General features: G+C 44.2%; 1 protein-coding gene across 1 annotated transcript; it reads right to left on the bottom strand.

Annotated features, from left to right (window-relative positions):
- Positions 1-33,417: 33,417 nt before the first annotated feature.
- On the bottom strand, positions 33,418-37,225 carry LOC128343641 (uncharacterized). The gene is given in 3 exon segments (XM_053293075.1): positions 33,418-34,275; positions 34,570-36,147; positions 36,149-37,225. Coding segments are annotated over 3 exon segments (3,513 nt in total).
- Positions 37,226-72,089: the final 34,864 nt, after the last annotated feature.

Here is a 72,089-nt window from a genome sequence, read left to right on the forward strand (position 1 = left end):
TTCCTAGCTTCTTTTTCTGAGACTGTTTAAAGTAAGCACAACCATTGGGTATAAATGGAAGCAACTGTATGTACTGGTTGGCCAAGTTTTGTCTAGATTCTGACCATGCAGCTTGATGCCCACTTGGGCCATTGCTGGCTTGATTCTTCAGTTCTTTCTCTCTTTCTCTCTTTCAGCTCAGGAGGGGAAATTTCTTTACCTGCCCCAGCTGCAACAGAAGTGCACAGGTAAGGAAGCACTGCTAATTAATGTTGTCTAAAAACATGGAGTTAAAGTTCCAAATAAAATAGTTTATTTAGGAAATCCATCAGGGAGATAGATTAAGACCTACCTGCCTCATTAAGAGATAAGTACAGGAAAAGGGGAAGGGAGAAGAAGACTCTGTCCAGGTGAGAGAATAAAACCTGAGACTATCAGTCTAATAAAGGGGAATCAGTGTAGAGAAAGCATGATCAGAGAGGGAATGCCCTTACTAACTGTTTCTACCCCTAATGCCTCTAGTGGTCAATAGGGTTGCTGGTGCTAAGAGTCAATGCCATCAGGAGCTGCATCTCCAACACTTTCTTTCAGCAAGTCCAGATTTCACATCTCCAGATCTAGGCCTTGTAGCCAAGAGACCACCCAGAGACAAATGTTTGGGGTGGGGTGTGTGTGTGTGTGTGTGTGTGTAGATATAGATATAGATAAAATTAGCTGGGCAAAAGGGTTGTTTCCTGACAAAAGATAACACATGCCAGGTGAATGATACCCAGGGTCTGAGTTGAAAGGCAGCCCCTGGAATTCTTGAGTGGCTCTAGTCTATTTTTTTGTACAAATTAGTAGGGGAATGAGGGCGTAGGCCTTTCCCCTTGGATGCAAGCATGCATTCTAGGGCATTACTCATGAGAAGAACCATCTTGGGGGTATGTCAGGCTGGATCGCTAATAAAGTGTGGCGATACCCTTCTCCCAAGAACTACTCTCTCATGAGAGTGGCAGGTAATAGAGACACACATGTGGGCTGGAAGGCTTTTGCTGCCCAGCCCCATTGCTAGACCCACATTAGCCCCAGGAAAGGGTACCATGCCAACACTTTTCCTGGTCATAGCGACTGGCGGACAGCAGGAGTTAAAGCACTCACTCTGGCAGTCTGGTTGTCTCTTGGCACATATGCATATTGATTTTTGCCCAGTACAGCCACCAGCTTGCCAGAGATAGCTGAAAATAGGGGCTCCCCTCACCTGCAATTCACCATGTTAGCCAATCTGCATATGCCACAATGCTGTTCCAAACCTGGAAATTTTGAAAGTGTACTAGGAGCCATCACCCATCTTTGCAGACCAAGCCCACAGGAAAATGGCTGGATACATGGAGCGGCCCAGACTCCTTGGCAGTCTGTAGGGGTTGAGTGTTGAGGGGAAGGCAATTCTTTAAACAGATTTACCAGGTGACCCACATCAGTGGGTCCCCCTATGGTTGGATGCACTTAGTTCCTAAGGGCGCAGTACTATGGAGGTCCAGAGCCTATGAAGCCTTTGATGCTCCTCAGTGGACTGGCCCTCTCATAAGAGGGCTAATCTCTGGCCGGGAAGCCAACACAGGGCAGGAGTGTGTTGGGGGTTCCTGCGGTGCTTCAACCGAGTATGCCATCACATGAGCTTCCTTTGTTATAGTGAACCAGACCCCAGGATCCTTTGCCTGCCCTCATATTCATATTCCTTCCTAGGAAGTAATCATGGTCACTTCCTGGAATATCAGAAAATCAGTGCCCCTTTCCACCCCCACTCCCATTGCCAGTGATCAGGCTTGTGAGAGACTGTTTTGGTTGTGGGTCTCTTACAAAGGTTGGGGTGCAAGTGTTGTGAGGGAAAGGGTTTAAATGTCATTTAAAGTGCTTACATGCCCTTTTCCTGCTGAGGGCAGGTGGTCCACATCCCAAAGGCACAATCACACTGGGCACACCCCCTTGAAGATCATGACCAATGGATGCTGCCCTGCTGGTGTGATGACACCTTGCCTACAGTCTGCCGCCGCAAGTGCTACAGATCATGCTGGAATGTGGCCTTGGCAGACCTGGGGAGAGTGAGAAGATCCTCTGTCCTGAAACTGGGGGTTACTCAGTCCAGGTTGGAAGATCACCTGTAGGACGATTCCCAGTTTCAGGATTTAATCTCAGGTTCATTAACCTGCAGTTTAGCATTATGTGTGAAGGCAATCTAAATATCTCTTCTCTTAGGCCCATTTTAGACAGCAGAATGATGAGCAAATGCTTTCCCTGGACTGCATCTTTTTAAGTGCAGGTGGATAAATTGTAGGTTTTGCATGCTCCTCCATACATTTTCTTTTCAAATAACTTCCCTAAACATGGAAAAACAATTATCAGGGAGAAAAATTCAGTGTAGCCTTCTCCCTGCCATTGTGTTTTTGTATGTTTCTAGGAGAGCATTCAAACATGCCGACCTTCACCAGCAGCCTGTAATGGATCAGCCCTGGAAAGGTTTTACCACTTTCATTATGATGATTGTATAAAATAGATCTGAGAGAGGAAATGCCTACTTTGCTATCCTGAATTAGTACATCTCAAGCAAATCTTTACTACTTGATTCTCTGATTGTATAAATTAGCATAAAACATTGTATAAAATGTGCAGTTTTAACACTGTATAATGTTATACATTGTATAATGTATAATTATATATACAATTATATAGATTATTATATATAATTGTATATACAATTATATAACATTATATAAAATGTACAGTTTTAAAGGAGTAAACAAATGTGTAGTGACCAGCCTACCCACCCTCTAAAGAGTCAACAGGAAGTGAACCCTTGTCTTAACTGACAGGCTGGTGAACTCCAGGGCTCAACCAATCAGTTGACCAGGTGTTTGGGACCTGAGAGCTGCAGGCAGAATTCTGGGAACAAGAAAGGAAGTCTGAGCAAAGAGTGTGGACTAACATGAGGCCAGATACCTCATTGCGGAGCTTCAGGATAATCTCTCCGGGTGAGAGATATGCAGGAGGCTTGATTCTCATCAGGAGTTTGGTGAGTTCAAGGACAGGAAGCCAGGGCTTTGGCTTCAGGAATTTCAGCATAGGGAACAGTTTGTTTAGTCAGACTGTGCATCAGGAATTTATTTTGCTTTTGTGTGTCTGTTTTGCATTGTTCTAAATATCTTTTCTTTGTAACTGAGTAACTAATATTTCTACGCATGCCGCTTTAGAGTTAGCACGGCGTATTGAAGCAGTCCCGTAACCATTAAATATTTTAAGTGTATCTAAAAAGCTAAAAGCCTCCAAAGGAACTAGTCTGTAATAATTTTAATAAACTGTTTACTTGGTTGTCTCCTTCTTCTTCTTCAGCCTCACAGAGTGTTTGGTTAACTCTGGGAGGGAGGGGTGCTCCTTTGGTGCAAAACCAGTCTCCACGGACCGCTTGCAAGCTACGCACATGGACCTAAGTTCCCCATACTTTACTTGTTAGCAAAGTAAAGCGGGTGGGGGGGAGGGCGCTCAGGACCTGGGGGCCCAGGTTCTTTGAACCCATCTGCTTGGCAACTCACACAATTTTAAAAAGCCATAGAGAAAGATGGAGACCTGTCCCAAGTGTACCTGCAACTGACAAATATATTGGTGATTTTTTCATCATACCACTGCAAAGAGCCAGAAAGAAACATTTCAGTGGGATGGTGCAAATTGCCCAGTATGTTGCATGTGATTTCAGCCTCCCTGTGGCTGCTGTAAACCAGCCCTTAGTCTGAGCCTATAGGTCATTATTGCTCTAGGTTCATCAAATTTTAACCTTTAAGCCTCATTTCATATATTTGTGCTCTGGTAACCTCCCCCCCCCCACACAGAGTTATACAACAAAAATGTCCAGCTGGGGTTGGAAAAAATAAGTGTTGGCATCTGTGGGGAATCTTCACATTAGTTATGCAAGAGCTATAAGATAGTACACCTGTGGGTCTGAGAACACAGCAAAATCTGACATTAATGAGTAGGATTGCCCATTTAAATACATTTCTGCCCTTTCTTTTCTTTTCAAATGGCTTCACTTGCAAAGACAATGAGCTGAATCCCAAATCAATGCATGGAGAGAAGGCATTTTTATTTGTACAAGGAGGGGTGGTGACTATGTCATGGTTGCAGAAGAGTGTTTTCATTCACAAGGGTAAAGGAGTGATTTTCAGCAATCCCTTGGACGCTATCTGTGCCTCCTAAAAATATGTCCCTGAGGGTTGTGGGAGCCTCAGCGACATATTTGCAGGAGGCCCCCATTTTGGGAAGATGCTGAAAATGGCCCTTTCCCCCATGCATAACAAAAAGTGCTCTTCCATGAGTGCAATGTTAATCTGGATATCAGCCACTGATTTGAACTAACAAGCCATTTTATTTAGCTGCAGGCTGCTAGTATTTCAATACTACAGTCAGAATCAGAGGTGCTCTTACCCCTGTACTTCCAGGATGATGTCTATGGCCTCCACAGCCCCTACCCCCCCCAATCCTCTTTAGCCTGTCCCGGGCGGTGTGGTCACCTGGCTGAGCATGATGATGCTTAATTTGCAGGGTTGGGGGGGAGGGCTCCAAAGGCCTTTAGGTCCAGGCTCCCAAATTACCTAGGTGCACCTCTGGTCAGGATGTAGCCCTCAGTGCTAAATGAATTGCCAACTTCTGCTCTAAATAGTTTCTTTGTTCATATGATTGGGATTTAAACAAACAAACAAGACAAAACAATACACCACATTTATATCTTTGTTTACCAAATAGCAATTTCGTTTGCCTTGTTTCAGTATCATATGCTGCCAAGAAAAGAATTTAATTCTTACCACTTTCATTGTGCCTCCTTTCCCAAAATGTTAATTAGAAGGAAATTATAGCTTATTCATAGCAGCCTGCAGTAATTCTAGGTAACTCTTTTAATGCTTACTTTGGAAAGTGTTGTATAAGACACCGTAATGAAAATGCCAAAAAAGAATACTATTAGTTCACAATACTGCCATAATAATTGATGAGTACACCATTGTCCTGACTCAGGGTAACTTATTTAGAAGGATTGTTTATTCCTGTTACTGCTATGCAATATATTTAGGATCATGCCCAGAGGGTGAACAATTTTAATTCTCTTTCTCATTTAACCCATGGATTTCAACAGGAATTCAATACATTGATATTGCTGGCTCAGAAGCTTCATGGGTAGAGAAACGATCGATAGTGTCCAGATGAAGGATCTGTACCATATCAGTACACTGACTTACAACCCCATTAAGGCAAGATAAAGACCTCTCCGGACATTATTTCCAGCAGTGGCGCACACAACAGTTACAGCACCAGAAGTGGACAGGAAGTCCTAATCCAGTACTGTCACTCATCCCCTCCAGACGGCTGCTCATGGTTACAGTGCTGTTTGTGTGAAGAGGGAAGTGCTGTAATTGTGATGGCCAGCGCTTTCTGTGAGCAGCAGCTTTGGGCCTGCCTGGGGACGCTAGAAATGTTTGCCACTTCCACTTTTGGTGCTGTAACCATGAGCTTTGCTGCTCAAAATAATGTTTGAGGAGGCTAAAAGTCTCTTTAGGTGCTTCATACTGGATTTAGGTGCTTCATACCAGGAAGCAGGAAGATCCATATTGGCATAAGACTACTTGAGAAGGCTTATTAGGATCCAAATAAAAGGATCCTAATCCTTTGAAGATTTTCTTTGAGGATCCTTTGGATCCTAAACCTTTGATCCAAAGGATACGTAAAGAAAATCTTCAAGCAGATTTTCTTCAATTTGAATCTAAATCAGCAGCCATCGGAATTGGATTAATAGGAGCAAAATTGCCCTAAGCATCCTGCTTTGATTCAGATCCAATTCAGTGCTTCAGAGACTTTCCCTTTGTTTATTTGTTTGTTTTCCATTTGTTATTTATTTTATAAATTTTACTAGCTCTAAGTACCCGGTGTTGCTTGGACTTATGCTGTGAGTTTCTCTTTTCTATTGCATCCATATCCGTTTTGTGGATATACCCGTTGTATATCTGTCTGCGCAAGGTGGTTGTTGGAGTTCCCGGGTACCCTATGTTACTTGTACGGTCCTCAGAAGTCACTTTGCAAAGTTTGGGGCAAATTTCTCTTTTCTATTGCATCCATATCCATTTTGTGGATATACCCGTTGTATATCTGTCTGCGCAAGGTGGTTGTTGGAGTTCCCGGGTACCCTATGTTACTTGTACGGTCCTCAGAAGTCACTTTGCAAAGTTTGGGGCAAATTTCTCTTTGATATTGCATCCTTATCCATTTTGTGGATATATCTGTTGTATATCCATCTGTCTGTCTGTGCAAGGTGGTTGTTGAGGTTCCTGGGTGCCCTACTTTTCTCATAGGGTCCTAGGAATCACTGTGCAAAGTCTGGTCCCCATAGCTCAAAGGGTGTGGGAATGTATAGGGAACAGTCAGACAAACAGACATTCAATTTTTAATATAAAGAGATTTTATACATTCTATAAATTTCCCATTATTATTATTATTCCATTTATTTATTTATTAATTCATCCATCCATCCATTTATTTATTTTATTTATTTATTCACTTGCATGCCTGCCACTGTGGACCAGAAAGGGGGAGAGAAAGCCTCAAACTTTAAAGTGTCAGTAATTCTTTTTATATTATCAGTAGCCCAGCTACTTGGAAGATAATCATGTTGCTCTTAGTACAATTCTAAAGCCTTTAGCGCCTGATGCTGCTTAGAAGATTTACTACAATTTAATCCCACACAGCACAAATAAGTGACCAGCTGCACACACTGTTTACCTAAGTGAAGATGATGCAAGTGCCCTCTTTCAGTCTTTTGTTATGGTGGTTGAAATACATACTTCTGGATTAAAGCATCTTCTGTTCAAACATTTCCCCCAATAACCATAGCTATACATCAACAAAGAATTCTTGGATTTGTTGAAAGCTCCCCTCACGTATATATTATATTACACTCCACCATCAGTTCTCTCATTTAAAAAAAATGCCATGCTTGTTGCTCTGTGGATATCTTCTCATGTATGTTTCTGCTAGCTTCTCTTATGATGGTGATAAACATAAGATAAGACATGGTGATAAGATGTGCAGACAGAGCATATGTATCTCCCGACTAAGGGAAATATAACTTTTCTCCAGACATTTTTGTTTGTGTGACAAGACCCACCTTCAATGGGGTAAATAGCGCATTTTATGATGTAAAAGAATTAGAATTGCTGCCACCAGTCCTTGTTTCACCCCATGGAGCCAGGGTCTGGGAAGGAGCACCCATTTAAATAAATATCTGAGTGGGGTCAGGTCAAGGGCTTCACAAGGGTAATAGTCTGAGTGGGAAATCTTCACAAAATGAAATGGCAGGATTTCTATAACATGGGTGGGAGGTTAATTATTTGGCCTCTAAAGAGTTGCAGGACTAAACTGTAGGAAAACATATAAACAACAAAAACGTAAAGTATGCTGCTGAGTTGGTGTTGACTCAAGGAGACCACAGAGCCCTGTGGTTTTTCTTTGGTAGAATACCATTGCCTCCTCCCGTGCAGTGTGAGATGATGCCTTTCAGCATCTCCCTATATCGCTGCTGCCTAATATAGGAGGTTCCCATAGTCTGGGAAACACACCAGCAGGGATCCAAACCGGCAAGTTTTGGCTTGCTAGTCATGTCATTTCCCTGCTGCATCATTAGGTGGCCTATAAACAACAACAGAACAGGCTTATCCCCAAAAGGCTACAATCTTACTACTGATAGATTCTCTTTAGGGAATACTTTTAAGGACTGCTGACTTAGACAGAACTCAAGGGCTGCCATCGCCCCCATTCCCCCTGCTGTGCTCTCAAACAATCCAATCTGAAGTCTGGAAGACTGAGACGGAGGGGAAACTGTCTACGTGGGCTTCCTCCTTCTCATGAAGGACAGCCACAGCAGCCAATTGGGATGGGGAGAGGGAGGAGCTTTCTACCCTCAACTCCAGTTCCGAGCAATGGCCATCTTCAGGTGACATGGCACTGCTTTCTAACTGTAGTTTTCACCACCAAAACTGAAGAGGAACCATGGGAGACAATTGAGGTTTGTGGTCATTAACTGTGGGTTGCTTTTCTCACAGAACCATGAGTTCCTGTATTTGGAAGACCACAAACCCGAACCTCTGGCATAGTTGGTTTGGCATGATGTCCAAAGGTGTCCAAAGGCTCCTCACAGACACAGCTGGCACTTCCCTGCCAGAGCTCTGTCATACTGTCAGATCCCAACTGTTTCTCCCCTACCCGACCCTGACTCTTCATGGTTCTTTTTGCAGGAGGGACTTCTCTCCTGACTGGCAGCTCTTCAAACCACTCTACCTGCCTGGTGGCACCCTTTCATTACCGTTTGTTTGTTTTTCACATAAGGGTTATTTCATTCTAATGTCTCTGCACATGAAAAAGTCATCATGAAAGGTTTAATGGCTGAAAAGCAAACAAAACTGTGAATTGGGCTGAGAAGCAGAAGAGACCAAATATCAGTATTCCGAGCACTGCATATGGAATGTTTGCAGCTGTTAGCCAATATATCTTGTAGTCATATTGCCAACATTTGTAATTCCTTGGCTCAGCATACACACCTTGTTGAGTCATAAATCTTGTCTTCAATATGAAGGTGAGCATTGTGTTCCTGAGCTCTTTTCAGGGTTAGTTTTTAATTCAAGCTGTAGAACAGGGCTGTTCCACTTGGGCCCTCCAACTGTTTTGGGAGCCCCCATCATCTCAATAGGTAGGTATGGCTAATAGTTGGGTATGATGGAGGCTGTATTTCAACATCTGCAGAAGGACCAAAGCTGTGCAGTCCTGCTATAGAAGGACTCCCTCCTACTTCTCTCATCTGTCCACTCACCTGCTTACCTGGTGTTTGATGCTCCATTGCTGACTCTTTCCCGCCCCTCACTGCTCCTTCTTATCCTTGGCATCAGCACTCCCCACCCCCCACCCCTGTCATCTCCTCCTCCTCAATGGCCATTGTATCTGCTTAAGGGAGCTTTGTTTTCTCTCTCCTTACCCCCACTACAAAGCTGTCTACCTATCTACCTACGTACCAACCTACCCAACCATCTACTATTGGTCATAATGCAATTCAGAATGTTTAATTGTTCACTCTTGGAATATTTAATTTTCAATATGACATGGTTTTCACTTTTATAAATTAGGAGTGTGTGTATTTGTGAGCAGCTCTACAATTTGATAGTTGTGCATACTTCCAAAATAAATAATAGGATTGTGCACGGCCAAAATTATCAGGATCAGATCAGATCCTGGTATTGTGCACAGAGAGTTGTGATGATGCACAGAGGGTTGCTTGCACCAAATCAATCCAATAGTGTGAGGCACACCTGATTAGCTCAATGTATCAATGGTGGCTGGATGCCTTACTGGCAGCAGAATTCTCTTTGCTTCTGTGGACAGCAACAGGAGCAGCTTCTTAAAGCCACCTTTCTTTTCCTGCACTTCCAGGCATCCACACGGCTCCAGATGCCTCCGGATGTAGTCTTCAACTCAGTCAGCCCCAAGAGAATTATATGTATAGATAACTGCCACATTGTATTTTGCCCAGAAACCTGTGTAACTCCATCAGCAAAGGAGTAATGTGGTCTCTCCGAGATGACCCAGAGACCAACCTGGCTGTCACATTCTGAACCAACTGAAGTTTCCAGACTACGTACAAAGGCAGCCCTATGTAGAGCACAATTCAGAAGTCAAGTCTGGAGATTACCAACAAATGTGCCACTGTTTTGAGGTCATTGATCTCAACAAATGGGCACAGCTGGTGTATCAGCTGAAACTGATAGATAGCACCCCCTGGCCACTGCCTCAACCTGAGAAACGAAGGAGAGGTGTGGATCCAGGAGTACTCCCAGACTGCGGACCTGTTCCTTTTAGGGAAGTGTGACCCCATCCAGAACAGGTAGATCAAAATCATCTCTGGATTTCTGACCCCGCACAATAAGTACCTCCATCTTATCTGGATTCAGCTTCAGTTTATTTAGATGTCGTGACGTGTCTACACCTACAAAGTTGAGAATCATTTGGACAATGGTTTTTCCTGTGACACTCTATGGATGCAAAAGCTGGACTTTGAAGAAGCAAGATAGAAAAAGTATTGATGGTTTTGAACTTTGGTTCTGGAGAAGACTTCTGAGGATACCATGGACAGCCAGGAAAACAAACAAATGGATCATAGAACAAATCAATCCAGAATTTTCACTCGAGGCACAAATGGCCAGGCTCAAACTATCATTCTTCGGACACATTATGCAAAGATCCAGCTCCCTTGAGAAGTCCATAATGCTGGGGAAAGTGGAAGGAAAGAGAAGAGGATGACCAGCAGCAAGGTGGATGGACTTGATTACTACAACAATGAATGCACCACTGAGAGATCTTAAAGACCAAGTTGAAGACAGATCATCCTGGAGAGAATCTATCTATGTGGTTGCTAAGAGTTGACACTGACTTGACAGCTCTCCGTCAATCAATCAATCGGAGCTGTAGGCCAGCATCTGCAGGAAAGCTAAAGTTGAGCAGGCCTTAGTTAGGGGGCTTTGTCATAGGAAGCTGTCTTATACCGTCAGACCATTGATCCATCTAGCTCAGTATTGCATACATTGACTGGCAGTGGCTCTCCAAAGTTTCAGATGCCAGGGATTGAACCTGGAAGTAGGGATGTGCCAACCAGTTCAAATCCGAACCAGTTCAATTTGAAGGTTTGAACTTGGACCAAACAGGGCATTGCATTGGCAATTCTGGTCTGAGTTCAAACCAATCAATCCTGGTTCAGTTTGAACCGGTTCGAAGAAGCTTAAAGGCTCTAGCCTCCATTTTAGGTCCTAGACTCCATTTTGTGTCACTTGTCCTGCTTGATTTCATTTGCCGAGCTCCTGATTCCCTGATTGGCCAGATGTCTCTGCCTCTCTGATAGGCTTTCCAGTGGTGCTATACCTTGAAAACTAGTACCCTATTGGCCAAGGGGGAGGGCAAAGATGGGGGCTCCAAAAGATGAAGTTTCGAATACTATTTAAAGGCAAGTCCTGGCCTTTACAAAATCGCTCTTGCCGCTTGCTGTTGCTAGTTGCTGGTGGTGAGAAGGTTTGGCTGTAGACTTCTTGTGTCTGCCTACCTCTGTCCCTCTGCCCCCCCCCCCTTTATTTTTTTGCCTTTGCCTTCCCCAGCACTCCCTCTTCTCCAAAGTAATTTTCCCTGGCTGAGTGTGTGCATGTCTGTGCTGCTGCTAGATTTTTCTTCTTTTTTCCGAGTGAGTGACTGTCTCTCCTGCTCTGTGCCCACTGCCGGGGGTGGGGCATTGGCCCTCTGGCCTGAGAGGCCTCTCGGGCCCATTTCCTTGGTTCATCCCCTTGCCCCCCCTCGCCTTTCTGCTGTTGTCACTGACTGGCTGCTGCTTTTAATTCTGGGCTGAGTTGAAGAGTCCACTGCTCAGCAGCCTCAGTTGATTTAATTCATGTTGCCTTTCTTTAGGGGGAGGATTTCCTTGTTTTCTCTGGAGCAGGTGCTTTTCTTTTTTAACCCTCTTCCTGCTGTACTTAGCACACCACCTGCCTCCCCTCAGTCCGCTTTCCCTCGCCTCCCTTTTTCTTACCTATTCGAGCACATTTCCCCCACCAGCTTTTTATTTTATTTTATTTTATTTTATTTTATTTTATTTTATTTATTGTTTCATTTAATTTGTTTGTTTGTGTAGGTAGCCAGCAAGCTGCCCATTCTGCCCTCCCTGGCTGTGCCCACCTGCTGCCAGCCCACTACTGCTCAGGTAAGGGCTTTCCCCGCCTTGACCAGTGTGTGGGGGGCAGGAGATTCTTCAGGACAATGAGGGGCAAGTGTTTTGGGTTTTTTTGTGCCCCCTTACAGCATTAGTTTTCATTAAATAGAGCCTCCTTTCTTGTTTGGGTTGGGGGAGGTATTTTTTCCTGTGCTTTTCTTTGCAGGTTGTTTCTTGTTTTTGCAGATCTCCATTAGCTGCCCTCCACTTTGTGTGTGTGTGTGTGTGTGTTTGTGTGTGTTTGTGTAGAGTGGGTGGGTAGCTGTGTTAATTTGGGGGGGGGTGGATGGGGTCCCCCCCATTTTTTCTTTAAAAACATCTTAATTTTTTTTTAAGCTCACACCCAAAGGGGTCATGTCTGAGTACCATGTGATGAACAAGGCTTGCAGCAGCGTGGCAGGCAGAGGTGGGAGGGGTCCCCAAGCTGGTGCAGGAGGCAAGGGTGGAGGGCAGAGAAGATGCCGGAATGGAGTCCCACAGGTCCTTATCAGCAAGTTCTTTACCCCAGGTGAGGTGGTGACATGAAGGTTCCACTGAGCCAGCAGGTCCATCCATGGGTGCACTGCCAGGGCTGCCATCCCGTGCGGAGCCTGGCAGTGCAGAGGGCTCTCCTGCCAGGAAAGCTGCTTCCATGGCTGCGGTGGAGGGTGGTGGGTGGAGGGCAGGGGCTTGACAGCTGGCAGTGCAGCCATATTTTCCATCCCTCTTGTGCCCCCCCCCGTACTCCTCTCGCCACTCGGGGGGGGGCTAATGAAGCCCAGGTTGTGGTGGAATCAAGTTCTGGGTCCTCCCATTCTGGGTCCAAGGAGGAAGGGTCTGTTGCTGCAGTGGAGGTGCCCCCTCCGTCGAAACCAGGCACTTCTTCTGATGCCCAGGGTGGAAGGGGGGTGGGTGATGGCAGCAGGGGACCACCAGTGGCACCCCTAGTGCCGCCATCACCAAGAAGACCCAAGAAAGTGTCCAGGATGTCCGAGGCCACACAGAGCAGCGTTGTTTGGCATCATTGTGAAATCCCTCAAGATGACCCGGCCACTGTTTGCAGTGTTCACTGCAGGGTGCGGGTCAGTCTGTGAATGCAGAGATCACAGCAATTAGGTCACACACTGTTCTTTTTCTGAATGGAGGAGCAATACCAGTTCATTGCACTGGAACAGGCTAAAATCTTTTAAAATATATTTTAAAAACCCATGAACCCCACCAGCCTGGGGCTTCAGAGGGGAGTTATGGCACAATGTGCCTTGCCCCAAATCCCCCCAGGGGGCAAATGGGGCATCCTCAAATCCCCATTATTCCCTATGGGGAAAATGCAAAAAATGTTTTTAAAAAAAAAAAAAAAAAATCTTCAGAACTCCATTTAAAAACAGAGGAGTATTCAATTGCTTGGGGGTTTGGTGGGTAGTAGGGGGGTGCCTACCACCCACCCTGGTTTTGTACCCCTAGGTGCTAGGCATAGGGAATAATGGGCTGGTTCCAGTCTCCATTATACCCTAGGTAGAACCTTTTAAGTAAAGTTTCGGTGTCGACCCGTGGTGACCACAGAGCCATATGGTTTTCTTTGGTAGAATACAGGAGGGGTTTATCATTGCCATCTCTCGTGCAGTATGAGATGATGAGATGATAGCCACCTAATAGTACAGCGGGGAAGTAATTTGCCTAGGGAGCAAGAGATTGCTGGTTTGAAGCCCCACTGGTGTGTTTCCCAGAATATGGGAAATACCTATATCGGGCAGCAGCGATATAGGAAGGTGCTGAAAGGCATCATCTCATACTGCATGGAAGATGGCAATGGTAAACCCTCCTGTATTCTACCCAAAAACCACATGGCTCTGTGGTCACCAGGAGTCGACACTGATTCGTTGAGATTTGAGAAGGAGCTGTGTGAAAATGATGAAAAATTAGCTTCTAAAATGTATAAGCTCTTGCTTTTGGAGGAGACAAGAGACTATGGTAAAATGGGCTCAAGATGTGGGGTGCAATATAGAAATGGCAGCCTGGGGAAAATTATGGAAAACTGATTTAAAGTTCACTGCATGTTATGTTTTAAAAGAAAATTATTATAAAATGATGTATAGGTGGTATTTGACACCAAAAAAACTGGCATTAATGTATAAAAATGTTTCAAACAAATGTTGGAAATGTGGACACTCTGAAGGAACCTTTTTTCATATGTGGTGGACTTGTAGGAAGGCTAAGGCCTTTGGGGACATGATATATAATGAGTTAAAGAAAATATTTAAAATGACATTTCCTAAGAAGCCAGAATCCTTCCTGCTGGGAATAACACAAGGAGTGTTTTCTACAACTAATTTAACATTTTTTATGTACGCTACCACGGCGGCCAGAATAATATATGCACAGAAATGGAAGAGCAATGAACTGCCTTCAAAAGAAGATTGGCTGATAAAAATTTTGGAATATGCGGAGATGGCAAAACTTACAGTATTGATAAGAGACCAAAATTTGGAATGTTTCAAAGAAGATTGGAAACCATTTTTATTGTATTTAAAGAACTATTTTCCTAATATTGATTTTACAACAGGGTTTGAAATTTAGTAATATTAGCAGGTTGAGTAGATCAAAATTGTGTTTGTAAGGTTTAAATCTATGTTTTGAATTATCATTAGAGCAAGGGTTAATTCTATAGTTGGTGATTCACAAGGAGGTGTGAGCGGGAAGTCCATGTTTGTTTAATGTGTTGTGAATGATTATTGTTAAAATTAATAAAAATTTATTTTTAAAAAAAAGGAGTCGACACTGACTCGACAGAACAACTTTACATTTATAACCTTTTAGAACTGGTTCAAGTTGGGTTTGAATTTGAACCAAACCAAGGGTGGGGGGTGGGGGTTTCAAGCAAAGCCAAAACCCAACCTACCCATCCTGATTCAAATTTGCCCTGAACCATTTTGGAAGGCTGGTATACAAATCCAATCCAATCCAATCCAATCCAATCCAATCCAATCCAATCAAATAAATAAATAAATAAGGTTCAAATTTGAACCAAACAGGCCTAGCCGGTTTTGTGCACACCCCTACCTGGGAGCTTCTGCATGCAAAGCAGATGCTCTAGTATGGCCTCATCCCACAAAGTGTAACCTCATGAAATATGTCCCCAAGAGCTGCACAACCCTTAGGGAAATATTTTCAGTTGGCCCAGGGTACTCCCTGGAAAAGGCAATGCATCAAAAATGTTTACTTCCCTGCTGAATCAGTGCAGATAGTTCGGAAATTCTGTTAGGCTGCTCTCTTGCTGCATATTGGCATCCTTGCTCTGTATGTCAGGGAAGAAAGGGAATAAGAGTAAAAGGAAAGGAGATTCCAAAGTTAATAGCTCTCAGAAATATCCAACTGCATGGTCTCCCCATTCGACACAGAGTGGCTGACCCTTCCAGGAAGGAAGGAACCACATAGGCGGATAGGAAGGGCCTTGCCATCTCTCCTTTTCTCTCTGTTACACTACCAGAATGGATATTGGACTGTGGCAGTCCAAGAGAGGTCAGGCCAGCAGAATATTTTCAAACCCTTAAAAAGGAATCACTTTTCACAGAAATGGGCAGCAATTTTAAAGCCTCCCACATCTTGGTGCAAAGCTTTTTGAAAAGCTGCCTTCTTTGTGAATCCCTATTTATATTCATCTCTCTCCTCAAGAAAGGATGCACAGAGACCCTGCAATTTAGTGGTGTGCACTTAGAACATTTCTGAGAAGAAAGAGCTCCCAGAGAAAACACTGGAATGGCAATGTGTTTTGTTAAGAAATGTTATTGTATTGCTTTTCTTTCTCCATATTCAGTTTCCATGTGCTGAAAATGGCTATTCTCATCAGTCAAACTGTCAGCAAATCTTTCACTGGTTACCCCAGGTAAATGATAGTATGTTGTTCAATGGTCCAACTTATGGGTTGCCATGGTGATTCTCTTTATTTAGCAAGGGGAGAATAACTGGCCCTATTCACCCCCAGCACAGAACTTCCAGTGACTGTTGCTGGTGTCTGTCTTATGTTTCTTTTAGATAGTGAGCCCTCTGGGGACAGGGATCCATTTTATTTATTTATTTCTTATTTCTCTGTGTAAACCGCCCTGAGCCATTTTTGGAAGGGCGGTATAGAAATTGCATTAATAATAATAATAATAATAATAATAATAATAATAATAGCTCCATCACTCACTCAGATCCCTGACTCACACTATACTGCATAGCATTGGGCAGTGAGGTATAAAAATGTGGCTGCACCATGTAAAATCAGAAGCTGAATGCATGGTGCAGAAGTCACATGACCATGTCAATCACTACCATTGGCTCAAAAATAAGTCACAAACACCAGGGTACACCTTGGATTATTTTTCCATTGTACTCCAAATTTACTCACTGAAGACTGAAAATTTGAGACTGAAGCCTCAAAAACTCCCTACATCCAGCCAGTTTCTAACCCACTCTTCCCTTTAGGATTCATTGGACTGGAGGAGTGACAGTCATATTTTGGGTGCTGGAAGAAAGAAGGATGTTATCTAATATCTCCCTCCCTTCTACAGCACACTCCTAGTCACAGAAAGAGAGATCCCAGTGGCCCCTGAAGAACATAGTTTAAACCTTCTCAAAGTACCACAAGAACCTTTCTCCCTGTGATGCACTAACAGATACCAGAGTGGGGAGGAAAGAAACCATGTCCTTTCTTCCATTTACTCATATTGCAGCTGAAGCACTGCAAGAGCAACTGCCCTTTTTTGGCCTTGTAAGAGCATCTCTCTCTCTCTCTCTCTCTCTCTCTCTCTCTCTTTCTCTCTGGTGTGTGTGTGTGTATGTTGGGGTAAACCAGAAATTCTTTTCTAATTTGTATTAGATACCAAACTAGAGAAGATTTCAGGGGCTTCTAATGCTCACCTTGCCTCTGGGGCAAGTATTACGGGGCAAGGAGTATTCAGACCTGATTTCCAGATATGATTCTGGTGTCTGGTGTGCGTTAGCAGCATACTTAGCAAGAAGATGGAAATAAAAAGATGTTTGTGGAGTCCCTGGTAGACCACCATACATGTTTGTGGCTTAGTGGATCACAATTTGTACAGGCTTGCTCCATTGCTTCCATTTCATCTTAGGTCAGTTTGCACAGTCAAGGTGATTTTTTTAAAATAATACAAGCTGCTTAAAGAAGGTTTATTAAAGGAGGCTGTAAATCTAGGGAGGGCTGTCATCATTTCAAAGGAGCCATTGCAAAGTAATATGCTATTAATTTACCAGGCTCCTGGGTGTCTTGGAAAGCCTCATCAATAAATTCAGAAGTGCAGAAAATTACTGTTGAACTAAAGCTTGCATGGACCTTTGTATACTCAAGGTGATAACCTTTCTTATTGTTTATTTAGCTGAGTAAAGCAACACCATGGCTTTACACAGCTCCAGCAGACTGAAAAAGCTATTATGGTACAATACTGAGAACAGAGCAGTGTGGTGGGGGGGGGGGGGGAGAAAGTTTCAGATTTAATGTTCAACTAACTTGAAGTCTGCTAATAAAAATGCTTCACAAAACGAGTTAAGGACAGAACACACTTGGTACTGAAATTAGAGTCTTACATGTTGCTTTACTAAAGAGTTGTAAGCACCAATGTGATACAGTATTTGGCACTTTTTGTTACAGTTGGTGTTCATTGTGTAAGACTCTCTACAAACCAAATAATCAGACACAAAAAAAAAAACCCGGATTCTAAGTACAGGGCTGAATTTCTCCTGTGACAATTGTGCTTAAGGGCTGGTTCCCATCCCATATTACCTTTTAACAGGCATGGATTGGTAGATTCCCCTCACTAAAAATGAGATTTTTTAGATACATGCCTATTTCAGAGATGAGACATGTACTTCATAAAATCTGCAGCCAGAATTGTAAATTACACAAACATGCCTGCATTCCAGTCCATCATCTACTCTGTCCCAGTTCCTTCAGTCTCCCTGGCTATAGACCGTCTTTCAGAATGAAGGCCTATCTTTCAGGAAGAAGGCTGTTTAATAGCTGCTTTCCTCATACACACAAGGAAATATTTACTAAAGGTTTATTCAGCAAAAACTCCCTTTTCTCATTCTCCTTTCCCTCCCTTTTACTCTTGACTCCTCCCCACCACTCTCTACAGGATCCCCCTTTGGACAAATGTCCAAACAAACTGCAAAAGATTATGTAATCGAATACTGTTGGGAATTCTCTCTGGTAAGAGAAACTCTTTTTTATTATAGCAGAGTGCACAGAGGCACAACACAGCAGAATTTAGTTAGGCATGCGTGGATGCTGAGAGTAAAGTAACTTGGAGCCAGTTCATAGTTTCAAATCAATATAAGTGGTATTTATTAGAGAACTCCATTCTAGATAGGAAAGTGAGGAGTTAGGATCTCTGATCTATCTCTCTAGCTGGATGCAGATGGATTCTGAATCTCTGCACACATGGTGCAGGGAGAGGAGCTTGCATGTTGCAAGGTAGAAGGAAGGGAAGAGAAGGGAGAGAGGAAGGAAGTGGCTGGAAGGAAGGAATTGCCTAAGATTAGCAATCTACATATCAAAGGGATAGTGTCAGAGCAGTAGAGAAGGGATGACCAATGTCTTGACCCTCTAGCCCTCTGACTCACTAGTCTGTCCTCCTATGTCATTGAGACAAGAGACAGTGTATAGTCCTTCACTTCCAACAAATACAACAAAGGCCTATCAGCATCACAGCTCTCCACTACCTAGAATTGCCAGCTCTCCTGGAATCCGCATTAATTTCCAGGTGGCCACTGAAACAAATCCTGGAGATTGTCATGACCTAGTATTGTGAAAAAGACTGCAAAACAAAATTTCCAGGGATAGCTGCAGCCAGAGTTGGCAACCCTACCTAGCCTGCCCAACAGAGCAACCTCTTTCTCTCCATTTCAACTAGGAGTAGATACCACATTTCTTCTGTTCCAAGACCCAGGGTTAGAGCAATTGGGAGGCTCACCAATGAGCTTTATCAGTTCACAGATCTCCAAATCATGATATACTGAGCCCAACACTTCCCTGAGGTGCTCCATGGCATAAAATAATTCACCAGTTCTCTCACTGCCTTCATCCCTGCTTTCCTCCTCCACCATTTCAAAAATTTTCCAGCGGAGGAGGAAATCAGAAGTGTAATGTTTTTTTCCACAGCTAAACTGACTGTTCACTTCTGTCAACAGTTGCTGACATTTGGATCCAAAGGAGATAGAAATGTCTGCAACAGCAGCCTATGTAAATGTGTGCACTGTGATCCTTGTCCTTGCCAGCCAGTAGCAGAGAAAAAGAAAGGGAAGACCTGTGGAGTCATTGCAGGACTAGATGGCAGCTAAGGCGACTGGGGGAGCTCATTCCCACTTAACTCCTGTGAATGTAGTGTTAGAGGTTGTTGATTTTTATCCACAATAGGTAAAACAGCAGAGCACTAAGGAATGAGCACACACTCCAGTTACAGAGTAGGTAGCAGAGGATGGTTTGGATATTGCAGCTATTTAGAGAAAACACATGGAGATCCTTGTATGACTAAACACTAAATATTTATTGGTTAAATACACTTAGACAGGAAAATCCTATATCTAATCTAAAGGACTACATCATGGATAGGTAAGGAGAGAGAGAGAGATGTTTCCATCTGCTCTCTAGGAGGAAAGGAAGGATTGTGACTCAGCACAGGAAGTGCTGCAGAGTCAGTTCAGGGGTCATAGAGTAGGGACAAATAGGGACACCCTGACTGACTGTCTCTACTCCCAATGCCCCTAGTGGTCATTAGGACAGTTGGTGCAAAAGGTTGATGCACTGGAAGTTCATCTCCAACACCCCTTCTCATCACCTGTCGCACCTGGTCACGACTCCAATCTTCTCACGAAGCATCTGGAATCTGTCTTTGGATAATGGCTTGGTTAATCCATCTGCCAACATCTCTTCTGTGGGGCAGTACCTCAGCTGGACCACCCTCTTTTCTTGCAAGTCCCGAACATAGTGGTGCTTTATAGGAATATGCTTAGTTTGAGATTTCATCTTCTCCATTTGGGAGATCTGGATACAACTTTGGTTGTCCTCAAACATCACTGTGGGCTTTGGTTCCTCGACGCCAAAGTCTGATAGCAGTTGGTGTATCCATACTGCTTCCCTGCACGCTTCACTTGCTGAAACGTACTCCGCTTCTGTGGATGATTGTGCAACAAGTGACTTTCTATATCTTGCCATGTGGGCAGTCATGATTAACTCATCACCTTTAGAGATGTAGCATGCTTCATTTTCAAAAATTGCTTTACACCCCTTCTTGAGTCCATGCCCAATTGAAATCAAGTTGACTTGCATCTCTGGCATGAAAAGTGTATCATTTATCTTAACCTCATAAGCTTCAGCAGCAGATCCACAAAGTATCTTTGCTGTCCCCTTGCCAGCCACGCTTAGCTTCCTTGAATCTGCTAGGGTCACAACTGATCTGTGGCTTTTATCGAGTTCGATAAATAGGCTGGGATCACAGATTATATTCTGGGATGCACCTGAGTCCAGGATGAAAGTGTGACCCTTCCTTGGCTCTTTTAAGGCAATGTAGCTTTTGGCATTACTACTCGCCCTTGTCCGTGCTTCTCCTCCTCCCTTTGTTTGTCGCCATGACTCATCCCTGTGTTTACTTCATTGCCATGGTGACCAGGTCTGTGCCCTCTGAGTTTCCCGCTCTTTGAATATGCTGATGAGTCACTAAGGCTACTTTGCTTGCTAATGTTGAAATTACTTTGTCTGCTGAAATGTGCCAGAGTGCCATCGTATTCAAATCTCTCCTGCTGCAACTTTATATTAAAATTTCTCAGACTCTACACAACATGATCAACCTTCAGTTCACAATGACACAGTTCAAGAGCGACCATTAGGGGTTCAAAACTTTTAGGCAGGGATTGTAGGATTGCCCCAATTAGAATAACATGATTCAATTCGCATTGGTTACTCTTCAAAAGCCTGTTAATCTCTAAGATACTACCTATGTGGGCTTCAAAGTCTCCCCCTTCCTGCAGTTTGCTTTTGCATAGCCTTTTATACAGGAGAAGAGCTGCATTTGCAGAGACTTGGCCACATTGCTTTTTAAGTCTATCCCATGCTTCTGAAGCTAAATCTGTATCCTGCACATCGATCAATAAATCATCTATTATACTAAAAATTATAAGGCCATATGCGTGTTGCTTTTTCTTGTCCCATGTGGCTTGAGCAGCTTCATCTTGGGCTGGCCGTCCCTTCATGAGCACTTCAAAGATTCCTTTTGTCATGAAGATCGCTTTCATCTTGAGGGCCCAGGTTTCATAGTTATTGCCATCCAGTTTGGGAAAAGAAGGAGCCATTCCTGAGTAGGCTGTAGTCACAGGATCCATGCTGCAGTTTCTAACTAACTCAGCTGCACTTTCAAAAATGAAAAATGAAATAAACTCTGCTTGTGCCTAGAAGCCTGTTGCTCCTGCTGGGCCCATAACCCTGTTAGAGGTGGTTGATTTTTACCCACAATATTTAGAGAAAACACATGGAGATCCTTGTATGACTAAACACTAAATATTTATTGGTTAAATACACTTAGATAGGAAAGACCTATCTCTAATCTAAAGGACTACATAATGGATAGGTAAGGAGAGAGAGAGAGATGTTTCCATCTGCTCTCTAGGAGGAAAGGAAGGATTGTGACCCAGCACAGGAAGTGCTGAGTCAGTTCAGGGGCCATAGAGTAGGGACAGATAGGGAGACCCTGACTAACTGTCTCTACTCCCAATGCCCCTAGTGGTCATTGGGACAGTTGGTGCAAAAGGTCTATGCACTGGAAGTTCATCTCCAACATGTAGGCCTCAGGCTCACACATCCACCCTCTGGTATGAAATCTCTGTGCATAACATGTGACTGCAGTCCTTCACTTCATCCATACATTTTTTTAAAGGCAGATAGGGAGACTGTGTGGCTGGGTATACTCCTGTGAAATTGCAAGTGCATGCTAAATGTTCAGGACATGGTAAGTGGAGCACATGAGTTCAAGTCTCAGTCCCATCGCTCCAGTAAAGGTAGAATTTGTACCAGAATTGCCAACTCCAACCAAAGTTCTTCCTGGAGATTTCTCTCCCTCTTCCATTAAAACAAAAACAAACCAACAAACAATAACAAGCCTTGAATATCTCCAAGACTGCATTTAATTGTCAGCTGGAGATTGATGCTGATTCCTGGAGACTCCAGCCAATCCTGAAGAGTTGGTAACTCTAATATGCCCACCACATCAATGCATATACAGTCACAAAGAACAACCAAGGTGGTTGTATTAAATGTTAGGGGACAAACTTTATACTATAGTATTTGGGCTGAGAAATACTTTATTTTCAGTCTACTCTATAAGAACTTATGACGTGATTTGGTTGCAACTATACTATTGAACTTCTTCAGAGTCCCCAGTGCCACATCATATTATATTCTCTATCAAAAGAACTGATGGCAAGTGGCATTAGCTTGGCTGATATGACACCAGCTTCCAGTGCCCGCTGACATATTATTTAGTGTGTCTGGTACTAATGTTAGGCGACATCGAGTTTGGTACTTACTCACATCATATTCAGACAAGTAGTTCTAGTAAGAATTAATCTACTTTCTTTCTTTTCTTTTTCACTTTTCACTTTCTTTTTGCTATCCCTACAGTGGACTAAATCTGGTCCAAATCAGTTAGGCATTTCACAGGTTATCCCACTTGTGCCTCAAACGTTCATGTGTTTGCCATCTTTCATGGGGGGGGGGGATGACAACATCACAAACTGTGCATTTAAGATGTCCCCATTTGTCTCTACAGCTGTACCAAATTTGGTCCAAATTGGTTCCCACTTGCACCAAAAATGTTCGTGTGCCCACCATCCTGAATCAGGGTGAATGACATCATTACAACCTATGCCGTTGGGCCTTCCCTATGTGTCCCTATACCTCTACCAAATTTGGTTCAAATCGGTTAGACAGTTCACAAGTTAGCCCAATTGTGCCTCAAATGCTCACATGTCTGCCATTTTGAATTGGGGTGGATTACATCATTTATTTATTTATTTGACTTATTGATTGATTGATTGATTGATTTTCATACCACCCTTCCAAAATGGCTCAAGGCTCATCACAAACCATGCCATTGAGGTGCCCCTGTAGGTCACTCTACAACTGTACCTAATTTGGTTCAAATCAGTTAGGTGGTCCACAAGTTAGCCCATTTATGCCTCAAATGTTCACACGTCCACCATCTTGAATTGGGGTAGATGACATCATTACAAATGACACCATTGAAGTGTACAGCTGTACCCAATTTGGTTCATAGTGGTCCAGGCATTGCAAAGTTGATAGGGGACACACACACGGAATGCTGGGTTATCTCTTAAGTCAACTGGAATGTAGGGTAAAAGATGCAATTGATTTTGTCTATGGTAATGTTTCTGTATGCGGTTGCCTTGGTTAAGGGGCTTCTAGGCCTGGAGATAACACCAAAGGTTTGAATCAAAGAAGATTCATCAAGTAGTTTGCTTTCTCTAGATCAGTCCAGTTTGAAACTGGAAGCTCTGATGGTCTACACAAGGTCCTCTTATCAGTTTAAAGTATCAAGGGAACTAATCTTGATTTCTTACGTTCTATGAACCAGCAACAAATGGGCATATGAGCAATTTAAGAACATAAGAACATAAGAACAGCCCTGCTGGATCAGGCCCAAGGCCCATCTTGTCCAGCATCTTGTTTCACACAATTGCCCACCAGATGCCGCTGGAAGCCTACAGGCAGGAGTTGAGGGTATGCCCTTGCTCCTGGTGTTACTCCTCTGCAACTGGTACTCAGAGGCATCCTGCCTTTGAGACTGGAGGTGGCCTACAGCCCTCCGACTAGTAGGCTGTCACCACATCTTGTGGCAGAGAATTCCACAAGTTGATTATGCATTCAAATTTGCACTTCTGCATTTTATATTTCTAGGTAAAATATATGGGAGATCTTGCATATCTTACCATGTGAAGAGATTGATCAGGCTGTTCACACATGCAGCCCTATTAGGGTTTACACAGCCCTACCAGGGTAGAGCTACTCATGCGAAGCACTGAGATTGTGGCTGATCCAAGCACTGCCTCACCAGGTAGCCTCAGAATTTCCTGCATGCTTTTACTTGGGAAGAAGGGCACAAGTGCACTCCTCCACCCAGGTCCCCTGGTTGTGTGTGCGCGCAGGCTGCAGGGAGCCCAAGCAGACACCGAGCAGACACAGACACATGGTGCATTGTGGGATATGGGAGGTCCCAGCCTCTTTTCCCCCCATTCCCCAGCAGCTGTGGGCGCCAGTGCTGGCAAGTCTGAGAGCAGCTTGGATCATGTGTGGGGAGGCAGGACGACTCCTGCTTTCCCCCGAGCCCTCCCCCAACCAGGTATGTTTAGTTTGTGCATATTGAAACTTGCATTTGATACTCCTCCCTTGTGAGGAAGATGCCCAAGCTCCATCTTTACACATTGAGGAGAAGGGCAAGAGACAGAAGTATGAATCACTCATACATCTGCTTCTTCAATTATGCAAAGATCTAGACCATCATCCCTAACATGCAGTTCTGACAGGTTTATCCATTTCTTTAACCCCCCCCCCAAAAAAAAACTTCTTGCCAAGCCTTTTTTTGAAGTGCACACTCAATACTATTGGCTGGAAATGAGGATCCAAGAGACATTTACTACAAAGAAGAAGTGTGCAGCATGTCCATATCTTGTACTAGTGGGGCACAAACACATGTAAGCCACAAGAAATTATAAAGGAGCCTAAGCATTATGCAAGAAATAATGTCTTTTGTCCAGATGACATATCTGTAGTTGCTGACTGAAATCCCAGTTGATGGACTGTGAGGCCGGTTGCATAATAATCACTCTTATTGGTTGATGGCAGCTGGGGCGGGCGGGCGGGGGGAGATTAAGCAGAGATTTCCAAGGTCAACCAATTTCTCATCCATTCAGATTGACTACAGTTTTAAATGCTCTCTGCCTGGATACACAGAGGCAGGCACTGACAGTTAAGCTTTAAATATGCCACTAGATTAAAGAAAGCAATATCCTGTTCTGCTGCAGCAGCTGTATTCCGGTCTTTGCCTGAAGTAGGTGCTGATTCTTTTTTCCAATGAAAATTGCACGAGGACTCGATTCCCTTTTCCATAGAACAAAACGAGTGTAAAAGATGAATTCCTTCTATTGAAAAGGAAATTCTGACAGTGACATGCTAGTCACAAATGCAGTGTTCTTGAGCATTGCTTAAGAGCAAAGACACAGTTTTAATACTCCAAATATAGTAGTTTTGCTTTTAGACAACAGAATCAAATCATGCAAAAAGATCCACAGGGAAGGACAATCATTTTTAAAGCTTATCTATCCAAGTGCAGTATTTTGCAGGATTTAAAATATCTGCTCATGCAGCCATCTGCACAGTTAAAGTTCCCTGTGCATGCATTTAAAGCATAAATCATGCCCCTTATGACCCAGTTTGTGGACAAAATGAATGTTGGTTTGCTATGCAGGACTGGCAAATTTCAGAAATCTTGCCTCTTAAATGTTTGGCCCACGTCATTGTTCATTTCATTTTTGTAAAGAATTTATGCACTATAGGACTTGTAAAGCTGTTATATAATTTCTTGCCTCCAGAAAAACGGATTAGATGGATTCTTTTGGTGCGTTTAGGTTTTGTTTTCATAGTCTCATTTTATCACTCCCTACATCTTAAAGCGGTGAGCGAGAGAGTTGGGTGGGGGGAGGACAAGCAAGAGAATTGTGGGGGGGGGGAAGTGTGAGCAAAAGAGTTGTGGGGGCAGCAAGAGCGAGCGAGCGAGAGCGTTGTGGGGGCGGTGAGAGTGAGCAGGAGAGTTGTGGGGGAGAGGGTGAGTGAGAGAGTTGCGGGGAAGGGCAAGCGAGAGAGAGAGTTGTGGGGGGGAAGGCAAGTGAGAGAGTTGCAGGCGGAGGGTGAGCGAGAGAGTTGTGGGGGGAGGGCGAGTGAGAAAGTTGTGGGGGAGGGTGAGAGAGAGATTTGCGGGGGAGGGTGAGGAAGAGAGTTGCAGGGTGGCAGCATGAGTGTAAGAGAGAGTTGTGGGGGTGGTGAGAGTGAGCGAGAGAGTTGTGGGGGTGGCAAGAGTGAGCGAGAATGTTGTGGGGGTGGTGATAGCAAGCGAGAGCATTGTGGGGCAGCAAGAGAGAGAGAGTTGTGGGGGAGCAAAGCATTGTGGGGGGTGGCAAGAGAGTTGTGGGGATGGCAAGAGCGAGCGAGAGAGTTGTGGGGGTAATGCCACAGGCTCAGTGCACGACCACACCGATGCTCTGTGCAGGGTCAGCTAGTATATATATATTTCTGTTCACTTTGCACACAAAGCCAGCTCTTTCAGGATGCCAAAATGCAGAAAAACATGCCCCCCCCCCCAAAGTCTTGATAGGAACACATGCATGACTGTATCAAGCATTTTTGTGTAAAAACCCGTGAACTTTTTTTTAAAAAGCCTTTGTGATTGTTCTAAAAATTAATGTGATTGTACATACAGTTAGATCATGATTCTTTTGTGTGCAGTTCTACATAAGTATTTCCATTTACTTATGAATTCATCTTCACATCCATGAAACAGTGTACAAAAATAACCTTGATGTAAAAATATGTATCTCCTCATTCTGTCCTCTAGGACAGTGGTTCCCAACCTGGAAACTGCCAAATGTTGCTGAACTACAACTCCCATCAGCCCTGGCTACAATGTATCAGCCTGAACCTGAGACACTAGGGTGAGACCTTGGTCCAAGAGCCCTTCCAAGCTATGAACCTGTTTCTGTGGGAGTGTAACTTCATCCAGAACAGGAAGTTCTATCCTGTCTTGCAGATTATGACCCCCCCCCCAACAATGAGAACCTCCACTTTGCTTGTTTTCCACTTCAGTTTATTATCCCTCATACAGCCCATTACTGCCTGTAGGCAGGCATTTGATATTGATGAGGAGGAGAAACAGATTTGGGTGTCAACCACCCAAATGGAGAGGAGAGCTAGTCTTGTGGTAGCAAGCATGACTTGTCCCCACAGCTAAGCAGAGTCTGCCCTGCTTGCATCTGAATGGGAGACTTGATGTGTGAGCACTGCAAGATATTTCCCTCAGGGGATGATGCCGCTCTGGGAAGAGCAGAAGGTTTCAAGTTTCCTCCATGGTTTCTCCAAGATAGGGCTGAGAGAGATTCCTGCCTGCAACCTTGGAGAAGCCACTGCCAGTCTGTGAAGACAACACTGAGCTAGATAGACCAATGGTCTGACTCAGTATATGGCAGTTTCCTATGTTCCTATGTAACCACACATTGATAACACCCTGCACCAAATCCCCTGATGACCTCACCCAGCGGTTTCATGTAAATATCAATAAGCATTGTTGACAGAATGGAGCCCCGAGGGAATCCATATTGTAGCTTCCATTTTGAAGAGCAACTGTTACCAAGCACCACCATCTGAAATCTACCCAAGACATAGGAGCAGAACAGTACCTCCTGTCCCCCAATCCCTCAGGGAATCCAGCAGCATGCTATGGTCAATGGTATCAAAGGCCACTGAGAGATCCAAAAGAACCAGCAGAGACATGTTAACTTTGTCAATTCCCTGGTGAAGGTCATATGTCAGGCTAGCCAGGGCCATCTCAACCCCATAGCCAGCCCTAAAGCCCAGAGGCGTATCTAGGGAAAATAGCGCCTAGGGCAAACACTGAAATTGCGCCCCCTGTCCAAGCATCTGACACCCATCTTTCAGATAACTTTACCATAATATCAGCTGAAAAATACAAGTTAAGCTCGTTAATCTTTTAATATTTCAAACACTATTTAGCAGTGGACTTAGCCAGACCAAAAAATGCTGGAAAACTACAAATTTCAGTACGCTGGGGCTCATGAAATACCCAATTACTATGTGGAGTTATACTTGGAAAACTAAACAGAAGTGCCTGTCTAATTCTCTACTATGCATTGTAGCATCACCATTACATAAGTTTTAAAAATCAATGGAGAATTGGACATTTCCCAGATACTCTGTAAATAATTAAAGGATATGCAGAGTAAACTGTGTCACTGCTTGGAATATATTCTAGTCTTTCAGAAAGACAGTTAAAATGAGAGAAAGAGAGCAAGAAACTCCCAGTGGGCCTTAATATTAAGGGTTTCACACTGATTCAAAGACAAACTCACCATTAATATCCATATTAGCAAGACATCACATTTAACTCACTTATCACAAGAAGCAAAATAAGAGCAAATGAATACAATCCTAGCTCTTAAGCGTCAGCTCAATATTCACAAGCCCTGATTTTCTGTACATAGTGCCAATCTGAATATGTGTACAGTGTCTTATATTATATTTTTTTATTATTATTTTTACCCGTAGCCCCTTTGGGGGGCTTCTTAAAGGCTGGGGGTTTTTTTGCAAAGATTCCCCCTCACCCCGCTGGCCTCTAGGGCCTCGCAGGGACCATTTGAGCATGTGCAGTGGCTGTTTTTAAAAATAATCTTTTTTTTTTTTTAAGGCCACTGAAAACAAAATGGCCACCGTGCATGCTCAAATGGCCTCTGCAAAGCCTGGCATGACCTAGAGCCTCACAGAGGCCATTTGAGCATGCACGGTGGCCATTTTGTTTTTGGCAGCCATTTTTTTAAAAAAAATAATTTTACAAAATGGCGCCCCCCTTCAAGTGGCGCCCGGGGCACGTGCCCTGCCTGCCCTACCCCTAGATATGCCCCTGCTAAAGCCTGTTTGAAATGAGTCTAGATAATCAGTTTCCTCCAAGACGACTTGGAGCTGGTTAGCCACCACCCTCTCATTCATCTTGCCCAATGATGGGAGGCTGGAGACTGGGCTATAATAATCCATAAACAGGGAATCCAGAGCGGGCTTCTTAAGAAGAGATCTAACTATTGCCTCTTTCAAAGGTGGAATCCTGCTCTCTCTCAGTAAGGTATTAATATCAACTAGGCTTGTTCCAACAAGTCGACGGTCCAATGAGAAATTTAGACGTTTATCCCACAGTGTGTCACTAGATCAGGGGCGTAGCAAGGTTGGAGTGGGCCCAGAGACAAGATTTTAAAATGCCCCCCCCCCAAAGTCCAGGGCCTCCGCACACCCCAGGCCCCCAAGGATTTAAGTCTGATATTCCAAAATAAGTATGCTGCCTGCAAATACATTTCACTGAATACACACACACACACACACATCACAATATATAGTGATATACATTGAGTACTATACATTTGTATTACTTTTAATGCCTAGAACACACTAGAAAGATGAATTATTAAAATGGGCCCCTCGCTGCAGATTAGCAAAGGAGACTTTCAACCATGCAGGGTGAGCCTCTGTTTGTTTTCTCAGAATTCTGAACCAATTCAGTCAAGTTTGATTGCAGGAGGTTTTTCACAGGAGGCTTTTAAAGCCCTTTAAGACACATCTCCTCTGGAATGGAGGTGCTGCATTCACATGTTGGCCAGATTTACCCTGAAGTCCCTGCAAGTTATTGGGGAGCAGTTCACACACAAGAAAAATAAAATAAAAGCACCACACATGCTTCACAGTTCTCACTCAGACCTTCTGGGTTGCAAAACAACTTGAACATAAGTGCATTTATAAATGAATGAATGAATAAATAAAATTAATAAAATACTGTTCCAGAAGTTTTTGCAATTTTCTGCCATGAAACAAGCCACTTATAGGACTTTTTAGATAGTTTTTTTAAAGTCAGCAAATTTTCCAAGCTGTTTCAAAATAAATATTCAGAGACTTCTCGGTCCCTCCCCCCCCGCCCCCCATATCCAAGCCCTATGGCAAGCAGATCCCTATATATAGGGGGGGGAAGGTAACCACAAAAAGGAGTACACACTCTACCTGACAAATGCTGGTCTGGGTTAAGCAGGGCAGCAAGGGGTCTTCTGCTGCAGAGAACACTCTGGCTGCCTCCTCCTTCCTGGCTGGCTTGGGCCCTACTCGAGTTCAGGCTTCACTGCGGCCTACACGGAGGCCTCCGTGGAAGTCCCGCCCACCCGCCGATCAGCTGAGAGGCGGGAGAAAAGGAGCTCTTTGCAGCTTGCCTGCTGCTTCCATTGCGGGCCAGCAGAACAAGCAGGAGAGACGGCGAAGAGGGCAAGTGGCTGAGGGGCCTTGGGGCTGGGCAGGGGGCAATGGGGAGTCACATGAGGTGCCTCTGGGGTGCTCCTCCAGGCAGTGGGGCCCCCAGACAACTGTCTCCCCTTGCCCTATCATTGTTACGCGCCTGCACTAGATATTAGATCAAAGGCAAATCTGAGGTCAATAAAAGCAGCATATGAAGTAGTATTGGACTTAGATGTGTACCTTTCCATCAGATGTTGTAAGATTAAGGTCTGAGCTATTGTGGAGTGACCAGCCCTGAAACCTGCTTGCTCCTCAGCCAATATCTGTCCATCCTTGAGCCAATCCTGAAATTTGTTGAGCAGGTGTATCACATACATACATAGCCCCTGCTAACTTGGCAAAGAGGCAGCTTTTAACATGGTGATTCTCTTTATTTAGCAGCGGGAGAGTAACTGGCCCTATCCACCCCCAGCACAGTACCTCCAGTGAATGTTGCTGGTGTCTATCTTATGGTTCTTTTTAGACTGTGAGCCCTTTGGGGACTGGGATCCATCTTATTTATTTATTATTTCTCTGTGTAAACCGCCTTGAGCCATTTTTGGAAGGGCAGTATAGAAACTGAATGAATGAATGAATGAATGAATAAAACATCTTGCTTATCACATTAAAGAGAATAATGGGATGATATTTTGCTGGTGAATCCCCTTTGCCTTTCTTGTAAATGGGATGATTATTGCTAGGCCCCAATCATTGGGCAGCGTGGCAGAATGGTCTAGTGCTGTAAAAAGAGAGGCCAAGACAGATCCACCACCCGAGGTTATTTTTAATAACCTCAATTGAAATAAAGTCAGAACCAGGGACTTTGACAGGTTTAAGTTGCATGACTATGTCAGCAATTTCCACACGTCACTGACGGCCAAGGAGTTAGCAGCTTGGTTCTAGGTCTAGAGATGTGGTAAGATCTCCCTCTCTTGCATACAGGGTATGAAAGTGATCCTCCCAGATGACAGCAGAGATATGGGAGGGGGAGGGGAGGGTCTTTTGGATGGGTGGGAAGTGATAAGGCACCAAAATACAGCTTAATTTTTGGAATATGTAGCAGAGATGTTGTTGCCAGTAATGTCTACTGGCCTCCTTAAAAAAAAAAATTAGGAGAGCTTTATGATGTTTTTTTTATTTAATTAAATTTTGGGAAGTATGGAGAACTGGATTCTCTCCGTACAAATTAAATGAATTAATAAGAGCCTTCCTTATGGTTTGACAGTACAAATCAAACCATGATTTAAAAGGCAGAGTGAAGCCTGAGGCTTTTGCAGGTTTAGATGAAGTCAATACTGGAAGCAAGGCCTGGGTAATCCTGCTGTAATTATCTAGCATATATTTGATGTCTATTATGCCATAGCAAATATTGCTGAGCTTCTCAGAGTTCAAAATTTTGGAAATTTGTTCACACAGTGGGGGAGACCATCTAATACATACTGGGGAGATTTTATCCAAGCTAGAGATACTTGTGGGTTTCAGAATTATATTAGATTCAAAAGCATTCAAGCACAAAACATTTGGAAAATGATCATGGTCTGGTCAGCTGTCTATCTGAAATCTTTCCACAAATGGAATTAAGGTATGCAATACAGCTGTATAATCTATTAAGGATGTTTTATCTCCCATCCAGTGGGTGTATTCAGCAGGAAAGTCTCTTTCAGTAGCACCGTTCAGGAGATCTAAATTAAGCTGTGTAAAGGCTTGCTGCAAGTTTAATCCTTGAAAATTAACCACCACATCTTTAGAAGATTGTGAGAAAAGAGAAGAGGTGACAATTTCAATTTTGAGAGGTGTGTGTGTGTGTGTGTGTGTGTGTGTGTGTGTGTGTGTGTGTGTGTGTGTGTGTGTTACTGACTGAATTTCCCAAACAGCCTCCTATCGTCAGGTCCAACCCTTGCATTAAAATACCCTGCAACTATTAAACAGGCTTTTGGATGAGAAAGCTGGCAATCACTGGTATAATCCCTCAATTTGTGCCATACATCACTGATCTGAGAGTGTACTCGAATTGTGGTAGGGGGAGGGATATTATTCTTGAAATATAGAATAATAGCCATGGCAAATCGTTTGCAGAATGGTAATTGGAACTCTGTATTGAGATAGAAACAAATATACTCAGACCTTCATATATTCTACCTCTCCCAGTACCTTTAACAGCGTTAAGCGAAAAGGAAATGTCACCCAAAAATAAGTTTCCTGGAAAAGTAAGATGTCGAAGTTAGAAACATATATAGTAAAATTATTGTCTTTGATTCTGCTTTTCAGACTTGCAGCGTTCCAGGAAATTAGAAATAATGTATGCTTGGCAATTGGGAGTCATTCCTCTTGAGAGGTGGTTTTCTGAAACCTCTCCAGGTTGTTAGCTGTAGCAACTTCTAAGCTATGCAAACTGGGACCAGCCATAACTGTTGCACAGCCCGAGGCAGGGGGATGCTGGGTGCTGGGATTTCCTTCATGTTGGAGAGAAGAGGCCCGACCTAATGTACATACAATATAAGTCAATTCTCTCACAGGGATTCTGGTAAGGGAGATGTTATTCTTATAGACCACAATCACTCCACCCCCTCCCTGCCCACTTCTCTTAACCTGTTCAGCAACAGAGTACTTTGTTCAGCAACATTTGGAGGTCCCAAGGTTGGGAACCACTGCTCTAGGAAGTTAAGATCATCAACTACCATGAACAAGTCCTTATATTTGGTGGCCCCTGAGCTATGTAATGTAATATCCTGGTAAGTTCTTCCCTGATCTCTTTTTAAAGACAGGTAAATTGTCTTTGTATTTCTGTCAAGCATTTGGAAATGAGTTAGAGACTGTTACTGTTTCTGTTGTTGTCTCAAGTTATTGTTTCCTACCATTTTAATTGGATTATTTTAGACTCATATTTTTCATTTTTGTAGACCACCTTGTGATCATTGTTATTGAAAGAGTCTGGAAATATTGTGAACAAACAAAGCAATTTTTCAGAATTAAAAAAAAACAGATTTAATATTGTACCTCTGTTGCAACTCACTTAGGAAGACATACACCGAAGTTCTGATATGCTTCCATGAGTTTTATTTGCATTCTAGTATTTTTAAGCCCGTTATAATAACGGGCGCTAGCCTTTCCTCCCCCCGCCTTTTTTTTTTTGTTGGTTTTTGTGTTTCTTTGTGTCCCTTGGGTTTTTGGTTTTTTCCCTTGTCTGTCTGTCTGTCTCTCTCTCTCTCTCTCTCTGGTTTTTGCTCACTGTCTCTTGGTCTTTGTTTTCTGCACCCTTCCCCCCCGCTCTTTCCTCTCCCTTGTCCCTGTTTGTTTTCCTTTTTGCCCCTGTTTATTTTCCTTTTTGCCCCTGTTTACTTTCCTCTCCCTTGGCTCTTTCCTCTCCCTTGCCCCTTCTTCCTTTCTTTCCCCCCCCCTTCCTTCTCTCTTATTTTGTTGTTACATACTTATGAGGCTATGAGGCTATGTTTTGTGTAATAAATATTCTTTATTTTTCTTGGTTTCTTCCCCTCCGCCCTTATAGTATTTCTTTATACACCACATTCTTGGTGAATATTTGTTCTGAGTCTGGTATTAGTCTTCCTTGTTCTGGCCCTTCCAGCACCCTGACCACGACGTCTTCAAAACTTTGCACTCTTGATAACGCGACATATAATTGTCCGTGGCTGAACACGGGTTCAGGCAAATAGATTCCGACCTTTTCCAGGGTTTGTCCTTGTGACTTGTTGATTGTCATTGCAAATGCTAATTTTACAGGGTATTGTCGTCTTCTTAAGATGAATGGCAGGTCAGTGCATGTTGGTGCCAAATCAATTCTTGGGATGAAGACCATGTCTCCCTGTGCTGATCCTGTAATAACTTGCGCTATTATGATATTCTTTTCCAGGTTTGTGGCAATTAGGCGGGTTCCATTGCATAAGCCTTTTTTTGTGTTTAGGTTTCTTAGAAGCATTATTATCACGCCTTCTTTCAGGGTGAGTGTATGTTTTGGCATTCCTGTGGGTGTTTGGTCATGCAGGAATTCTGCTGGGTAGTTTTTGGCATCTTCCTCAGTGGTGTCATCTATGGAGTCTGAACTGAGATAAGTTATTGGTTCACCCTCTAATATGCGGAGCACCTGGTCATTGATGCTGTCTACATCACTGTTTTTTGGGCAAAGGATGGATCTCTTTGCTATGTGTTGGATGTTCTGCACTTGTATTTTTTCTCTGGAAATTTCTCTCACGATATCTGTTCTGCATATGATGCTTGATGGGATCTCAATTATGTTTTCTTGTAATCCCTCAGTGTGTGGTGTCTCTCCGTTGCCTACTGAGATTATCCACTTGCTGAATTCTGGGTCTTTTGATCTTATATTGTTGTGAAGTCTTAGGATCTTGAATGTGTGCCACAGTGTATTGTTTTTTATGCAGGCCTCTACAATATGGGTTTGGGTCCCGTGAGGCACTACGGGAAGTGTCTGTCGGAAATCTCCTCCAAGTAAAAATAGTTTACCACCCATGGGTTTGTTGTTCTCCATGATTTCCTTCATCAGTTTGTCTACTGTTGTTATTGCTTGAGTGGGTGCCATCGTTGACTCATCCCAAATGATTATTCTGGCTTTTTAAATGTTATTTGCATCTTGGGAATTGAGGCGCATGTTAGACACGGGGTTTTCCAGTATTGGTACTGGCAGTTTGAATTGTGAGTGATATGTTCTGCCTCCTTGTAGAAGGTTTGCTGCTATCCCTGTGAAGGCTACAGGGAGCGCGAGTTCACTCTGGCCATGAATTGTGTTGAGTATGGTTTTGTATAAGTATGTCTTTCCACATCTCTTTCCATGGATTTTTAAAATTTTTGCAATTTCCTGGAGGGCGAGGTCACGGCATACTGTGCATTCTTTATTGTGCTGTAGATGTTTATGGACATAATCCTCGATGAGGTATTCTTCATATTTTGTAAATAGCTCCTGCATGTTTTGGAGGGATGCAAAGACACAGATGTAGGCGAAGAGTTCTCTGATTTGCGTGGGCATGTTGTATTGTGCTACATCTTTGAGTGTGCTTTCCCACACTGTTTCGTCGTTTATGAGTCCTCTTGCTTTTGCTGCTTCTTGGAAAGTTGGGTATTCAATTCCATCCATGCTTCTGAGGTTTCCATAGGATGTTGCTCCTGACACATGCAGCAGTAGGAGGCGCAGGCAATAGCGCTCCTGGTCTGTTTGCAAATTCGCAGAATACATTCTGCCAATCATTTTTTCTGCCCCACGCTGTCTAATTTTCCATGTGCTGTTTGCTTTGTCAAAGACATAATATACTGGGATGTCTGTGTATAATATGTGTCTTGCCTTCTCATCTTGCTGTTTTAATTTGAACCATGCTGTCAGTTGTGTTTCACGGCTTGCTGCTCTGTCGTTTGCTGCGCCAATGTCTTCTGGGTTGAAAATTACTGCTTGTTCGTCTGGGAGACGCACTGCCAGTCTGTGCACTATATGGGATTGGTAATGCATTTCGAATCCATTTAGTCGCCATGCTGCCTCTGGCACGCTGACATACCTTGCATCCATGTAGGTTGTGATCTCATCATGGTTCAAAGTGTCTGGTTCTAGGATTTCTACTTTTGCGCAATCGTGGCCTTTGTAGACATATTTGAATAGGTATTTTACACTCCTGACTGATGCGCAGACTTCGACATTGATGTGGCAGTTATACCTTAGGGCCAGGAATGGATTATATGGCACAACCCATCTGTTATCTATTGGTTTTCCTCTCTGGTTTTTGCTGTTTCCGGTGTTTCTTCTTCTGTATTTGGGGTATCCGTTGATGTTTGCAATAGTCTGTTCTTGGTACTCTTTTGGGAATTCTTTTGTGCATTTTTCATTCGACATACATGGTGAATGTCGATTGTGAGTACCGCATGGACCGTGGATCATATGCTTTGTTACTATTTCATGCAGGCGTGGTGTTGTTTCGATGTTCGGGATTTCTGCAGATACTATGTCATCGATGGATGTTTCAGTTTTTGGCTTATAGTGTTCAGTTAGGATGAGCAATATGTGGGCATGTGGCAAGCCTCTTTTTTGGAACTCTATGACATATACAATGGCTGTTGGTGGGCCAAATATATGGTTTTTGCAGATGTCATCAATTAGGGATCTAAGTTTCAGGTGGAAGACTCTTGCCACTATATCTGGTCTTGCTGCAGCAGTTTGGCCCTGTTCTAGGTTGTCTTCAATTTCATTCCACTTTGGGTTGCGTGTCATTGTAACCAGACCTCATGAAGAGGTCTGGTTTTCCGTATTTTCTGACAATAGCCATGGCGTCCTGATAGTTCTGCAGCATGTTTCTTGGGCTACCTGCAAATGAGGACGGCAAAATAAAAGTCTTTCCTGGAAGTTGGCCTGTTGTATTGGCTGTTTCGTTTAAGTTGTCCATCAAACCTGAGTATTTTTCGACTCGCAGTTTTGGCTGATTGTGTCGTACGAAATTGAGTCTGTTGGCCTCTGTTTTTACATTTGCATCAACCATGTATTGCTGCGTAAGGCGGCCTGCATTTAGGAAGGCGTTAAAGTTGTCTCTGATGGATAGACGGTGGCCATAGTACTGCATCTGGGTGACTCGTACTCTTGGTGCACATGGTTGCTTTGTTAAATTCTTTAAGGCTTGTGGCCTAAGTTGTAAAGGTATGTCTATCCCCCAGCTTTGTTCTCCACTGGGGAATAGTAATGGGTATACCATGGGTTCTAGGTTGGGATCGAGGACACTTATTCTTTGTGTAATGTTATGGTCTGGGTTGCCTGCTCTAGGTTTACAGTGAATTAGTAGGTATCTTTCCAGTGGTGGCTCTCCGTCATTATTTTTGAATATAAATGCGACCTCGTTATGCTGGGGTGCATTGTAACGTCTTTGGTCATTTTCTCGGTCTTGGACTATGGTCATGGTTACTTCCCTAAGTGCTTCGCCTGTCTGTTCTGCGTCCTCTTGGCACTCTGTTTCTACTTGGTGTAGCATCTTGCAAGCCTCAGCAAAGGGATTGTTTTCTTCAAAACATGTACTTAGAACTTGCATAAGTTGTGGGTTGATTTTTGTGTTGGATTTATTATGTAATCTTCTTTCTGCGACCTCTGTGGGGTCTAAGATGTATAGTTGCGCATATTGTCTGTCTTGGCCCTGCTGTGGGTGCAGCGTGCCTGCTCGGTGGCAAATTGTGCCGTGTATTCGGAAGCAGTACGGCCCGTGGCCTGGTGGTGGCACTATGTTTGCTCCCATGGAGGCAAATGCTAGCGCACTGTTTATAGATCGGACATTCTCCATGAAGTTCTTGCTGTATTCATGTTGTCCCGTCATCAGGTGCTGGATGAGCGGGTTGGTTTTAATAGGGGCTAGGTTTACTTTTCCCTTTGAGCAGCATTGTGTGAATTTACGGTCTGTGGGTCTTTCTCCTTTGAAATGTTTTGCACTGCAGAATTCACATCTCTGGTCTAAATTTCCACATGTGTGTGGCTGGATGTTGTCTTCCTGGATGTTTGCTATGTTGTTTATTGGTTTTGTTGTGTTTATTGCTGCATATATCAGTTGTTGTTGTTGTTTATGTTGGCTTGGGGTTTTTTTTTTCTTTCCTTTGTTTTTGTTTTTCTGTCTGCATCTTGTTTGCGTTGTAATTGTTGCTCCTCTGGAGTTTGGTTTGCTCTCTTTTCTTTTTGTCTTTGTACATTTCTTTGATGTTCTTTTTTTTCCTCCTCCATGGTTTTATGTGCTCTTCTTTGTTTCTCTCCTGAGTTTTTCTTTTTTTTCCAGCTGTTCCTGGTGTTCTGTTGTCTCCCTCTCTCTTTGTTGTGTGTCTATGATTTCTTGTTTCCGTCTTTTGGGTTTGGGTTCTTGGTCCTCTCTCTGTGTTATGTCAGTGTTTTTGTTTTGCTCTAAATTTGGACATGTGTGTGTGGGGCAATGTTGTTTTTAGTTTTTATTGTTATGTCATTTGGAGATGTTGTTGTGTGTTGGGGTGCACTGTCCTGTTCCCTTTTTTTCTGGTTTATTTTTTGACGTACTAATTGTTGCTCTGCAGCAGTCTTTTGTCTTTTTCTTGCTCTTTCTGCTTCTGCGTATTGCTTTTGCTTTAGTTCTTGTTCCTCTGGACTCTGTTCTTCTCTTCTTTCTTTGCGTCTTGCCTTGGCTCTGTCCTTTTTTTTTTTTTTTTAATTTCCTCATTTGATCTTGTTGCTCGTTTTTGTTTTTCTCTTGTGGCCTTATTTTTTCTATGCTGCATCTGCTGCGCTATTATTTCTTCCTCTATTGTTTGGTTGGCTCTGTTTTGTTTTGGTTCTTGTGGTTTGACATGTTTGTCCTGTTTCTGGTTTTTGTTGGCCATATTTGTTCTTTTTTGCTGGGTTTTGTGTATTTTATATTTGGCTTATTTGTAAATTTGCTTTTTGGGTTCTGTAATGTTTCTGCAAGATGATTTTTTAAATTTTTTTAATTAGTTACTTCCTTGGCTGCTGCTTTATGCTGTTATTTTTTTTAGGGTGGTTTTCCCTTCAGAGTTTTTTCTGTATTATAGGCTTGGTCTACTCAGCACAGCAGTGTCAATTTCTTTCTGTTTGGTTTTGGGTTTTTTGTTTTTTGTTTTTTATAATTGATTACTTTGTTAGTGGCTTGCCGGTAGGCAGAGTCAGTCGGGATGTTGGGGGTGGTCTGTCTATGCTCTCTTTCGCCTCACCTGAGTGTGTCAAGACTGCCTTTTCCTCAGTCTTGGCAGCTCTGAGGTATTTTGGTGGAGTAGGGCTATTCGCAAGAGTTTGCGGCTCTTTCTCTTCTCTCCGCTATGTTGCTCGTCTGCTGTGTGCTTATTGCACTGAAGGAGTGCTCTGTTGACGACCGTTAGTCTGACAGTCTGTGGGTGTGTGCATGACGCAATAGGCGTCCTTCGTGTCCATACCGGCAGTCTGGGCAGAGGCTTACCACAGGGAGGAGCTCTTTCTGTAAGCTCTTCCCTTCTTCTTGGAGGTTTTCTGTTTGTTTGCTCCGTGCAGTGGGTAAGTTGGGTTTGGGCAGCTGGTTGGGTGGGAGGGCGATAGGTGGGGGCAGTGCAGTTTGCAAGGGGTTTTTTGGTCCTTAACCTGTGGGGGGGGGAAGCGGGGGAGTTGAATTTCGGCACCTTGGAGGACGGGTGAGCGAGGACTATTCCTTTGGTGTATGTCGTTTTGTTTAGCGCAGCAGGTCCCATTGGTGGCTTCGCCGCCTTCTCGCCCGGCTTCCCCGCTCTCCTTTTGTTAATTGCCCGCCTTCCCCGTCCTCCTTTTTGTTTTGTCCGGCTTCCCCGTCCTTATGTTTGGTTTTCCCCTGTCGCCATTGCTCCCGGCGTATTTGGGGCACCTGCCTCTGGCCGTCTCGGCGTTGCCCGGCTTCCCCGTCCTGTTTTTTGTTTATCCCCCACCGCCATTGCTCCAGGCGTTTTCGGGGCGGCCGCCTCTGGCCTTCTTGGCGTTGTCTTGGCCGTGCTGCTAGTGGCCAAGGCGGCGGCTCTGCCGCCGCCTCGGCCAGTGCTCCCCTCCACAGTACACCAGGCTTGGTGCTCCCCTCCGCCGCTCACCCGGCTTCTTCTGGGTGGCCGTTCCTGGCCACCCAAGATGTCCGCCGGGTGCTGGTGGTCGTGCCTCCCTGGCCTGTTCTGGGCATGCGCTTCATGCATGCCCAGAACCACCAAGGGAGGCACAAACACACGCTTGGTGTCCATCCACAGATGGACACCAAGCATTTTATTAGAGAGGATATTCTGCACAATTCTCACTTGCATGCAAGACAAACCTTAAAATAGAAATAGCTGAAGTAGATAAAAAGCTATCGATATCCAGAACATGGGATTTGCTTTACTATCAAATCTATAGGGCATCTGAATGTTTAAGTGTTGGCTACATACTACACTTCCACAAGTAATATTTGTGGGGGGAAAGGTGCTCTAGAAGAGAAAGTACTTATCCTGTTGCAAGGAAATATGTTTAATCCAATGCATTTGTCATATATAACATTTACTGCTTTACTGATGGAATATAATTCTATAGAAAGAACATTTTAAATCATGTTTCATGGTTTCATTGAACACAAAGGCTGACATCTGGTGGGCCACTGTGTGAAACAGGATGCTAGGCCTGATAAGCCTTAGATCTAATCCAGCAGGGCTGTTCTGATGTTCTTACGTTTCTCACCTCTACAAGGGTGAAATAAGAGCTCCACCTTTGCAAGGTGGAAGTAAACTAGCTGCCCTGAAGGCTTGTCTTGCAAGGCAATTCACAGAGAGGGATGCAGATACAACTTGCATTTCTCTCCCCTTCCTGAAAAAGTCCTGTTCTCTTATATAAATATGTCTGTGAGGGATGTACAGCCTCAGGGACATATTCTTGGCAATGAAAAGGGCTTTTGCAAGGAGGAAAAATGCTTCCCCCTCCCTGCATGCTGGGTAATATGGCAACCCTTCAGCACAGCTAGCATCCTGGCTCCCTGCCAGAGTGGAGCTTTTGCTCCACCCTACTATAACATTATTAGCCATTGCCAGTAATGGTAAGATGTTCTATTTGTGGATGTCCAGCCTAACAATCCTTTAAAGTAGCTTGGATTTGCAGTGGATGTGAGTTGAGTTGTCTGAGGGCAGTCTAAGAGTTTGTCTCAGAGTCTACATAGCACATGGGGGCCTTTTCTTGATGGATGATAGAATTGCATGGAACATGTAGTTGACAACATGGAATTACAACTTGATCTGAATGAAGAAAGCAGTTTAGCATAGCCCCTCTTAATTTCAGTTTGGTGGACATACATGTAGGAGAAGAATGGCAGTTCAAGCAGAGCAAAGTCAGTTTGGGGAGAATTCAGCCAAGCAAGAGTCCTGGAGACAATTATTTAAGTTTGAAGAACAAGGATTTATTTAGAAGTTACAAAAGGACAGGAAAGCTGGGCTAAAGGCTGAAAGGGAGGAGAGACTAAACAAGCAGCCAACTCTGGAGAGACAAAATGAAGACTAACACTGGAAGAACAAAGAGGGGAGGAGTCCAGCACCTTTATCCATTAAAACTGGGTTAAAACTGTTAAAATTTTGAGATAGCTAAAATCTAAAAGTAATAGGTTGTAGGGTTAAAAAGCTTACTGTAGAATTAAAATGGAAAACTATGAAATTGTAAATGGTCCCTAGATTATAGGTGGGGCTCTGTGCTTCATCAGGTCTAGTTAGCATTTACTGGTGGTCAGAATTTTACTCGTACCTGTGCAGAACTTAGCAGCACTGTGTGTTTTAGAGGAATTACAGTCAGAGAGTAATAGAGAGGTTAGAATTTATCAGGGTGGCTGGGTAACCTAGTCAGTTGAGGGAGAAAGAGGATATTCTGGAGCCTTCATAAAGTGGGCAATGAAGAAGGACATGCTCTGTAATTTTGACTTGTCCAGTGTCGCATGGGCATATGTGTTCCTAGACAGGGATCTTCCTGTATCTTCCATCTAGTACATCTGAGGGGAGGACACCAAAGCGGGCCAAGGAGAAGGCCCTTCTGTGATGGGGGACTTCAAGCTGTGTAAAGTAAACAGCAGGTGTTGCTATATATCGTGGACTCTCTGATATAAGAAAATTCAGGACCCTGCCTAGGTCAGTTTGGCGCTCTACGTCCATTATATGCCGTTTGAGGAGTGTTCTGGACAGCTCATAGCCCATGGAGAGGAGGTGGGCAAGGGGTAGCCCAAGTGATATTATTTTCACCACCAGAATTTGTTTCCATGTGGATTGGTAAACGTCCTGTAGCATTAGGGGGCTAGGCCAAATGGGAGGAATGGGCCCATATTATTCAGCTATGAGGTTCCTCTGAAATTTCAGAGGCACCAACCAAATTTTGTCCAGTTCCCCAGGTATTGTGAAAATGGTATTTACTTAATTATTGTATAACATACACACACAGGCACGCACAACCTCCCTCATACTCTTGCCCAAAAGGTTTTGGGCTTTCTCAGCCATATCACTTGTTTTACTTTAGATAAAGATTCTCCTTCCATTTGGATGGCATTTCCTACATGCTCTGAAGATAAATTCAAATTGCTTTTGACTTCTACATGCCAACAGAATTCTAGCACAGGGTTTCTTAACCTTGGGCCCCCAGATGTTGTTGGACTACAACCCCCACCATCCCCAGATATGACATTTATGGCTGAGGATGATGGGTGTTGTAGTCCAACAACATCTGGGGACCCAAGGTTAAGAAACCCTGTTCTAGCATGTCATATCCAAATCACTTTACTGACTTGAAATATTTTATTAATGAAGACAAAAAAAAAAAGTAGCGTAACAGGGAGCCTTTCTTCACTTCTTGCCATGGGTAGAACTACCAAGAAGGGCTAAGAAAATGCATGCACATTCCAGCAGTCCTTTGTTCCAGCCATGTCGAGGAAACAAATGTAGTTGACAAATGTACTTGACAAATGGAGCCTATTTTTCACTTCTTTTAACATGGTGAGTCTTACTTAGGACCTCCTCCCATGTACTGTGAATTTGGCTTGTATCTGAGTGTCAGCACATGGCTTATAAAAGGGTGTTGCCTATAATTTGTGTGGCTGCCATCTTGAAGCAACATTGTGGATTGGCAAAAAACCACCTCTGTTGGGGTCTGTTAAGGCTCATGTGCAGTGAATTTGGTTTGTATCTGACTCTTAGAATTACAAAATGATGTTTTCAATACTTTGAGCATCTGCCAGTTTGAACCATAGAGTAAGTCAGTGAAAAAATACCCCTGTCATAGTTTCCTAGGGCCCCCTCCTATCTGTTGTGAATTTAGTTTGTATCCAACTGCAAATAAATAAATGCTAAATAAACAAACAAATAAATAAAAATAAATTAAATAAGCTGAATGAATGAATATGCTAAAATAAATAATTGCAAAAGTTATTAGAGGGGGACACATGCACACACATGGATACGCATACATCTCCAATACCAATTTAATCTCCTTTTCACTTCTTTTCCTTCCTCTCCACCCCTCTCTCTAAGAACTGGGAATTTCCCCTCACCAATGTAGGATCCTTACGGGTGCATTAACCATTTAGTGGTGACAAGCGGGGCTGAGTGAGGGGTTTGACTGTTGCTGGATAGGTTACAAAGAAAACACATTAATAATTAGGATTGGCTAAGCTTGATGTTCCCAAGATGGAGTCTCACCTCAGTCTGGGCACTAGAAAATGCAGACATTTTCTGTGATCAACTCAGGTTCATCACAGATTCTGAGCCCACTTGAGGGCTCAGGCCATTTGAGATGAATGGCTGAACAGCTAAGGACTCCCTCATTGCCTCTCTCCATTTCTTCCTTGGTGTTTGGTTCACTGTTATGGAAGCAACCCAGGTGACAGGAAAGAAGGGAAGACATCACCTCAGCCAATCAAAGGAAGGGGGAGAGATCACTGCTGCAACAGCCAGGTATGGGAAGTGAAGGTAAATGGATAGGTGGAGGTGGGAGGAGAATGAGTGGACCTGGAGTTAGTGAAAGAGAGAATAACTCTTCTCTGGTTCAGATCACAATAACTCTTCTCTGGCTCAGATCAGAGTCTCCAGATCAGATCAGATTCTATTTGCATTTAGTCATCAGACCATGCAAAACAAATGGAATGAATCCAATAAAAACATTTTACACAAATATAGTATGTAGGCATGAGTCTCCAAAGTTTGTAGTCCAATTATGAACTGTAATGATATCACTAGTTAGTTGGAAAAGTACACCAAATAAACTAAGTCTCTAAAAGAACATGGAATAAAAGTAGCATCCTTAAGAGATCAAACACCCAAACAGTAGCATGACAAAAATAACATTTTCTTCTTCACAGGAACTGTGCCACCTCCACACTTCACATTACAACCTAAAATACAAACGACACCTCCAGCCTTCAGCAACAGTTCATGTTCTCACTTTAAATTGACTTCATTTTACCACCAAATGATATTTATTTGGATTCGATGGTAGTAAAACACTGAAATCTCAGATTCAAATTGTAGATTGAATACAAATTGTGGGCAGCCTTTGCAAATGGCCACACACCTGCAAAGACTGGGCATCTGTGCTCCAAATATCTCATCCAATATGAAGGAACCAAAAATCTATCTGATGTCTTCGTTTTTCTCTACATGGAGCAAGATGTTGATGCAAGGATGTTTTCAAAGAAGCTTGGTCCCATGAAGATAAATTATACATGTCTGAATCATCTCCAACCTACACAAAAGTTTTCTTCCAACATCGCAAAAATGATGGCAGCTTCCATTGCCTTTCCTTGCAGTCTCATATATGAAAACAGCCTCCCACAGCCTTATTTTAAATGTTTTATTACTGAGGATTCTTTCAGCCCTTTTATAGAACCACAAGAGTTCTAACATCAGCTAGGGAAATGTTCTTTATATCATTTACTAATGACTCATATTCATTTTAAGAGGGAAACATGACAATCCTTTGTGCAGTATGGCTGGCTGCAACTCCTGTCTTCACATCTCTTGGCACAAAGTTCTTTATCAGTCTATCATCACTGTTTAATTTGTGCAAAAGGCTCATTTTTACAGCAAATGGCACACAGAAGAGGCATTAATCCTAAAGGGTAGCTTAAAATGTCACCGTAATCCAAATAATGCCTAGTAAATGCTGTCAGAAAAGGCATGTGCTCTCACTGTCGAGGGTCAAGGGCATATAAGTACAGAGATTTTATATGCTGTAAATATAGTATGGTCAGCTTTCACCTTCATCCCAGAAAAGCAAAAAAATGAAGCTAATATTGTCAATTTCTATTTGTATATCCCATGATATCACAAAATCACAGAAGTGCAGACAACATATTAAAATGATATTCAACACATTAAGAACAGCCCTGCTGGATCAGGCCCAAGGCCTATCCCGTCAAGCATCCCATTTCCCACAGTGGCTCACCAGATGCTTCTGAGAAGCCCACAGGCAAGAGATAAAGGCATGCCCCCTCTCCTGCTGTTGCTCCCCTGTGACTGGTATGCAGAGGCATCCTGCCTATGAGCCTGGAGGTAGCCTTCAGCCATCAAGACTTGTAGCCATTGATAGGCCTGTCTTCCATGAATTTGTCTAAGCCCCTTTAAAAGCCATTCAAATAGGTGGACATGACCACATCCTGTGGCAGAGAATTCCATATATTATATGATGTGTGAAAAAATACTTCATTTTGTCATTCCTAAATGCCCTGGCAATCAATTTCATGGGGTCACCCTTGGCTCTAGTGTTGTGAGAGGGAGAAAAAGTTCTCTCTATCCACTCTCCATACCATGCATGATTTTATAGACCTCTATCATGATTTCCCTTAGTTGCCTTTTTTCTAAATGAAAAAGCCCCAGATGTAGCCTTGCCTCATAAGGAAGATGTTGTGGGTCCCTGGTCATCTTGATTGCCCTCTTCTGCACCTTTGCCAATTCTATACTTGATATGGAATTGTTTAATCCAAGCTTATAAAAGTGTATCAAATAAGTGTATAAAAGTTAGTTTGGTTCATGTTCCTAACAGAATATAGAGCCACTAGGCTTGAAATATAGAAAATTGTTTGAGTCAGGAGAAGTGTTCAAACCAAAAATGTGAGGCCCCTCTCAAGAATGTGAGATAGGAGGCCAGAAATAACAAATGCCAGAACCTGTCAGGAGATAGATAACATAGGTATGCAACTAGTCCATTAGCCAAATCCCTCACTCAAGCAAAAATAGATATCCCCAGAGGATGATGAGTTACTACTTGGCCTTCCTGATAACCTTACTCCCTATCAGTATCTGGTGCCAGGGATGTCAACTGCACAGCTTCAATGCGCAGTATCAGCCAGACTCTTTGGCTTGTACTTCATCTTTCGTGATCATGAAATACAAAGCTTATTTTGAGCATGCATCCTTGCTGCATTTGACTTCATTCAGTCAAGCAACAAGTATAATTGCGGGAACTCTGTCTAATCCTCTTTGGTTCCGGCAAAACGCCCCATTCTCTATCCATGTGATAGAAGGATGAATGCAAGTGGCTGAATCAAACAGGAGGGCAAGGTTCCAGAGGACTTTCCCCCAAAATATAATGTCCTTTTTGAGATATGATGTCCAAAACTGTATAAAGAACTCCAAATGTGGCCACACCAAAAAATCGTATAAGGGCATTATGATATTAGCAGTTTTATTTTCAATCTCCAAGCATGGATTTTGCCTTTCCACTGCTGCCACACATTGAGTCAACACTTTCAATGAGCTATCCACCACAGCCCATAGATCCTGGTCAGTCACTGAGACCTCAGACCCCTCAGTGTATATGTGAAGTTGTAGTTTTTTGCCCCAGTGTGCATCACTTTACCCTGACACTGACCTATACATTTGCTGTTTTGTTGTCCACTCACCCAATCTGGAGAGATCCTTTTGGAGCTCCTCACAATCTGCTTTGGATTTCACTACCCTAAATAGTTTGGTGTCATCTGCAAATTCAGCAACCTCGCAGCTTACTCCTTCTAGATTATTTATGAACAATCTGTACTGGTCCCAGTATAGATCACTGGAGAACCCCACTTCTTACTTCCATCCATTGCAAAAAAGGTAAGATGTTGTGCCGTTGAGTCGGTGTCGACTCCTGGTGACCACAGAGCCCTGTGGTTGTCTTTGGTAGCATACAGGAGGGGTTTACCATTGCCTCCTCCTGGGCAGTATGAGATGATGCCTTTCAGCATCTTCCTATATCGCTGCTGCCCGATATTGGTGTTTCCCATAGTCTGGGAAACATACAAGCAGGGATTCAAACCAGCAACCTCTTGCTTCCTTGGCAAGTTACTTCCCCGCTGCGCTAAGGCAGCAACTGCCCATTAATTCCTATCTCGTTTCCTGTATTTCAACCAGTTACCATTCTACACATGAACTTCTTCCCTTATGTAATGACTTCTAAGTTTACTCAAGAGCCTTTGCTGACTTTTGTATAGGCTTGTATAGGCTTGTCTTTTTTGTATAGGCTTGTCTTGTCCCAAAATATTCCCCGTGCCTAACAAATCTAATCTCTTCCTCATCCACTCATTGAGACCCCTCAGCTTCACCTGCCTCACTGCTCCTGAATGTGAAACAGGTAGCATTTCTGAGAATGGTATCTAGAGTATGCTCAGATTCCTAAATCTGAGATAATCTTGATTCTATCCAAACATTCTTTAACAGGCCTCTCATTGAAGAGTTCAGTGGGGAAACAGTCAGATAACAAGAAAGTATATTCTGGAGCAACAAGGGTGAACAATGCTTCCTGCTGACCAGCACCTTTACAAATTAATCAGAGGGTGCAGTAAAAGAGTTCTCAACTCTTTAACAAGGCAAAAGTCGAGTTTTTGGAGAATAGTTCTGTTTCATGTTGTCTTTCCCCAGGTATACCTTTGATCAGTGCATGACTAAAGGAAACCTTTGGGTTTCTTCAGAATAATGGCTTCTGTAACAACACCTAAAATAATGTCTCATTAATTTACTTTCTACAGGCAAGCTAGAAACCTTTGACTTTGAGGTAATTCTCAGGTTAGTCATGTAACAAGATCACAGACCATAACATAAAATATACCATGAATATCTGGCAAAAGGATATAAATCCACCTACATATACAGTGAAAACCAGGAGCATAGGCAAGCCGCCACCTGCCCCAGTTCAGCTCGCCACTGGCGCCTCCCCAGCCACACTTCCTGGAGTGTGCTGGCTTCCCAGCCTGGCTGGAAATGTGAATCCCCACCCTTTAAAGCATGGAGATCCTCTCCCAGCCTCACTGCAAACACAGCACTGTGTGGAATATGCTTGAAAATGGGGCATGCGGCTCTGTTTGTGAGTGTGCCACGTGCCCTGAGTCTGATGTCAGGTGCTTTAAAGTGGATGGCTTTAAGAGGGGTTTGTATATCTTCATGGAGGAGAGGTCTATCAACGGCTACTAGTCGGAGGACTATAGGCCACCTCCAGCCTCAAAGGCAGGATGCCTTTACCAGTTGCAGGGAAGTAACAGCAGGAGAGAGGGCACGCCCTCAACTCCTGCCTGTAGGGTTCCAGTGGCATTTGGTGGGCCACTGTGTGAAACAGGATGCTGGACTAGATGGGCCTTGAGCCTGATCCAACAGGGCTGTTCTTATGTACATCCCCCCCGCCCCTTGTCCCCTGACACTCTTCCCTCCCATTTTAGCTCTGATCTAAAAAGACTTGGTGCTCACTCGGAAGGTAAACCTGTGGTTCAGCTATACCATCTCAAATTGCAGGTGATGGAATGATTACCTATAAAAGCATGGGGAACACAGAGCTTTTCAATTGCTCAGTGAACCCATGAAGAAAGGAGTGAGATGGCACGTGCTGTCTCCACCTACAACCTCCACATATTCAACTAAAGGTGTACACATAACTTTGAAAAAGACTGGCTCCTGAAAATGTGGATAGAACTGCATGCATATGTTTCTGTGCACACCTTAAGCTGCGCGCATAAAGATTGGGGAGAGCCTGTCACCATGACACTGTTTACCTTCACCTGTTTACCAAATTTATGGTTCTTATGTAAACTAGACTAAGCTAGCTTTTTAGATGCAAGAATTTTTGTACACAGAGGATTATTCACTCATAGGATCTTCCACCTTCAGTCTAAATTAATACAGTCTGGACAATGGATTGCAACCTCCATAAGAACTAGGGCTATGTGGCTAGCAAATACAGTCTATCTTACCCGCACATTGGCTCTCATATTTTTGCTAGCATGCTCAAGTTTGAAACACTGAAAGTCATTGTTTGGAGAGTGAGATTTTGTGTGTCAACAGACATTTGTGTTTGAGATCTAAGTGTGAAAATATGCTTTTGGAGGTGTAAGCAATAATGCATTTAGAAGAAATATTCACAGAACTTGTTGCAAAGATATTCCGTCCGGTCATATAAAAGCAGCTGTCCTGTTCCAGGCTTGTGAATGGAGTCTTGGCCCTGCAGGTGACCAGTCAGGCCTTGTCCTGAGGGATTCAGTGAGGGGGGTTCGGAAGATATTTAAAGAAGAAGTAATGTGCTTGCACTTATATTCAAAAGCTACTTGATTGAAAAAAAATATTCAATTTGTGCCTGCACAAATATTCAAAAGCTGTTCATTGTAACAAACAAAGACAGAGCAGAAGTACCTGAGTGGGAAGGGAATTCGCTGCATTTTAAAAGTGGCCAACTAACTAGAACACCCCCATATTTCTAAAGGCCTGGAAGACTTCATTTTCCAGCTGTCCATTTCTGTGTGTGTGTGTGTGTGTGTGTGTGTGTATGCACATATGCGCATGCCTTACCTTACTGACCTACATAATTAGAAGAGGACATGCGGAGAGTGAACCTATTGGTACATCCTCCTTAGACATCCTGATACTCTGGTGTGCATATTTAAATAAGCACATGTGGAGCAGCCATTCAGATTAACACCCACCACTACCACGTACAATACAGGAACATGCTGGGCAGATGTCAGGGTGTCCATGAAGGACAGCATGACAGGCGCACTCTTGGTACATCCCCTTTCTAATTGCATAGGCCGGTAAAGTATCATCTATACTGACCCATTGTGAATGAAAGCCTGTTTCTTAGAAGCAAACATCAGAGCTTCCCCTCTTTTGTCCTGCTGGACAAGTTGCTGAAACGGGCATAGCCCAATGACAGAGCTCCTCCCTTGTATGCAGAAGGTACCAGGTTCAATCCTAAGTATCTCCAGTTAGAATGGTAAAGACCTTTGTCTGAAACCCTGGAGAGATGCCACCGGTCAGTGTCAACAATACTAAGATGGCTGGACCAAGGGCCTGACTCAGTGTAAGCTCTCTATGTTCAAGGGATATGAAAAAGTGTGAGTTACCAGTGAATGGTTACAGGAACATCTAGCAGACTGTACTGTGAGAGGATATAGAGTGGTCATAATGAAGCAGTGCTTATTTCAGTTTCTTACTTCTTGAATGATAATCTCTGATTGGCTTGTACAAGCCAGTCCCCTAAATAATTCCATGCCTGAAGTCTTCTCAGTCAACCTGCCTACAGTACTGCTTGGCTATACGATACTAAGAGGCATGCATTTACCTCTGGGGGTTCTTTTTTATGATAAGATGATACCAGCCACATATTTAAATTCTGATGTAAAAGCAGCTGATTTAAGGTTTTAAAATATACTAGATGAGCCAGGCGCAGAGCACCTGTGCCTCCTGCCAGCCTGCCCGCTACCACTGTCCCTCCCCCCCTTGCCGGCATGCCCGGCTTTCTAGCTGGCCGCTCCCCCTTTCCCCACTTCTGGCAGGCCCCAATGCTTTCTGGCGGGCCAGCTGGATGGTCCGCCTCCTCTCCCCCCACCGCACATTTCTGGCCTGCGGGCCGGCTGGAAAGCCAGCCTGCCACCTCCTTTCACCCCCTCCTTCCAGCAGCTGGGCCTGGCCGGCCCGCCACCACCTCCCACCTCCTCCTCCCAGTGGGCAGCCAGGCCAGCCAGGCCTGCCACAGCCTCCACCGACCAACTGGAGGCCAGGCCAGGGCCAGGCCGGCCTGTCTCCACCTCCTCTTCCCGGCAGGCAGCCGGTGGGCCAGGCCGGCCCTCCTCTCTGGCCGACCGGCAGCCAGGCCAGGGCCTGCCCCTCATCCCCCTGCCTTCTCCTCCCAGCGGGTGACCGGGACAAGCTGGCCCACCGCCACCACCTCCAGCTGACCAATGGCTGGGCCAGGGCGAGGCTGGCCCTCTGCCTCTTCCTCCCATCTCCTCCTCCTCCTGGTGGGTGGCTGGGCCAGGCTGGCCTGCCGCCGTCTTCTACTCCCCCCGCCTTCTCCTCCCGGCGGGTGGCTGGGCCAGGCCAGCCCACCACCTTCTCCTCTGGCCCACTGGCGGCCAGGCCAGGCTGGCCCTCCACCACCACTGCCATTGTCTCCTGACCCATCACTATTCCCAGGCAGCTGCTCTTGCGAGAGCTGCCAGACATAGGATTAGCAACGGATATGTTTAGGAGAATTAAATATATAGATTTTGGAGCCAATAAAACCCCATGCCATCCCTAATGTGCCCTAATCTGAGATAACAGGGACTACAATGTGACTACTGTTATTCAACAGTCAACACTGGCCATCAGACAGTGTTCAGAAAGGAAGCATCTGGCACTAAGTGTATACCCCAGGTGCTGGGTGCAGGGTTTTTTCTCCCCTCCAAACAACATCATTTATTGAAAGCACATTTCACCCAAGATGCTGATCTACGTGTGAAAGCCTGTGTTGTATGACACATGTCTCACCCTTGCCAGATCAAGCTCTGTAAAGTGAGAAAGGAGAGTGATGCAAGGCACTAGACCAATGAATAAAATGATTTTATGACTTTAGAGTGAGGAGGCACAAAAGATTAAGAATTAAAGGAAAAGGCATTCATTTGATTTTTGAGTCATATATTTCAGTAATGTTCAGGCAAATGAATTTTCACAAATAAAGACAGAAATCTGTGCTTGATCCAGATTTCAGGTTAGGTATTCAAACCTTGAAAACATGTCAGTCTAAATCACAACAATCAGATGTTGTGATTTACCTATTTTTGTTGTGAATGAAACAAGAAAAATATACTAAGTTTCCTTGAATATGACTGTTATACATATTCAAGTATATGTTTATTTTTTATCTTACAACACAGCTTCTAACAGGTTCCTAAATTACCCGACCTAACCTAAGAATCTAATCTACCATCCATCCTCATCTCAAGTCCCAAACCTCAGACTCACAATAAATGCCTCCAAATTCAAAGGGTCATTTCCTCAGTCATTCCACCCTCCAGGCATCTTGCCCCTGCCTCTTACTTCAACATGCCATGCTCCAAGCAATCCTTCCCCCCACCCACAGAAAATTCACAGACCAAAGTTTACAACAAAATGTTTTCATGATTGCAGGAATACTTGAGACAGAGAATAATGCTTTGTAATATCATTTTTAAATACTGAGCCTTTTACCCTCTTCAAGATGCTCTTACCCATTCAAACTGTGAAAGTACAGGTGGTGAAAAGAAAAAGACTGATAACTTTAATTGTGTTTTATAATCTGGCAGTTTTATGTCTTGGTCTTCTGACTTAACATTTTGCTTTCATGGCAGTATCGCTTGGAACCACCTTGCTTTTTGATAGGTGTAATGTGACACTAAATAACATACTTGCCAGTGCTGCCCTTCAGTTCAAGCAAAGAATACCCAGCGTGAACAATGAAGATAGCCCTTGTTTTTTAAGGCAGTATTCTCAGCTAAATGTTAGAGGCCAAGGACGCATCTTGACAAATGTCATTTCCCCTCTGCATGTGGATGGGATTCAGTAGGGAAACAAAGAGGGGCAGGACTAAAACATATGAACAATTCCCCCAGTCCTAAATAAAATGGGAAGCCAATTCAAAGCCCCAAGTCATCACTTCAAGTGGTATTTTTAGACGTCCCAGACAATTGCCACCCACATGGCTCTCTAGATCCTGCAATCCTGTTACAGTTAATTACAGCAACACAGTGAATTAAACAAGATATGTAGCTGTCCCAGTTCTGAGGTAGCTTTGAACAAGCACACTCATTAACTGCATTTAAGCAAGTAAACAGGAGGAAAACATTAAAATGTGTCTACACGGAGGATGCTCTACTAAAGTTACAACAAGTGCCAGCAGCTGGGTTCCCTGTCAGCCCTGATGCTGGCAGCCACCTTCTTCTTGCCCCCACCTTGGCAATAGTGATTGAGAGAACCCAGGTTCAGGAGGCAACTGGAGGTCACTTCTCTTCAGATGCCTCCTGTCCCTACAGACAAAGCTGTGTCGACAGAAGGGGCAAGCCTGGAGTGATGTATCCTGGGTTTCAGTCTGACAGGGATTCCTTTCAAATGTTCGAAGAGCACCCTGTGTGCTGCCTTTTTGTGGTTTTGTCCTGTGGGACTTCTGGAAATCACAAGAATGAGGCCAATCATGTAGCCTTGTTCATGTGTTATCCTCAACACATTCAGAAAACTAGTGGAGGGGCAACAGGCCCACTTCTAGAGGCCACACCCCTAACATCTGTGTTCAGCTGAACATGTGAAAGGAGCCTCTACATCTGTATGGCAGGTTTCTGGATTATGTGAAAGCCCCTATATTTGAATATGCATAGGAATCCCCTTTATGCATTCAACTGAATGTCAGGCATTGGGGCATGGCTGGAAGGGCAGAAAAATGTCAAGGGTGTGGCCTGCATGGGTGGCCCTGAACAAGGTGAGGATGTGTGAACCAGTTCGAATTCAACCTAGGTTTGATTTGAACTGGCCTGTTTCAACCAGTTTGAGCTTGAGGCAAACTGGCCACCCAAAAGAGGGGGCCAGTCAAAGTTCAAACCAAACCAGGCCCAGTTCAACCTGCTTGATTGCCCTGCTTGTAAAGGGGGATCTGGTTGGGGAAAGTCTGTGTTTGTGTGTGTGGTGGCCGGTGAGGACAGTGGGGGGTGGGGTGGCGAGAGATACCTTTAAAAGTCTTTAAAGATACCTTTAAAATGGCCTATAGCTCCAGCACCTGGATGCTGTGGGGAGCAGTGGCATCCCACTTAGCATCCCACACAGTGGCCACCCCACCTAAGGCGAGTACCTGGCCACCTAAGGTAAGTACCTGGCCAATGAGCATGCTCAGTGGCTGGGTGGGTGCTGTAGGCAGGATGGCCACTGTGTGGGATGCCAGGCAAGCCACAGCTGCTCCCCACAGCACCCAGGTGCTAGAGCTATTGGTCATTAAGACTTTTAAAGGTCTCTCTTGCTGCTGCCCCCACATGCTACCCTCACTGGCCACCACTGGGGTGTGTGTGTGTGTGTGTATGTGTGTGTGTTAGATAGATACTCCAGGACAGGGATTCTCAACATTGGGCCCCCAGATGTTAGTGGACTTCAACTCCCATAATCCCCAGCCCCAGTGGCCTTTGGTTGGGGATTGTGGGAGTTGAAGTCCAATAACATCTGGGGGCCCAACATTGAGTATCCCTGCTCCAGGAAGCTTCAGGGAGAAAGGGTAGGATTTAAATTCTAGAAGACAGGAGTTCTGAAGCTCGGGGCCCCATCTATGGTTCCCACCATGCCCTGCTGCAATGGATTATAAGTTGATGGGTGTTGTAGTTCAGCCACCACTGGGAACCTACCAGGAAATAATAGAATTTTAGTTATAAGGTACCATTCTGTTTGTATAAATCTGAACATGGCCACACCACTGTCTTCAGAGCAGTGGGGAAATAACCCATGTCTAATTCTCCTTTTCAACCACTACGCTAACCAGGTGACCTTGTGCCAATCCCATGGTCAGATTAATTAAAAAATCAGTTTGATTAATTAAAAAAAGATTTCTTCCATACAAACTATCTTTTCCAGAGAAATCATGACCTCTCCTGCTTAGAAACACTAATTCCTGGTGCTAAGCTGGTAATTGATTTGCGAAAAGGTGCAGATTAACTTTCCATTCGCAAATGAAGCCACAGTGTGAGAATTACTCAGAGAACATTCTAAGAATAATTGTAAATCCAGCAGGATATTCTTGGCATTTCCCACCTCACCTATTCACCATGTGTATCATTCGAGAATACTTTGTCGCATGTTAATCCCATGTCTAATGCAATCAAACATGTTACTAAAGCAGACACAGAGGCGGTTCCCACAATCAGTGGGAGCTGCCTGGGGGTGGTGAGCAGGGAGAGCGGGCTTAGCCTGCTCTCCCTGCAGATGAGCAGACAGTCTGCTCTGAGCGGCCACAGCGGCCACCCACACGACTGCCGGCTCCATCGTGGTGCTGTCGGGGGCTGAGAGTTTGGGGGCCATGCTGAAGCAGGTGCGCAGGGCATGCTGGAGGGACCCTCGAGCCGGGAGGCTGCTTTTCAGCCTCCCGGTTGTGGGTCTCCTCGTGAGTAGCTGTAGTGCGGAGCCACACCGTGGCAACTCAGGAGAAGAAAAACTGCGTTTGTGGAGCACTCGCTCCGCAAACCTGGTTTAACTGCTGGGCTACTTAAGCGGGTGACCCGCTTAAGAACCACCGGGCTTGCAGCTGAGCCCAGTGGTTCTCACGATGGGAGGAAATCGGGCTAGTCTCTGCTAGCCCGATTTCCTCCCATCATGTGAATAGCCTCACAGACAGTCAATGGGGATTCTGATTTCTCAGTCTCAGGAGGGTTCAAAGGATTTACATGAAAAGTCAATTTTAGGGTGTTGGTCTCACAGCATGATCTTTGAAAGGTGTTAGGTCAATAGTTCCTTGGCACATGTGATTTTTCAGATCTCTGGACTTCAAAATACAGGTCTTCCATGCCATGCACCTAGTGAAGGGAGTGTGTGTATGTGTCCAGGTAGTCCAAAAAAATAACTTCTGTAACACTATATGACATGGCCATAGATGAGGGAATCACTTTTCAGACAGGTAAGTATTTGGGTACCTAGGAATGATTGCCAGACAGGCCAAACAGGGGGTTAGCAGTCCCAGCATGAATACAATTAATAACATCTAGGAATAATTCCAAGTATTCAAAAAGTGCTATAGAAATGTGTAATATTATGATAATGAAATCTCCTAGGAATGTGTATAAATGACATTTTAAAGCAAGCTGTAAAGTTCATATTCTCCTTGCTTTTAATTTATTTTATTTCTACTTAGTTTGATTGGCACATTGGCTGTTTAGGCTTCTCAGTCTCCAAAATGTCAATCATGCATGTGCTTCTTCAAGGAGGAAGATAAGCCCACATATCCACCCAGACAGACAGTCTTCCTGGCTTATTCTTTGTGGAATTGCCTTGGTGTATATATTTACTTCTCAAACAATGCAAGTTCAGTTGTGTGAGCAACAAGATCCTCTCAGGCATGTAAATGATCTAGTAATTCTATGCTGCATTTTTTTAAGATGGCCCCTGTCTAAATATAAACTGACTTAATGATGGCCCAGCTAGCAACAATTATAATTTTTTGCATTTCATTATATTCAGTATTTGTCAAGAGGTCTTGAACATTCTCTCTTTCCAATTCTATTACAGAAGTGACAGAGGGATGTCTCTCAATTCAGGCAATCAGTATTCTGATTTCTAAACGGCATTTGATCATAACTTGAAGAAAAACCTGACACAAACACATCATTTTTAGAGGTAAACTCTCCCCCTTCCCATTGCATTAAAAACAAAACAAAATAACAACCTGAAGACTGCCTGACATCCTGACTAAATTCCTCCTGGGCAGTTCTGTTCAATTTAAATGATCCTTCAGGGTAAGTCCTGAGTAGAATAATTTAGTCTGGATGTCAGCCACTTTAGGGTGGTAAAGTGGAAAGTCATGATGCTAACACTTATTATTGCCTTATCTCAATATCTGTCCCGCAGCAGAATTCAGGACTGGCCGTGATGAAGAACCTTATTTTTGAAACAATATAATGGCTTCCCTAGTGTTCATAAGAAAGAAAAGAACCTCAAGTAATATTTCAAAAATAAACAGAAACCTTGAAACTAGACTCCAGGGCAGCTCCAGGTTACAGGAGGCACTCAGCAAACTGCTTCCATGAGTTCCCTGCCCTCCTAGCTGAATGAATGCTGAGAGAGTCACTCTGTGCTCACCATTACACAAAGGCTATGGGCCAGAGGCGAATCTAAGGAAAATAGCGCCTAGGGCAAGCATTAAAATTGCACCCCCTGTCCAAACATCTGACACCCATCTTTCAGATAACTTTACCATAATATCAACAGAAAAATACAACTCTGAAGGTCACATACAAGTCACATATCTGAATATGCGTACAGTGACTTATATTATATTAATTTTTTAAAAAAATTACCTGTAGCCCCTTTGGGGGGCTTCTAAAGGCTGGGGGGTCTGCAAAGGTTCCCCCTCCCCCCTACTGGCCTCTAGGGCCTCACAGGGACCATTTAAGCATGTGCGGTGGCCATTTTTAAATATATATATTTTTTTAAAAAAATGGCAGCTGAAAACAAAATGGCCACCATGAATGCTCAAATGGCCTCTGTGAGGCCTGGTATGGCTTAGGGCCTCAAAGAGGCCATTTGAGCATGCGCGGTGGCCATTTTGTTTTCGGCAGCCTTTTAAAAAAAAAATAATTTTAAGAAATGGCGCGCCCCTTTCAGGTGGCGCCCGGGGCACGTGCCCTGCCTGCCCCACCCTAGATACGCCCCTGCTATGGGCATAGACATGGTCTCAGGGACAAGAGCCCTGAGGGCCCTGGGCTGCCCACAATGCTGACCCCTGATACCAGCCCTGTTAGACTCCCAACCCCAAATAAGCCAGCTTAAATAAGGATTAGTGTCTCATATCAAGACCCCAAGTCTGTTGGGGGACAGTCTCATCGCCAATTCATTTTGGGAAACTCTGTCTCCCTATTGAAGCAAGGCAAAGCAAAGCATGGATGAGCACTTCGTGCCAAGAGGGAAATTGGCCTCTGCTTGGATCAAGCATCTATGTCATGCAGATCCTCAACTGGTGTAAAGGTTACCCTTGGAAAATAGAAAAGGGTATTCCCCCCCCACCACCAATTCTGTTATTTCCTAATGAAGCCAGAGTTCCTGACAAAGCAAAGAGTCTTCAGCCTTAAAAACTACCCCCAAGATATAGGGAAAACACACCCTGGAATGCAATCAAGGTAAATCAGTCATGTAGATTCAGCACAATAAAGCCCCTTTGTTCTGTGCTCCACCTGAATAGCAAGGATCACACTGAGGAGATTCTCACGATCAGCAAAACGCGGGCTAAGGGAGCCCAGCCCACTTTTTGCTGATCGTCTGCTGCCACGGGAGCTGCGTGGCTCCCGGCAGCACACCCTCCTAATTCTCCCTCCCCTTCGCTGAGGTTAGCAGAGTAAACGCTCCGCTAACCCCATCTTTTTGAACATGTATAGCTGCGCCGCTGCTCCGCACCTCAGCAACACATGAGACCCCCGGCGGGAGGCTGAAACAAGCCCCCTGGCCCTAGGGGTCTCTCCAGGATGCCCTACACACTCGGGTGGGGCATCCTGGAACTTCTGGGGGCCACATGGCTCCCGATCCTCGTAGCCCCCACCGGCTCCATGGCAGAGTCGGTAGTCGTGTGGGCAGCTGATCCAGCTGCCCTGGGCTGTCTGGGGATTGTCTGCAGAGTGAACAGGCTAAGCCCGCTCTCCCTGCAAACCCTCTTAAGGTGGTCTCACCGATCATGAGACTCACCTCACTGTCTCCAAGTCTGGTACTTAGAAACCTCTTTGCCCCCGTTGTCTTTCTACGTTTTCCTACCTTTGGAACCTAGAAGAAGGCAAAACCCTACAAAAGCCTCTGCTCTCAAACCCCAGTTGCAACGTCTCTTGGTGAAATCTTTCTTTGTGGGAGCTTAGTGACAACATGTTGCCTTCAACTTCCCATGAGCCTGCTTGTCTCAGCACCCGCCTGTGTGCTCTTTTCTCAAGTTGAATTGTGGCCTATGAGGTCCAGAATTGCTGAGTTGAAATCCGTTTCCTTGAGCATTCCTAGCATGGGCCTGTCGTGGGGAGACCCGCAAGACACTTTCGGAAACCAGAGTCCTTGGGTCACACTCTGCATTGGTCAGCCACAGGTTAACCCCTGTGCCTGACTGCTTGAGATCCCCTAGACTCCCACATAAAATTACTGAGCCACTGAGATTAGACCCCTATATGAGCTTGTCATGGGGCTAACCCTGCACCTGTCTGGAAAGCCCAGTACTCCCTTTGCTAGATGTGTACAACATGTGGAGTGTGACATATCTGCTTCTTCATGCCCTCTGCTTTGGCCACATTTAGAAACAGTTGGATCTCTAAATGTTTCCTGGTACAAGTTATGCCCAAATCACCAGATACAGGACAGGTATTAAGCTGCTCTTGATTCCCATTCATTTCTCTGTCTCTTGCTCTCTCCCCCATCTCTCCCCTTCCTGCTGTCCACATTCCAATGCCCACCAACTTCCAGGTTATTAGAACCTTCACTCCCTGACTCCTCTTCCTTCTTTATCTTGTCCCAGGAGCTGCTTCCACTCTCTGTGCAATGACAAATGCCAGATTCCATTATTCAGATTGTGCCTCTGTTTTGCAAAGATCATTTTACAAAGATTGTGCTTGTTTTCAAAAACTGTGCTTCTGAGTCTGTTGCTCCTCTGAGATATCCTAACGTTGGCATTGCTTCTGTCTAGACTATAGTTTATTTGCTATTCTCACTTGCAAATTTGGTTTAGCGCAAAATCCACCCAAGTTGGCCCAAAGCATAAACTTAAACATGTGTAGCAAGCATAGTGACAAGTACTGGTTTTAGATTACACAGGCACTCCTAGGCAGGATTCTGCAACAAGAGTCACTACCATGGAGAGAGACCACTTTCTGAAACAAAGACTGCCTCTACCTACTTCATGGATGGTTGTGCAACATGGATTTTCCAATAATAACCTATTTTATGTTTAGCAAAAAGTGCCACATACATGTAATAAACTGGAAAGTAGTAGATGACCTGGATATTCCTTCATTCAGAGAGAAGTAAGTACTGTTCAGACTTTCCCCTGAAAACATGAGAAATGGGCTCACATCTTGTCATGGCTGCTGCCACAACCATACCCTAGCATAATATCTGAAAAAGGGGCAATAGATATACAAATGGCATGCACATAGGCTCTGTCTAAGTGATCAGAGACCATGATTCTTCAAAGGTTTCCTGAACACATGGATGGAGCCTATGTGCATACAAAGGTGCTTATAGGTGCTTTCAGCCATTTTGATGGACAGACATGGAGTGGGGTCAGGGCCTGTAGACAAACTCTTGCTCCCCTCTCTTTGTGTGTTCAGACAAATCACTGAATAACCTTATGTTTGGAGGCTCACTAATAGCCCTATTCACACATTGTATTGTATGTACATACAAGTGCCTGTACATAGTTTTGTATGAATTAGTGTACATGTGTTCATATTAAAAGTGACCTGGGTACAAGCACCCTCCAATGTTAGATACAGAACTTGCATTGAATATGTGTGAATAACTGTATGTGTGCACACTGTACTCAGATTGTACATTCCCTGAACATAACCTGTGGATAGAGCTTATGAGAAACATTGATCACATTTAAGTTGGAGATATTTTAATTAAGGAATGAACACATAAATAAGTTATAAGATAGTTGAAAGGCGTATCACATGAGCCTGCCTTTCAGTTGTTTATTCTGGGTAGGAGTGGTTGTATGAATGTGGTGGGGCTACTTTCCTTTCACTATAATCTTAACTGATAATTACCATCTTCATGAGCTTTCCCACTTCAGTCTTAATCATTCATATGTCTGCCACCTTGAATTGGGGTGGATGATATCATCACATACTATGTTGTTGAGGTGTCCCTATGTGTCACTCACTGCAGCTGTACCAAATTTACTTCAAATCGGTTAGGCAGTCCACAATTTGGCCCACTTGTGCTTCAACCATTCACACATCTGTCATCTTGATGATATCATTACAAACTATGCTCTTGAGCTGTCCCTATATGTCCCTACACCTGTAGCACATGTGGTTCAAATTGATTAGGCAATTCACATGTTAACCCACACTCCTCAAATGATCATGTGTCCACCATCTTGAACTGGGGTGGCTGACATCGTAATAAACTAACATCATTGAGGTGTCCCTACAAATGTTCCAAATTTGGTTCAAATCAGGTGGTTCACAAGTTAGCCCACTTGCGCCTCAAACATTCATGTGTCCGCCATCTTGAATTGGGGTGGCTTACATCATCACAAACTACATCACTGAGGTGTCCCCATGTGCCACTTACTACAACTGTACCAAATTTGGTTCAAATTGGTTAGATGGTCCACAAGTTAGCCCACTTGTTCCTCAATTATTTACACATCCTCCATTTTGAATTGGGGGTGGATGACATCATCACAAACAACACTGTTGAGGTGTCCCTACAACTATGCCCAATTTGGTTCATATTGGTCTAGGCATTGTGAAGATGGGACTGAGGACACACGGGCACATGGACGGACATACACACAGAGAATGCCAGGTGATATCATAAGCTTACTTTCCTTAAGGAAAGCAGGCTAAAAATGTCCCTTAGTGTGCCAGGATGGGGAAAGCACATGTGCACTCATGGCATATGCACAGCCTTGTCATACATTGTTGGGCCAGCAGACAAAGAATGATCTGAACCAGCCCACTACTGAAACCTGCACAGGGCCTATAAGTGCACAGCTGAATGTAGTACGTAGGTTCCTGTATATGTGATCTGTACTCTCTATTTTTTCAGATCACTCTATTTTTTCAGATCTCTCTCAAACAATGTATTGGGGTTGTAGGGGTTTGAAAGTAGCACAGCATGAGCTTTTAGCTATCTAGCATGCACATATGGTGGAGATATTTCACTCTTAGGGGTTCACTAATTCCTCAAGCAATTAAAAAAAAAATTCCTAGAGCCCTGGCGGCTATGCTGGCCCTTTCCCTTGCTGAGGCACCTGCTATGAATGTGGTGTATTGTGTTTCCACCGAATAGCTGATGGTGGTAGATTAAAAAAATTGACTGCCTCTTTCTTGCGGTGAGTCATAGGATCAATTGGTGAAAAGGGAGAGAGAGAGAGAGAGAGAGAGAGAGAGTTTTGCTGGCACAGATGACAATGTCATCATCTAAAAACAGTGAAAGCAGCAGGGGTGCTCTGAAGCACGCTAAGGAAAATACGTTTTTCAGTACCTGCAGAAATGAGGTGTCACAGCAACATCTGAGGTAAATACATCCCAGCATCAACCCATGAATTTAGACCCTGCCACTTCCACTTGAGGAAATTATGGGAATATCTGAGTCATAAAATCAGATTTATTTAAAGACATCACAGTAGTCACTTCACCATTGGGACCTGTTACATGTGATGACAAACCTAAGCATTGTTAAGCAAAAGGTGTTCTAGCCTTTGAACACATATTCACAATTCTTCTCTCTCTCTCTCTCTCTCTCTCTCTCTCTCTCTCTCTCTCACACACACACACACACACAGAAACAGCTCCAGCAGGGGAGCACTATAAATGGAGTGCCTTGATAAAATTCCTTGGTTTTGATTTGTCTCACTGATTAGCTCTGCTATTTTCCTTCACTAAGGCCAAATATAAAAGAATTATGGCCCAGCTTTGTCTCCCACAAGCAGTGCTAAGATGATTTAGATGGCCTGAAGTATAGTAGCAGCGTGATTGGACATCAGCTTAGGGGCATCTTTAAAAAGAGTGGCTCAGCACAAGAATACTAACATCTACTGCCAACACTGTTTAATCCAATCTGCTTAATAAAATGGGAAGCCTGCCAGTTGATCTATGAGGGCCAGATTCATGTCAGTTCTTCTAGTCCAGCAGTTTGACCTGGGAACAGGAACTCTGCAAGTGTGAACCCAGTCCCTAGAAACATGTGCAAGCTAGAGACAGATTCATATTAAGGTGTTCCCCCCCCCCCAGAGTAAAGGTAGAGGCACCATTGCCTGTAGTGTGTAAACTTGTGTCATCTCTGTTCACAGATTTTGCAACATTTTGAAAACCTGCAAAACCTGTTTGACCAGAGATAACAGTGTGTAAAATGTAAGACAAGAAATAACATGTATGTATGCATTCATTCATTCATTCATTCATTCATTACATTTATATCCCACACTTCCTCTAGAGAGTCCAGAGTGTATACATGGTTATTGCTACCCTCACAACAACCCTGTGAGGTAGGTTAGGCTGAGAGATACATGACTGGCCCAGGGTAACCCAGTGAGTTTCATGGCTGAATAGGGATTTGAACTCTCTGCTCCTAGTCCAAAACTAGGACTAGCCACTACATTACACTGGCTCTGCACCACACTGGCACGCACATGTGTGTGGTATAGTGATTCTAGTGTGGGACTAGGGCTAGGGCTAAGTTCAAATCCCCATTCAGACAAGAAAGTCATTGAGGCTATTCTCACAATAGGGGGAAAGAAGCCCAGCCTGGTTTTTCCCCATTATGAGAACCAGTGGGCTCACGGGCGAACCTGGTGGTTCTCTGGCAGCTAGTCCACTAAAGTAGCCCGCCCCTTAGCCCAGGTTAGCGGAGCGAGAGCTCCACTAACTCGGGTTTTCTAATCGTGTGCCACCATGGTGCAGCTCTGCACCATGGTGACACATGAGGAGACCCCACCGGGAGGCTGCAGGCAGCCTTCCAGGTTCAGAGGTATCTCCAGGGGCATCATGGAACTTCTGGGGGGCGTGCGGGCCCTGATCCCCGCCGACCCTGTCGGCTCCATGACGGAGCCGGCAGTCGTGTGGGCAGCCAACCCGGCCGCCAAGCTACGAGTGGCTGCTGTTCTGCGGAGAGAGCGGGCTAAGCTCACTCTCCCCGCAGAACCCCTCCAGTGCTTCACACCGATCGTGTGAAGCGCCTCAGAAGGTGACTCTGGGCCAGTCACTTCTCTCTCGGTCTAACCTAGCTCACAGAGTTGCTGTGAGGATATGCATAATCAAGCACATTGCTCTGGGCTCATCGGAGGAAGAGCAAGATATAAATTCAAAGAGGTAACTAACTAGATAGATAGACAGACAGACAGATAGAGAGAGTATTATGAGGTATAGAAATATGAAGCTGTTTTATACTGAGCCAGAACCATTAAGGCTCTACACATGATCTGTGTGAAGAGCCGAAAGGGGATTTGCGGGGAGAGCGGGCTTGAACCCTTCTCCCTGCGGACAAGGAGGGAGCCCTCCCAGGGTGGCTGGACCAGCTGCCCAGATGATTACCAACTCTGTCACTGCGCCAGTTGGGGTGGCAGGGTTTGGGGGCCTCCTGGTCCCCAGGAGACCCAAAAGCCCTCACTAGTGTGCAGTGCCTTTTGGGGAGCCTCCCAATGCTGGGAGGCTTGTTGTGGCCTCCCAGTCAGGAGGCTACTCGTGAGTCGTTGCGGCATGAAGCTGCACCACAGCAATACACCACCCAGGAACCCCCTTTTCGGGCACCCCTGCACCCCAACCCTGGGTTAAGCGGTGGGCTACCCAAGAGGGTTTGCCACCGTGCCACCGCCAGAAGCCGCACAGCTCCTGGACACTGGAAATCAGGCTGGGCTCCCTTCCACTGCCAGTGAGGAGAGTCTCTTGATCTATGTATGTCAGTATTGTCTTCAAAGGGTTTCAGACTGGATTCTTTTCCAGCCCAACCACCTTAGGAACTCTATTAGAGAGCTTGGAGTGGAGATGTCTTTATCTACCTCAGCTGTAGCAGATATGCACAGGTAAGGAGAGCACTGATAATTAATATTGCCTGGAGAGATGGAGTTAAAGTTCTAAATAAAGCAGTTTATTTAGGAAATCCACCAGGAAGATAGATTAAGGCCTACATGCCTTGCTGCTAGCTGCATACAGGAAGAGGGGAGGGAGAAGAAGGAATTCTCTCTCAGATGAGAGAATGAAACCTGAGAGTTATAGTCAAACAAAGAGGAATCATAGTAGAGAAAGCATTGTCAGAGATGGAATGCCCTTACTGGCTATCTCTACCCGTAATGCTCCTAGTGGTGGTGAATAGGATTGCTGGTGCTAAGAGTCTATGCATCAGGAGCTGCATCTCCATCAGAACTGTACCTGGGACGTTCTGCATCAAAACATGCACTCTACCATTGAGCTATGGCCTCATTCCCCTAAGCTTTAGGCAGTATCTGATGGCAGTGGCAGCAGCAATGGCAGGTGTGATGATGGTAAGTCTGAGGCAGTTGTGGCTCACCTACCTGCTGACAGGCTGGGACAATCAGAACATCTCTTGCCACCAGCTCATCTGGTGGCTATGCAGGGATGGGTCTTCTCTGTTTTTGCCCCAAGTCTCTGGAATACGCTCCCTGTAGAGGTGTGCACATACCCAAAAACATTGTCTGGGTTCGAATTTGAATAGAATTTTAACTGAACCATGTCCCTCCAACCAGTTCAATCAAACTGACCAGCCAGTCTGGTCTGTTCAATGGTTCAGCAGTTCAGGTGGCAATACTTGTAAAGGGGAATCCGGTGAGGATTTCCCTTTACGAGTAAAAGGACAATAAAACCTACATCTCTCTTTCAAGTGGTTGGTTGTTTCCAGCCAGAATAATCAAAAACTGAAAACCCAGGAAAACTAATATTCTCATAACACTCATTATTTGGATTCTGTTTCAGCTGATTCGGATTTATGGGCTCAGGCAATATTGGATATCAGATTGGATTCAGAATTTGAATCCAAATTCCCACTGAAATCACCAAAAATCATTGGTTAGTCATAGTGCCTTGAAACCTGCCACACATGTTGGGAAGGAGGTCAGAGTGCCCTGTAGTGAATTTGAAGAGAATTGGTCAATCCCTTGATTTTTGGTGAATTTCCTTCATCCCCATGTAGAGGAACAAGGACATTCCTTTGATTTTATATTTTTTTTCTTCCCCACTGCAAGAACCATCAGACTTTTAAAAGGGATTAAAAGGACTTCACATCTTTTAATCCCTTAATGGCTAGAAGGGATAGTGAGAAATTCTTTCTAAAGAAAAAATAGAAACATTCAGAGTACCATCACTTTTATTGACTGTGTGCTTCTGCAATAGGGAAGACAAAAATGTATATAAAACAAAAGGAATGACCTTGTTACGCCACATTCAGGTGGAATGATAGTCCTAAAGAGGGTTTTAGATCCAGAACATTTTGTAAAGTTCTGACTTGCAACTATCCAGTTTTAGCCCTTTTCCCTATTTTTAATTTTCCCCAATTCCCCCAAAATCAGAGTTACCCATAGCCTTGGGACACACACACACACACTCCTGCCGATGTGGACTTCATATGTACCAATTTCATGCCTGTCCATTCAGGAGATATAAAGCACGGGAAGAGGGGCATGCTGTTACCCCTTTTCATGAAGTGAAAGGGAAGATTCCTCCACATGCTAGTAGAATGATGGTACAAGGAGGGTCTTCAATTTCAGAAGTTTTTGTAACGATCTGGCTTGAGACAAGCCAGGTTTCACCATTTTTAGCCAATTTTTAGAAAAATTTCCAAAAAATCACCAAAAATCAGGAGATTGACTAATTATTTTTTTGTAGCGGGTGGTGGGTGGTGGTTGGGATTACATCAAGTGCTGTCAATATGGATTTCATATGTGCCAGATTTCATTACTATATGCACATCCCTTCTGGAAATAAAAAGTGATGGCAAAAGGGGAATGCTGTTACCGCTTTTCATAAAGGCAAAATAGAGATTATTCCACATGCTTGTCCCTGACCTCCCTCCTCAAATGTGTGGCAAGTTTCAAGGCTCTAGGACCAATGATTTTTAGTGGGGGGGGGGTGGGTTTCAGTTTTCCCATTCACTCTTATGGGGAATAATAACTAGCTGAACCCACACAGAGCATCTGTGTAGCAGTACACTCCCCCCACCTTCTGCCCACCTCCTCCACCCCCTTCTGCCCCAGCCTCCTCTCCCCCTACCCCCTTCTGCCCATCCCCTTCTGCCTCCTCTTCCTCCTTTTTGTCCTCCACCACTGATTTTCCTCCTGCTCCTTGACGGCGATGTCCATTGTCTCGCCACCCTCTCTGAGGTCTGGTTTTCTCCTTTCTTCCTCCTTTCCCCCAACTTTGCTGTGCCAATTCCCCTTCAATTTTCCTCCTTCCTCCAGTTTCCGCCTTTCTTCCTCCTTTCCCTCTGACTCTGCTGTGTCAGTTCCCGCCTGCCTCCCTCACTGCCATTCCCTCCCAAGGCAATGGTTGGAACTCTCGCAGGACCTCACGAGAGTTTCACCAGGCATCCAGACGCATCTGGACGCAGTTCCCTATGTGGTCGGCCGTAAGAGAATTAAATATATAGATGTGCTTGAATGACACTAGAAGCAGGGGTCATAACATAACATAATATAACATAGCATAACATAACAAACACCAGGACCAGGACATAACATTAGAACCAGGGGTCGTTCCATGAAACTGACACAGCATAACACTAGAACCAGTGGTCATCCCATTAAACTGATTGCCAAGAGATTTAGTACCGACAAAGTAAAGAAAAGTGTGCCATCAAGTCGGTGCCAACTCCTGGTGACCACAGAGCCCTGTGGTTGTCTTTAGTAGAATACAGGAGAGGTTTACCTTTGCCATCTACCATGCAGTATGCAGTTCAGCATCTTCCTATATCGCTGCTGCCTGATATAGGTGTTTCACATAGTCTGGGAAACACTCTGGGAAACACACCAGTGGGGATTTGAACTGACAACCTCTAGCTTGCTAGTAAATTCATTTCCCCACTGTACCATTAGGTGGCTTCCACAATGCATAATCAACCTATGGAATTCTCTGCCACAAGATGTGGTGAAAGCCAACAGCCTGGATGGCTTTAAGAGGGGTTTAGATAAATTCATGGAGGACAGGTGTATCAATGGCTACAGAGGCAAGATGCATCTAAATACCAGTTGCAGGGGAATAATAGTAAGAGAGAGGACATGCCCTCAGCTCTGGCCTGAGGGCTTCCCAGAGGCATCTGGTGGGCCACTGTGGGAAACAGGATGCTGGATTAGATAGGTCTTGGGTCTGATCCAATGGGGATTTTCTTATGTTCTTAATGATCTCATCCCAAATAAGCACCTCACAGCTGCATTCTGGACTAGCTGCTGAACAATCTTCAAGGACAGTCCCACGTAAAGCACATTACAGTAAACCATTGATGTAATGAATTACCTTAGCTCAAGCCCTGACTGAGACAAGAAAAGACAACGCTAGGGGTGTGCATGAAACCAGCTGGTTCGGTTTGAGTCCAAACTGGACCCAGACCAGACCAGGCCAATTCAGTTCCACCCCCCACCCCCGCCATCGAACCCTTCCCCCCCGGTTCAATCTGGTCGAGGGGGATTCTCGAATGTGTTTAAAAAAAAACAACAAAAAAAACACCCCTTCTGTGGAGCTTCTCCAAGGCCGCCATGGGCAGGTCCATGGAGGCTCCCCCTCCCCAGCCGGCCTCTGTTATGCAGTAAATCACCCCATTTGGGCATTCTCTGGTCCTTTCTGAGCCTTCCCTCTGTCTCAGTGCCTATTTTGGAGGCCACCGTGCATGCCCAATGGGCCTCTGGGTGGCCGGGTCATGATCCAGGCCATGCAGAGGCTCACTGGGAGCTGTAGTTGGACAACATCTGGAGTACCACAGGTTGAGAATCCCTGACTTAATACTTTGCCAGTAGTTTCGATCCTTCTTATGCCAGAAATACAGTGGCCAACATGCTGACAATCTAACACCAGTTTTTTTGAGCTGCCAGGTCACATGCACTTGAAAGGAGGCCCCAGCAGGGTTGCAGAGGTGGGCAGTTGTGCAACGACCTAAAAGAGCACACTAGCATTTCCCTAGTGCTACTAGGGAAAAAATTGAAAGTATTATTATTATTATTTCTTGTTCACACAGACAGGTGTTATTGACTGGTTTGTTTTATCCAGACATCGAGTCCTTCCCAAGGACCTGGGATGGCTGGATTTTATCATCAATGTTGTTGCTGTTATTATAGATATCGTTGCAGAATATAGGCTGATCCGAGTAAAGTTGCTTTTTGCAATTGGCTGATGGTGATTTCTGTGGCCCCTATGGTGTTGAGGTGCTCTTCAAGTTGTTTTGGAATTGCATTATTATTGTTGTTGTTGTTGTTGTTGTTGTTGTTACATTTATATCACACTTTTTAAGGTAATGTTGTTGCACACTTGCTCGTCTCTGAAACATCACTGGGGCTTCCTTTCACATGCACATCAGGTTGGAAATGCCGGCATTGGATTGTATAGCATGTCAGCCGATATGTACAAGGTAAATTAGGGGAAAGCCTGGGATAAGTATTGTGGATATTTTGCCAAGCAAAGCTTCTCTGGACTTCTTTGTGGTTTTGTCATGTGTGTTCACTATTCCCTTGTACTAGTGTCTCTTCCTGATTTCTTTAGAAGTGAAATATTGAGCCACATCTGGATGCACTGCTCAGATGTTTTTTAAAAAATCTATTGAGTTTCAGAGGAAGCAAAATAAATTTTGTGGAAATTAACAAGATTGCTCAAGAGGGTTTTGCACACCTCTGCTTTAGGACTCTAGAACTTGCAGCATTTTGTGTGCCCTCAGCATTGACCTGAAGTCAGCATTGACCTAAATTAAAAGCTTTACACCTCAATTAAAAACTAGCTGCCTAAAATGACTGCTTCACGTGACATGCAATGGTAATGCCAAACTTGACTGAATTCCATTATCTCCTTTTAATTATTGTGCCTGCATGAAACTTCTCTGGCCATTGCTCAAAGCAAGCTGAGGTGGTGATCTTCAGGAATAATATCCATGGAAAACATCTAACATCTGCTAGCAAAAGGCAAGGAAACAAAATGACCTGGTCATGGTAGCAATGCTGTGAGTGAAAAAGACAGAACTTATAAACAAGCACTTATATTTCTACTCATCCAGAATGCTTATGCAGTCCACTTTCATATCACAGACTTCCAAGAGTTTACAGTAGTGTCAAAAGTCAGCACACCCTGAAGCCATATTTGATAGAAGTACAGAGGGAAGGCTTTCTGTGGTTCACTCTGAGATGGAGAGCAAAAACACAATCTATTAGTGATTCAGTGGTTTGTATACCTACATTACTTTTGATGTCTTTCCTGGTTTATAAGAGATAGTTAATCTGCCAAAGCTGCAAGTGTGCAGAATATTTTAAACCGTGATATTAGCTAGAGCCCAGAGAACTGGCTCCATGCCTCATTTGCAGGGGAGGGGGCCCTCCAAAGGCCTTTAGGTCCGGACTCCAAAATTACCTAGGTGCACCTCTGTGCCTCTGCCTCACTAGTTCAACAGATCCCATTAAAAGCTCATGCCTCCAGTTCCCTGGCCTGGCCTGACCACCCTGCCCAGGTTCAGAAAAATAGGAGAAACATCATGATTTACCCTAGTATAGTTGTGGCAAGCACACAAATAGACTAGGGTGCTCTTGTCTACAGCCAGCAATTAACAATATGAAGTTTATTTCTATATGTTCCCCAGAACAGCCTCTCTCTAATTGACCCTCTTCTTCATCAAAACAATGTAATGGATGTGGTAAAATGAACTGCATTCTTGCCCTATGTGTTGGCTCATTCATGCAAGACCTTCCCATTGCAAAGAAATAAATGTCCTCCTACATCTTCTGCTAAGCAACTTTCATCTCCCTCCATCCTTGTTAATGCACCTCCTTGAACATTCATTTTATCTTAACAGTTATCACAGTCTATGTGTTGATTTTGAAGCTGTAATTTTGAGGATTTGTGGGTTTCCATGAGCAACTTCTGGTCTTATTTATTGTGTTGATCGCCTTTTAAGCAGATGACAAATCTCCCGTTTCATGATGCCTGCAATTGTCTCTCACCCTGATGAAGAAGATGATGCCCAGAGTTCAGCAGCTTGTGGTTTAATTTAGTTGGCACAGAGTGCTGGGTTGAATTTCTCCCCTGTCACAGCATTTGAGCTGCCACTTAAGAAGATATTATCATTAGCATAGCTTTCGAGCCACCCGCCCCCAAAGAACTGCCAGGCCTTTTGATCCACCATCTTTGACTACTCTCCTTTGATTAGTTCCCAGGCCTTCTCTGCACTCCAGCATGCATCTTTTATTAAGTAGAAGCTGTTCCTGGCATGAAAGGGAACTCATGCTGTTAGTCCGCTCACAAGGCTTTTAAAATGTTTGGCTGCATATGCTGAAAAAAAGGGGGGGGGTAATCCTTAATGCTTTTGTCATGGCAATTCGCTTCTCCCAGCAGAGTTAAGTGTTGGCCAAATCACCACTAAAGCCATTAAAAAGTCAACTTATTTTTACACATAAGCTATTTAAAGGAAAAATGGGTTTAGATGCTAGATGTATTTTAACAGGGACAGATGTTTTCTTTTTCTATTTAAAGTGTTCTGTCCACCCTGACAAGCCTCTTCTATTGCATTTTCTCTCTCCTCTCCACTCAACCCAAACTCCTCTCCACTCACCCTTCAAACCAGCTCCACCAATGGAAAGTCCTCCAATCAGCAGTGATAGCTAAATGGAACTAGTGACTGACATCCTGGCTAATGAAGCCAGGGCTGTCCTTAGAAAGCCCTGGTGGGTGTGGGGCCTGGTGCAAATCAGCCAGTGTGGGGGCCCCTTCCAGTTAATTCTAATGGGGGTTAAAAGAGTGGGGCCCCGGGCAGTCGCCCTGCTTGCCATACCCTAAGGACAGCCCTGAATTAAGCACCAGTGCAATGGGAGAAGCACCAGTGTAGCACCAGTGCTTCTGAAGAGTTCCCAACTTCGTGTGTGTGTGTGTGCGTGTGTGGGCTGGGGGAGAGGATTTCAACAACCTCCTTTTCCTCAGGAAGTCCTCTGTGTTACTTGAAAATATGTCTGTGAGGGTTGCATGACCCTTCGGGACCTATTTTCAGGTGGCACAGAGGGCTTCCTGGGAAGGTGAGGTCATGGAAATGTCTCCCCATCACTGAGCCAACAGTGGAGCTGAGTTAGTTCAACTTTTCAGAAGCACTAGTGCTTCTCCCAACACACCAGTATTTCATTAGTATGGAATGGATGCCAGTCACTGTGTTCAAAGGAACCTCTGAATACCAGGTGCTGGGACAAACAATGGGAGAACACTGCTACCCACATGTCTTGTTTGTAAGCTTCCCAGAAAAATTTGGCTAGCCACCCTTGGAAGCCGTGTACTGAACTATGGACACTAACAACTTGCTAAGGCCTGCATTCAGTTTGCACAGGTTGGTGGGCTCTGAGACCGGAACATCAAACCATTCATTTGATCCCATATGTGTTACTGAAATGAATATATTACAGAACACAAACTTATGAGGCTGTTTGTGATCTGCTGGAGGTCACAAACAGTACAAGGCATAAGAAGAGTATGAACCCTGGATATCAAACACCCCCTTGAATTCCCCTTGAATTTCTCCCACAGAATTCATTTCCCATCTGGATCTCTCAAATAATGTATTTTCTCCTTCAATTAATGTATCCTCATGCATTCCCAGGTCCTCCCACATCAATTTATATCTCATACAGATCCTCAAAAATCAATTTCCCATTGATAGCCTGCTCATATCAATTCCTTGTCAAATAACGCCCCCCCCCAACAAACCACTAATCTGTTCTTCCTCCACAAAAGAAAGAAAAACCAATATTTTCTCTCATTTCACTTATGCCAGTCCAGAGTTCTCTTTCAATGAAGCCCAACCCTGTCTAATTTAAAAAAAAAACCCAAACCCTTGCCTGCAGCTTAAAATATCAGA

The sequence above is a fragment of the Hemicordylus capensis genome, chromosome 2 (assembly GCF_027244095.1).
Source record: "Hemicordylus capensis ecotype Gifberg chromosome 2, rHemCap1.1.pri, whole genome shotgun sequence".
Lineage (NCBI taxonomy): Eukaryota > Metazoa > Chordata > Lepidosauria > Squamata > Cordylidae > Hemicordylus > Hemicordylus capensis.